Consider the following 72,089-nt stretch of genomic DNA (forward strand, 5'->3'; position numbering starts at 1 on the left):
AGTTGGTTGTTTTTCCAGACTCTTTTGTGTAGTCTTCCAAAGGCGCTATTTGCCTTGGCGAGTCTGTTGTCTATCTCATTGTCGATCCTTGCATCTGATGAAATGGTGCAGCCGAGATAGGTAAACTGGTTGACCGTTTTGAGTTTTGTGTGCCCGATGGACTTAAATAGTAGCTAAAAACGTAAAGAAGTCTAAGCCATTGTTTCAGCAGAAACCAAAGGGAAATACCTTTGTTACATAGGAACATAGGAACATAGGAAGTAGGAACAGGAGTAGGCCAAAAATGGCCCATCGAGCCTGCTCCGCCATTCAATACAATCATGGCTGATCTAATTTATGACCTAACTCCACCTACCTGCCTTCTCCCCATATCTCCTAATTCCTCTATCATGTAAAAATTTATCTAACCGAATTTTAAATATGTTTAATGAGGCAGTCTTAACCACTTCCCTGGTTAGAGAATTCCAAAAATTCACTACTCTCTGGGAAAAACTATTTTTCCTCATCTCTGTCCTAAATCTACTCCCCCGAATCTTGAGACTGTGTCCTCTCGTTTTAGTTTCCCCGGCCAGCTCAAAAAACCTTCCTACATGTATCCTATCCATACCCTTTATAATCCTATATGTTTCTATGAGATCTCCTCTCATTCTTCTGAACTCGAGCGAATACAATCCTAGACGATTTAATCTTTCATCATAAGTCAACGCCTTCATCCCAGGGATCAACCTAGTAAACCTCCTCTGGACCGTCTCCAAAGCCAGTATATCCTTCCTCAAATATGGAGACCAGAACTGGACACAGTACTCCAGGTGCAGTCTCACCGGTACCTTATACAGTTGCAACATTACCTCCCTACTGCTGAATTCAATTCCTCTAGCGATGAAAGCCAACATACCATTTGCCTTCTTAATAACCTGCTGCACCTGCAACCTAACATTTTGCGATTCATGCACAAGCACTCCCAAGTCCCTCTGCACAACAGCATGCTGTAGTTTTTCACCCTTTAAATAATATTCAGCTCTTTTATTTTTCTTGCCAAAGTGGATAACCTCACACTTACTAACATTGTACTCCATCTGCCAGACCTTTGCCCACTCATCCAGCTTAACTCTATCCCTCTGCAGACTCTCCACATCCTCATTACAATTTGCTCTTCCACTCAATTTGGTGTCATCCGCAAACTTGGCTACACCACATTTTGTCCCCTCCTCCAAGTCATCAATGTAAATGATGAACAGTTGTGGGCCTAACACTGACCCCTGGGGCACCCCACTTACCACTCTCTGCCAACCTGAAAAACTCCCATTTATCCCGACTCTCTGCCTCCTGTCAGACAACCAATTTTCAATCCAGGCCAATATACTTCCCCAGACTCCACTTTCCTGTAACTTACTGAGAAGTCTCTTGTGTGGCACCTTATCAAACGCTTTCTGGAAATCCAAATATACAACATCAACCTGTTCCCCTCTATCCACTGCACCCATTATATCCTCAAAGAATCCTAACAAGTTTGTCAAACAAGATCTTCCATTTCTAAAACCATGCTGCGTCTGCCTGATTGAACCCTTCCATTCTAAAAGTTTCACTATTTCATCTTTAATGATGGCTTCAAGCATTTTTCCAACCACAGACGTCAAGCTAATTGGCCGATAATTTCCAGTCTTCTGCCTACATCCCTTCTTAAAAAGTGGCGTGACATTTGCTGTCTTCCAGTCTGCCGAGACCTGCTCAGAATCCAAGGAATTTTGGTATATGACCACCAATGCATCAACTATAACTTCTGTCATTTCCTTCAGAACCCTTGGATGCATATCATCAGGACCAGGTGATTTGACTGGCTTTACTCCCATTAGATTCTCCAACACTACTTCCTTTGTAACAACTATTTTATCAAGGCCCTCCCCAACATTCACATCCTTAACTCCGCACTTGGGCATGCTGGACATGTCTTCCACCGTGAAGACTGACACAAAATATTTGTTTAATGCCTTGGCCATTTCCTCATTTTTTGCTACCAGTTTTCCTTTCTCATCCTCCAAGGGTCCTATTGTTAACTCTGGCCACCCTCTTCCGTTTTATATATTTATAACATTTTTTGCTTTCTGTTTTTATATTTTGTGCCAATTTACTTTCATAATCCTTTTTCCCATTTCTTATTACCTGCTTTGTAACCCCTTGTTGTCTCTTTAAATTTTCCCAATCTTCCATTTTCCAACTGCTCTTTGCAGCTTTGTACACCTGCGCTTTCAATTTTATACTCTCCTTTATTTCCTTTGTTAACCTCGGTTGATTTTTCCCTCCCTTGCTGCCCTTTTTCCTGACCGGAATATATTTTTGTTGAGCATTACAAAATATTTCTTTGAAAATCTTCCACTGTTCCTCAACTGTTTCATCAATTAGCCTGTGCTCCCAGTCCACTCTGCCCAATTCCTCCTTCATCCTATGGTTGTCACCCCTGTTTAAGCATATTAGTTTTAGATCTAACTATATCCCCTTCCATCTGAATGAGAAATTCAATCATACTATGATCGCTATTTCCCAGATGGTCTCTGACTATTACATCATTTACTCTACCTATCTCATTGCACAATACTAGATGCAGGAGAGCATTTTCTCTTGTGGGTTCCTTAACATGCTGCTCAAGAAAGCTATCGCAGATACTGCTGTGTCAGATGCAAGCACAGGAAAGAACAAGGAAACAAAGAAGATTGAACACAAGATTACACTCCTAAAATTCTTTTGACAAGTAGAATGTCACAATCAAACTGTCCAGGAAAGCTGTTTGTATTGCAAAGATAAGGATAGTTTAGAAAGATATTCACAAGTATAGAAAAGGTTGCATGATGAGAAATTAACCTTTTTAAAGAAAAATGGACTCCATGGAAAAAGATCACAGATCATATTGAAGACCATGATAATGAATAAAACGTTGAAACTAATATAGTTTCAGGTTTACAAATTGCTGAATTGAATTGCAATAAATTTTGGAAGACTATGCCTGTGAATAAGGAGAATATTCCACATCAGGATGACAACCTACAGTGGGATCACCTAAAAGATGTTTGTTTACCCAAGATTGATGCAAAGATCGAAATGTTAATTAGATTAGATGTATCAAAAGCTCTAGAAGTAATAAGGAGTCAGAATCACAGACCTTATGCTGTGAGAACATTACTTGGATGAACAATTAATGGACCTTTAGGAGGAAAAATGGATAATGATATGGAGATGTTGAATGTGAATGTCAACAGAATTTCAGTTGTGAAACTTAATGATCTGTAGGGACAACAGTTTAAAATTGATTTTCCTGAATGTCTCAAAATATTCATGAGCCATCAAAAGAGGATTAATTGTTTCTGGATTTAGTTTCAAATTTGTGAAACATGTTGATGGTCATTCCTGTATCGCGTTATCTTTGAAGAAAAGGGAAATTTGTAAGCCAGATAATAAAATAATTGCAGAATAGCGTTTGCTGAATTTGAAGACAAAATTGAAGAGAAATTCTTCCTTTCTTTCATAGAATACCAATGTCTCATTTTTTTTTATCCTACCAAGTCTGAATTTTGGTTGGGTTAAAAGATGCTCCATGTGGGCACTGTCCCTGAGGCCATCCATACATAACACTACTAAAGGTGACTTCTACAGATCATTAGCAGATTTTCCAATCACCAGCTCTGCCGTGGATCCTGGAGGTACAATAGGATCTCCTACCTATTGTAGATGTTTTAGAGGAACAACACCTCTGTTCCTCTGGGCACACTCCAACCCATTGGCATTAACATCAACTGCTCCAGTTTCTGTGAAGTACTTCTTCCAAATGTCACATGTCCCCCCTGCTCTCTCTCTCTCTCTCTCTCTCTTTCTTTCTTTCCCTATCTACCTCTCTTCCCTTTTCCCTCTGCCTCCTTTCACACAACCAAAATTAAACGTCATCTTTCTTCTTATCAAATCCAATTAATATTTTCTTCACTGCTGACTCTACCTGGAGGTTAACCTGTTGGATCTCATGCACGAGGACTCGCAAGCCTATTTGCACCTCAAATCTTTGTCTTTTATCTCCATCTAAATAATAATCTGCCTGTTTATTTTCTGTACCAAAGTGTATGACTGTACACTTCGCAGCATTCTATTTCATCTGCCATCTCTTTGACCATTTTCCAAATCTATCCAAGTCTCTCTGCAGCTTTCTGAATCCGAAACACCAGCAGCTCTACAACTTATTCTGCAAATTTAGCTGCAAAGTAACCTATTCCGTAATAAGTGGCCACAACACTGACCCCTGTGGAACATTACTTGTAACAGGCAAACAACCCAAATACTTCCACTCCCTGTTTCCTTCCTATTAACCAATGCTCTACCCATGCTAGTATCCTTCCTGTAATTTCATGAGCTCATTTGTTAAGCAGCCTCATATGTGGCACCTTGTCGAAGGTCTTTTGAAAGTCCAAGTACATCTACTGCTTCTCCCCTGTTTTATGTCTCCTCAAAAATTGTAGTAGGGTTGTCAAACAGGATTTTCCTCTAAGACTGTAATGTTGAGACTCCATAGGACACTGGTGAGATCTCACTTGGATACTGTGTACAGTTTTGGATGCCTTATTTGAAAAGGATATGCTAGCATTGGAGAGGATTCAGAGAAGATTTACTAGAATGATACCAGGAATGAAAGGGTCAGCATATGAGTAACATTTGTCAGCTCTTGGACTGCACTCCTTGGAGTACAGAAGGATGAGGGAGAACCTCATAGAGACATTTTGAATGGTGAAAGGCCTGGACAGGGTACTTATTTCCCATGGTGGGGAGTCTAGGATAAGGCCACAATTTCAGAATAAAAGGGCATTTGGAATTTGTTTCCAGTTCCTTGATTCTGGTTCTGGCTCCATAACTCACATTGGAATTGATCTTTGGTATCTTTACAAGGTTGATTTCCTTTGACCGTAATCGAAGTTTAATTTTGTATGCAATATACAGTATATAACAATATTACAAGAGGGCTCGCAGTTGGTCCCTGAAACAAATCTAGAATGGCTCCGATTTCAACTTTTATTCTCACTTTAATTTCTTCCAGGCATTGCCCTTCTCACTTCTTCGATGCTTCTTGCCTCAGCCCATTGTCATCTCGGCTCAGTATGGGCCACCAGATGGATGAGGGGACCTCTAATTTCTTTTGCCCTCTCCCTCTCTCCCAGGACCTGTCTTTCAAAAAACCTGTCTTTCAATCAACTGATTGGAGACCTCATGTATCAGTCCACAGACTTTATTTCACATGATAGATCATGGCAAGTAGGTGGCAGTCTTCTCTGCTTCCCAACTCTGAAATGTCCTTCAACAATCATGTAAATTTATACAGGAAGACAAACAAGCTGTTACAGAAAATAGGATTACATCATGGAATAAACCCACTGAAAACTACATCAAGACCTTTATTGCAACTTTTGTCTTTTACAAACTTAGTTTTATCTAATTTGAAGAAAAATGCATCAATAACCACAGTTAGTGTCCCTGACTATGGCTAAGGCGACAAATTATCTTCGAAATAACATCTCGCTGAAGATGCGCTGTATTAAAATGGGCTATTTGACAATTATGTTTGTGGCATACAGTTCCCTCGACCGCAATTCACCAGTATTGTGTATGGATCTCACAGCCGCACAGTTGATAGGCGAATGACTCCTCCCTGTCCCATTTGTCTCGAGGACAGGATGAGTTGTGGTTAATAGGACATCTGTTCTGGAAGGATCTGATTGGGAGGGTTCCTCTCATTGCCAGCCAGGCCAAGTCTTGGCAAATGCTAGTGATGAGGCATTCTGCTAGTAGACCTGTCAGAGAACACATCCTTGTCCCTCAGTCTCTGCAGAAAGCTCTGTGTTGGATTTCTGGTCAAAGGTGTTTATCTGGAAACAAATTAATACAAATGATAAAGCTATGTGGCAACGTTGAGCTGACTGGCACTTGTGTGGCACCAGGACCGGACTCATCGTTTGCAACATCAGTTCAGTGGGAATTTAAATATTAATGTTTTGAAAAAAAAAATTATATATTTTTAATTTAGACATACAGCACAGTCACAGGCCCCTTCAGTTTGGTTGAGCTGTTGGGGAGGGTGTAAATTAGATTGGCAGGGGGTGGGATCAGATTATGAGGGCAGAGATTAGGGTATAAAGACAAAAGCATGATGCTATATGTTCTCAGTTGGTGACAAAGGGCAGACAGGGGACAAATATAGTCAGTTAGAGGGGTTGAAATGTGTCTATTTCAACACTAGTTGTATTAGGAATAAAGAGGATGAACTTAAAAGTATGGATCAGTACATGGAACAACCATAAAGTGGCCGTTACTGAACTTGGCTGGAGAAAGGGCAGAATTGGCTGATGCAGGCACCAAGGTTTAGGGGTTTTAAAAGGAATAGGATGGGAGGTAGAAAAGGTGGGGGGAGCAGCATTACTGCTCAGGGATACTATCACGGCTATAGAAAGGGAGGATGCTGAAGATATGGGTGTGGGTGACAGTCAGAAATAAGAAGGGAGCTTTCACTGTGCTTGGAGTCCAAATAGTCCTCAGAAAACCAAGAAGAAGCTAGGCAGCCAGATTGTAAAATGGTGTGTGTAATACAGGTTTGTAGTTGAGGGTGATTTCAAGTTCCCTAATACTGCACCTCCTGACTGCAAGAGGGATAGATGGGACTGAATTTGTCAGATGTGTTCAAGCATGATTTCTGACGGAGTATGTGGACTGGCTGCTGAGAGGAGAGGCCTCACTGGATCTGGTTCTGGGGAATGGACCTGGTCAGGTGGCGGACCTCTCAGTAGGGGAGCATTTTGGTGAGAGTGACCACAACTCCCTCAGCTTTAGCAAAGCTATGAAAAAGGATAAAAACAATCAAACTTGGAAGGTGCTTAACTGGGGAAGGGATAAATATGAAGGGATGAGGCAGGAACTAATGAGAGTAAATTCATAACAGATGTTTAAGAGTGAAAGAACAGAACTAATGTGGAGTAAGTTTAAGGACCACTTGCACAGGGCTCAGGATAGGTTTGTCCCACTGGGACAAGGGAAAGATGGTAGGAAAAGGGAACCATGGCTGATGAAACAGGTGAGGCAATTAATCAAGAGGAAAAGGAAGCATACATTAGATTTGCTGTTACGAGCCCAGAGGACCTCAAAACTCAGGAGCAATAGAAATTCACCAAGACTAATGGTTACTTAAACAAAAGTTTCTTTTCATTATCTTAAAACATGAAAACAGGATTGTAGAGCTCGTCGAAAGAACCAAAGACTTGTTGATCCAAACCAAGGCTTTTATTAGCAAAAGACCGGAGCTCTTCACAGGTGGCCGACCAGTCCGGAATGATCCGACCTGGCTAGGGACACAACCCTTTAAGGCCCAAACAATAGGTGTGGCTTAGCTCTCAGCCAATCGCTGTAAGCACAGTCTAGATACAGTAACTATATACACTATGTACATTGGTGATAGATCTGTACTATCACAAGGATCAAACTCTAACTTAATACATTTAACTTACTAAATGTAACCACCTTCTTATTCTAAGCACCTATGTGTGTAAGTTTCAGGTCATCACAGAGTTCCTTTTTGTTTCCCTTATTTCAAGTAAAACATTAGGCAGCCAGTCCTCTCCTCTTGTATGAACCACGAGGGCTTTGACCAGCCTGAACTAAGCACTCACAACTCGGCTTCACAATGGGGTTTTTCCACATGCTGGCCAACTTGTCCTGTTCTAGTCCCAGCTGTTCCCTCTCTCTCAGAGAAAAAAAACCTGTTTGACTCTCTTTGCTTGCAAAAGCACATGACCCTCTTAGAACAGCAATCTGCATTCAGACAGACATGGCTCCAAACCTAATCCTCTGAGTTCTTTCATCTGTTACTTTTCAAAACAACAATCCATTAGTGAAGTCTCTTGGGCACTGCCCAAAGCTTTTTCAAAGGCACTTGGAGCCGGCCTGCCTGGCTTGAGCAGGGCTCCAGTATTTTAAATGAGATCTGTTTTGAAGTGTTTGTAAGTGATTTACATTAAAACCTGGCACAATTTATCTCCCAAAAACATATCTATATACAATATAAAACACAACATATTCTGTCACAATAAGATGCAAGAAACAGGAAGGGCTCATGAGAAGGTGGCCAGGAAGGAGCTTAAGAAAGGGGCATGAGAAGGCATTGGTATGTAGGATTAAGGAGAATCCCAGGGTGTTCTATGTGTATGTGAAGAACAGATTGATGATGAGAATGAAGTTGGGGCCACCAAAGGATAAAGGAGGAAAATGTGCCTGGAGGCAGACAAGGTTGGGGAGGTCCTAAGTGAATATTTTGCTTCTTTATTCACAAGAGAAAAGGACCTTAATCAGGGTGAGATTGAAATATAACAGGCCTCTGTGTTGAACAATACAGTGATTAAGAAAATGGAAGTGTTGGATCTTCTTAAAAAAAATCAAGATTGATATGTTTTCCGTGGCTGGGCTTGATATAACCCAGGTTGGTGTGGGAAGTGAGAGAAGAGATAGCTGGGGCTGGAGGTATTATCTTTCAATCCTCTTTGGCTGCAGGGGAGGTGGTGGGGATTGGAGAATGGCAAATGTTGGGTATAGGTAAAATCCTAAGAATTATAGACTGGTGAGTTGTGTGAAGAGGATGTTTAAGGATAGGATCTATGAGGATTTGGAGAAGTCCAGTCTACTCAAGGATAGTCAGCATGGCTTTGTGAAGGGAAGGTTGTGCCTCATGAATCTAATTGAGTTTTTAGACGACCTACCAAGGAAATTAATGATGTAGATGTGGTTTACATAGCAAGGTATTTGACAAGGTCCTCCATGAGAAACTCATTCAGAAAGTCATGAGGCATGGGATCAGTGGAACCTTGGCTGTGTGGATAAAAATGGCTTTCAGAAAGAAAGCAGAGAGTAGTAGTGGAAGGAAAGTATTCTACCCAGAGATCAGTGACTAGTGGAGTGCCGCAAAGATCTGTTCTGGGACCCCTGATCTTTGTGATTTTTATAGATGACTTGGATGATGGGTGAGTAAATTTGCAGGTGACATGAAGGTTGGAGGAGTTGTTGATGGAGATGTAGGTTGACAAAAGCAACAAGAAAATATAGTGAGAATGTAGAGTTGGGAAGAAATGTGGCAGATGGAGTTTAATCCGGAAAAGTGTGAGGTGATGGATTTTGGAAGCTCTTCTTTTTTTTCGTGATTTTTTTGTTTTTTCACTTTCTCTTCTGTTTTCTACCTTCCTTCTATTTTGGGGACTTAATTGGGGGAAAAGAGGGATGGGTTAGTTGAAAACAATTATTCTTTTTTCACTTTATTCTATGTATCTGTCATGATTAATTCTTGATACTTGTTTAAGCACAAAATCAACATAAAATATTAAAAAGAAAACACTAATGGGGGGTATATTATAGACCCCCTAATGGACAGAGGGAATTAGAGGAGCAAATTTGTAAGGACATATAGTAAACTTAATGTGGTGATTGTAGGAGATTTTTTACTTTCCACACATTGACTGAGACCCCCATTCTGTAAAAGGGCTGGATGTGTTGGAGTTTCTCAAATGGGTTCATAAAAGTTTTCTAAATCAATACAGAGAAGAACCAACTAGAGAGGGGGCTATATTGGATCTCCGATTAGGGAACGAGATAGATCAGGTGACAGAGGTTTGTATTGGGGACCACTTTGGGTCGAGTGATCATAACACTATTAGTTTTAGGTTAATTAAGGAGAAGGATAGGGCCAGGTCTAAGATTGAGATTCTTGATTGGAACAAAGCTAATTTCGATGATGTGTGAAAGGATTTAGAAGGTGTGGATTGAGATAATTTTTTTTTGGACAGATACATGGACGATATTCAAAGGGGAAATTATGAGAGTACATAGAGTCAGTTTGTCCCTGTGAGAATTACAGTAAAGGATAGAAAGTATAGGCAGCCTTGGTTTTCAAGGGATATTGGGTATTTGGTTTGGAGGAAGAGGGATGTGTTTAATAGGTACAGACAGCAGGGAATAAATGAGGTGCTTGAGGAATATATAAAGTATAAAAAAATCTTAAGTAAATAATTAGAAAGACTAAAAGGATATATGAAGCTGCTTTGGCAGACAAAGTAAAAATAAATCCAAAGGATTTCTACAGGTACATTAAAAGTGAGGGATAAAATTAGGCTCCTTGAGGATCAGAGGGGTCGGCTATGTGAGGAGTCGGAGAGATGGTGGAAATTTTAAATGTTTTATTTTCTTTAGTATTCACTAAGGAGAGGAATATTGAGTTGAGGAAAGTAAGGAAAATGAGTAGTGAGGTCATAGAAAATATACAGATTAATGAGGAGGTAATTCTGGCTATTTTAAAATGAATCAAGGTGGATATTCCCTAGGACTTTGAGTGAGGTTAGTGTAGAAATAGCAGGGGTTCTGTCGGAAATATTTAAAATGTCATTAGTCACGGTGGAGGTTCCGGAGGACTGGAGGGTGGCTCATGTTGTTCCACTGTTTTAAAAAGTCTCTAAAAGTAAATTGGTTTATTATAGACCTGGGAGTCTAATATCGGTGGTGGCTAAATTAATGGAGAGTGTTCTTAGAGATGAAATATACAGTTATTTGGATTATGAGGGGATGATTAGAAGTAGTCAACATAATTTTGGGTGTGGTAGATCATGTTTAACAAATCTTAGGGAATTTTTCAACTAGATTACTTACGAAGAAGGTTGACAAGGGGAAGGCTGAGGATGTTGTCTATATGGACTTTAGTAAGGCCTTTGACAAGGATCCACATAAGAGGTTATTTAGGAAAGTTCAATGTTGAAATAGTGAAATGGATTCAACAATGGTTGGATGGGAGATGCCAGAGAGTAGTGGCAGAAAATGGTTGACAAATTGGAGGCCGGTGACTAGTGGAGTGCCTCAGGGATCAGTACTGGGTCCATTGTTGTTTGTCATATATATTAATGATCTGGATGATAGTGTGTGGATTAGTAAGTATGCAGATGACACTAAGATTGGTGATGTTGTGAATAGCAAGTAAGGTCTTCAAAGTTTGCAGTGGGATATAGGCCAGTTAGAAGAATAGACTGAAATATTGCAGATGGTGTTGAATACTGTGAGGTGCTACATTTTGGTAGAAATAATCAACAAAGGTCATACACATTAAATGGCTGACATTTGAGGAGTGCAGTAGAACAAAGGGATTTAGGAATACTGATACATAATTCCCTGAAAGTGCAAACACATGTAGATGGGGTGGTGAAGAAAGCTTTTGATATGTTGGCCTTCATAAATCAGATTATTGAGTACAGGAGTCAGAATATCCTGTTGAAGTTGTATAGAGCATTGGTGAAGTTTTTGTTGCCGAATTATTGGAAGGATGTAAACAAAATGGAGTGAGTGTAGAGGAGGTTTGCAAGAATGTTGCCAGGGTTTCAGAGTTTGAGTTACAGTGCAAAGTTAAACAGGTTAGGACTTCACTCATGGAACTTAGAAGGTTGAGGGGTGATTTGATAGAGGTATTTAAAATTATGAGGGGGACATAGAGTAAATGTATGCAGGCTTTTTCCATTGAGATTGGGGGAGATTCAAACAAGAGGGCATGGATTGAGATTGAAGGGGGAGAAGTTTAGGGGAAACATGAGGGGGAATGGTGGGAGTGAGGAATGAGCTTCCAGCCAAAGTGGTAAATGTGGAATTGATTTTAATATTTAAGGATGAGAGAGGTATAGAAAGTTATGTGATGAGTGCGGGTCATTGGGACTAGGTGGGAGAAGGTGTTCGACATGGACTCCAAGGGCCGAGTGGGCCTGTTTCTGTGCTATAATTGTTATCTGATTGTATGGCCTTCTGCACTAAGCTCAGAAACTCCAGAAAATGTTGTTCCACCATCATCACTGCAAGTGTTTGGTTCCAATCAACATTGGGCAACAGCTCTCTCAAACATTTGTATTCAACTTTATTCCACTGCTTTACTGATCTATCTGATTGAAGTTCTCCCTTTCAAACTACAGGATGAATTCTATCATGTTCTGGTCACTGCCTTAAACACCTTTGTCAAATTTGCTCATTACTCAACACCCAATGCAGAATTACCTTTTTCAAAATCAGCTCAGCCACAAGCAGCTGCATAAAGATGTCTACAGAGCTTTTTAAAAAAACGTTCCCTTGGGATGCAGCATCAACCTAATGTTCCCAATCATCCTGTACATTGACATCACTCGTGAATATTGTACTCTTGCTCTTTTTGCACGTGTTTTCAATTCCCACTGTAATTTACTCTTGGCTACTGTTTCAAAGTATGTTATAACCCCAATCAGGGCCTTTTTAAATGCAGTTTCTTAACTCTGTCCACAGGAATTTGACATCTTTCCAAAGATTTGATTCATTTTTATTGTATCAATAGAGCCCCCCACCCACTGGCTGTCTGTCCTTTCCACACACCAGGCATCCTTGGATGTTTAGCTCCAAACTTTGATTTTTTTTTCAGCCGCAACTCAATTATGCCCAGGGACATACCTGTCAATTTCCACTTGAGACAAGATCATGTTACATTTTCCTTATACCACATGTATTTAAATACAAGACCTTCAGAGAGGTTATGATAGCTCAATGGTAAGAGAACTGCTCTTGTAAACCAAGGGTTGCAAGTTTGTTTCTTGCTGGGGTCACCTTTCTGAGAACAATTTTAAACATATAATGCATGTTTCATTCTAAATGTAGTATTACGTGACAATAATCTTTTTTCATTTTGTCTCCATGGGACAAGGACAAATTCTTTACCTCATGTCTGCAATTTTCTCTCTCTTCTTGTTCACTACACTTCCCTCTACATGCATTCGTTATCAATTTGATTCCCAAATCCTGCCAAATTGGTGTAAACCCCGTTGCACTATTTGGGCGGCGTTTACAATTCCCAGCAGTGATTAAATGTTTTTTTTCCATCAGCACATTTATTTTAATTCATTAATTAAAAAAATTGTCTAAAATTACAAATTGCAAGCAAATGTGATAATTGCAATCACGTTTCATGAAAGCAACAATGACAATGAAGAGTAAATCAAAATGCATTCTAGTATCTGAAACTTTGAACGAACGCAGTAGCAGCGATTAAGAGCCTAGACACAAAAAAAATACAGCACAATCGCAGGCCCTTTGGGCCGTGAGACCTTTGCAGGCCATGTAACTAATCCCGTGTGTCTGCATTTCCCGCCCATTTAAATGCCTCGCCAGCGGGAACCTGATCGGAAGCCACCACATCTATACCACCCCCATTGTAATTGGGCTTGACAAAAAATATTATACAGGCCACCGCTGGCTGGGGTAATCCCCTGGGGCGACCCTACTGGCCAGCAGTGGGGTATAAAGCGCAACATGTGGATCTGCTGCGTCTCTCTTCACCGAGAAACGAACCCGAGTTCCTCTCCAGGAGCCAGAGAGGACGGTGGTGGGTGTATATCAAGGTGCATGCAGTAGCGGGTGAACACTGACTAATCAATATCGTGCCCTGCTTCTCTTTCTAATTTAATGTTAGTGCCGTACCCGCACTATGTCGGGGTGGTGTGGGCGTTGCGTCTTCTCTATATCCAGCGCGGTTAATGGTTATCACATGTTTAATTGTGTCGGATGCGATTGCTCTATGTACTCTGTGAGAATGTGAATGATTATAATACCCAGTGGCGAAGTTCCCTTGCAATCGACTTGTGACAAGATTCGTTGTTTCTGGGACGCGTTGAGCTTGTTCCTTACAAATCAGTGGTGAATTCGACTCAGTTTTCAAACTGAACAAAAATTTGGGCAAATTATGGATGGGAGGGGGGATGAAGGTCGATGGACTGGGTTGTTCAGCACAGTCTAGAGGGGCTGCAATGTTCTATGGTTCTTTTTTTTGAATATTTAATGTTCTATGGTTCGAAGCGAAAAGCAAATTGGTTTAATCAGTGTTAATTATGTCAACACCTTGTCAGGGATACCTCTCACAGGAAACATGCGTTCTGGTAGTTCACATTTTGTACCCCAGGAAAAATGGTTGAGAAAATTTATCCCATCTGTGACTCTCCTAATTTTATACAATCCTATCAAATCTTATCTTAGTTTTTAAGTGGTCCAAAGATAATACAATTTGGTAAATGATTCACACATGGAAGAAAATGTATCCTGTCCGCGGGTAGCGAAAGGATTCCTCTCAAACAGAAACACGATGACGAATTGGGAATTGCTTTGCCGATGAGTAGGACCTGCAGAATTTTATATTGTAGTGAGAAAGTGTGGAGTTCATCAAAATGCATTCTAAAAATCGCACGGCTCGTCACGGGTGGTGGACAGAAAAGGTTGGACAATAGGGGGAGAAGGATGGAAGGGATTTGGGCTAAATGTGCCACATGGAAATATGAGCTTTTACTCTGCCACCACCGAACAGGATACTGAGACCATTTGGACTCCTATTCCGAATGCTTTGTAGCCGCAACTAGATTTCATCTACGATCAGTTTGATAATTGCACTGTTTATCTTAAAGCTTTAAAAATGCGGTTGGCGGGGTATTTCAGATAGGTCACTAACTCCTCCCTGAATTTCTTCTGCGTCACCACGTAAATAAAGGTATTGGTGCAGCAGCTGAGAAGCATCAGCATATAGCCGGTTTCCTGCAGGATGTAAATCGGGTCATTGTAACCCGAGTACGTGTAAGTCGTGGAAATACGATAATGCAGGTAATGAATAATGTACGTGAGCCACAACAGGATAAAGTTGCCAGATATACTGAAGAGCAGAATGATGGATTTTCTCCTGTTTGCCATCTCCGGGTCAGGATTGTTTTCAGGACCACTGATGCCTCTCAGTGCTCGACGAACTCGACTGACTACAACAATGTACCTCACAGTGAGGGCGTTGAGCAGCACAATGACAACAAACGGCAGCAACGGTGTTGCTGCGCTACTGAAGTAGGAAAAGGCTCGCCAATAGGGCGAGGAGTAAAAGACACTGCTGATGCGACAATACCACGCTATTTGACCTGTGGTATACAGAGGTTCATACACAAAATACCAGGGGATATTCTTCAAATAGCTCACGGTTAACACCGTGCCGACAATGGCAGCGGCTGATTTCTTGGAACAATATCTTTCCTTCATCTTTTGGCAACAAATGGCTACAAAGCGATCAAAGGTGAACGCGACCGTCAGCCAGACAGAAGAGTCCGTGATGGCATTGGCGACCGCTGTTTTAACTCGACATACTTGAGTGAGCGACAGAGTTTCCTGGGAGGAAGATGCCAATAATCCGATTAAGTATAACGCCAACGATGACCACCAACAGGTCCGCCGCTGCCATGGCCACCAGGTAACAGGTGATGCATTTGGAGAGTCCGCATTTACCCCGGGACAAGATCGCAATGGCCACGATATTAACTGAAGGGGGTTGAAAATTGGAACATCATTATTGTGAGATGTTGATAGAGGAAGAAAACGTACACTCGCAGCACGATATAATCAGTTGGATCGCGGATCAAACCCTCTGGGCCATTCCACAAGGTAAAACTCAGCTCCACCTTCCAGCCTGTAGCCGATGACCCTTTATTTACATTAGTAAAACAATCATCTATGTTTTACAGGAGCTTCTACCAGTTATAATACAATTTACCACATTCGATTAAAGTTAGGATAGACTTCGGGCACCAGAAAACACCAGTAACCTCAAAAACAGAATAATGGTGAAACCTGCCTCTAATAGTGTCCATACTAGATTTCGGGCCTTCTATAGTTCTGGAAAATGGTCGCTCACCCTTGACTCGTTTCTCTCCCTTTCGGATACCATTTCTCTGGCTGAATGCTCTGAATTTGCAGTTGAATTTCTTCTGAATTACAGTGAGTGTCCCCCTGTCACTGGGGAAAATTGCATAATATTTTCACAACCACGTTGTTACAGCGCCATCGACTCAGGTTCGGATCCCGCGCTGTCTGTAAGGTGCGTTCTCCCCGTGTCTGCCTGGGTTTACGGTTCCTCCCACACTTCTGTACGGAGGTGTAGGTTAATTGTATGTAATTGAGCAGCGTGGGCCAGAAGGATCTATTACCGTGCTGAATGTCTAAATGTAAACATTTTGAAAAATGAATTGAAAATAGAAGCTGAGAACTCGGAACTGGAATCATTGTTCACCACTCTCGAACCTACTCCGCCATTCCACCATAGGATAACTGGTTTTATCTCGACTCACTCGCCATAAAATTTCTCTTTGGCTTGGCTTAGCGGAGAAGATTTATGGAGGGGTAATGTCCAAGTCAGCTGCAGGCTAGTTTGTGGCTGACAAGTCCTATGCGGGACAGGCAGACAAGGTTGCAGCTGTTTTTTCTCCTTAGTCTAGGAGGTTGCTGCCCGCCAAACTGTGAGGCACCAAGATGCAGGTTTGAGGCGATATCAGCCCACTGGCGGTGGTCAATGTGGCAGGCACCAAGAGATTTCTTTAGGCAGTCCTTGTACCTCTTCTTTGGTGCACCTCTGTCACGGTGGCCAGTGGAGAGCTCGCCATATAACACGATCTTGGGAAGGCTATGGTCCTCCATTCTGGAGATGTGACCTACCCAGCGCAGTTGTATCTTCAGCAGCTGGATTCTATGCTGTTGGCCTCTGCCATCTGGAGTACTTCGATGTTGGAGATGAAGTCACTCCAATGAATGTTGAGGATGGAGCGGAGACAACGCTGGTGGAAGCGTTCTAGGAGCCGTAGGTGATGCCGGTAGAGGACCCATGATTCGGAGCCATCTGCCTGAACAAAGTGCCAATCCGATCAATTTGGGAAACGCCTGGATTGACAGACCACCCCTGGTACCTGTAAACTGCAAACAGCAGCATCTTTGGCAGATTTCGCTTTAAATTCCAACCGTTTCCATCGACATTCAATGGAATTTTCTCTTTGATCTCAGATTTCAGCATTCTATTTACGACAATCTGCTTTTTTTTCGACCAAGTTCAGGAAGATGCAATTATCACTGAACAGTCACGCACACTGGTTGTCGATACCAGAATGAATACGGAAGAGAATGCCGCCCCTTTCCTTTCAGAGAAGTGGTTATGACCCAAGAACAGAACAATTTTGTCGTCTTATTGCAGATGAAATGAAAGGAACACAAAGCTTATTTGGAAACTGGAGATGCTGAACGTTCTCTACGGGTCAGGCCGCATCTGTGCAGAGAAATGAATAGCCGACTTTTCGACTTCAAGCTCCACTTCGAGGAAGGGCAGGCAGGATGACGGGGGGAGGGTGGTCGCTTGGTGATAGATGAAACGGGTAAGTGGAGCCGGTTGGGAAAAAGAGCGGTGAGGCGGGAGAGAGTGGTAGGCGGTAGAAACATGAATAATAAATAATAAAAGGGCAAAGAAAGCCAGGAGGCAGGGTAGAGTGCGAAGGAAAATGGGATCAAGCATGATTTCCAGCGTCTGCATTTGTTTGTTTTTCAAAGAAAAAGTTTCACTTGGATTTACACAACCGAAGATTTCAACACTCACCGGGGACACCAGTGGCAGCAAATATCGGATAGCCTATTGCATAGATCAGTCCAGACGGGGGTTCATGCATCCTTCACGGCTGTTCTGAACTGTCGCAGCCAACGGTTTGCTCTGAGTCAATATATACGCCAAACACCTCTCCGGGGGCGGGGGGAATGATAACACGTGTTAATTGGAAGTGTTTGCTCGATCAAATGTCGAATTTTTTTTAATGTTTACGAGGCAAGTTTCGGAGGTTAATGTCAATGAAACAACGAATGTATGTTCTGGAGAACAATTGATCTGACGCCTTAACGTCCATCTGATTCCAGAATCATCTCTGCGCAAGATGCAGTCCCGGTTCCCCCCGAAAATTTGATGTGCGCATTCCTTGTGAGATTTAAAAAAAAACAAACAGAAAAGAATACGAGCGGATCATTTGGATAACATCGCTGAAGGCTAGAAGCAGCAAATGCTGGGGGAAACAGACCAGAAGGATCGAACCAGAAACTAACCCCTCTGCCCAGCTGAGCTGAACAATTATTCTCACTTGTCCCACTTCCGTGCCCCCATTCATGTGCTCGTCCACATTTTTGTTACGTGTTGAGTCCGCACCCAACTTGCGACCAACTTGCTCCATTCACTCGCCACTCTCTGTGTGAAGAAGTTCCCTTAAACTTTTCCCCTCTCATCTCCTCTGGTTGGTCTCTCACCCAACCTCAGTGCAATATGGAAGGATTGAGGACATTGGGTGAGAAGAAGCATTGAGTCCGTGCACAGAACTGCCGCCAGTGAACTGCAGGGCAGCTTTGAGCGGCAAAGAAATTCCTGCGGCTCTTTTATCATCGCATTTGTGTATTTGTTCTCGTTTGCTCCCGTTCTCGTTTTAGATTCTTTTGTTTATGACATTCTGGGAAATAGATTTAATTCTGGATTACAAATCGATTTCGTAAAATGGAATCGTTGTCGTTCACGAAAGATGGCAGAAAGAGCCACGATGTCGAGCTGAAGAACTAGCCAAGCGCAAGGCGGCCCCTCAGGCCACTGATGGCAGAGAGTGCAACTATTCAACTAATACGAATAACAGATGTTGTTAATAACGTTCTCTAACAAACAGATTTTGGTTGCGCAAATGTAGATCCCATGGAAGCTTATTTCTCATAATTCGAGAAAAGCAGTGCTCTCCATAATAAAGCTGAATTGGTGAACGGCCCACACAGGAGTGGATGCAGATGTCACAATGATTGTGTCTGGCCACACAGTATTGGGTGTGTAGTGTGTCGAGCAGTGCGCCAAACACATCTTTGAAGTGCGCGGGTGCTGATAGTCCGGGAGAAGACATGAATTCCGATTCATACAGACTGTGGTCTTCAGATGAAGGAAGTCAAGGATCCAGTTGCAGAAGGGGTTGCAGGGGCTAAGGGTCTGGAGCTTCTTGACCAGCACTGAGGGAATAATGGAATGGAAGACCGAGCTGTAGTCGATGACCAGCAACAACAGAGTTGCTGTTTTCAAGGTGATCCAGAGCTGAGTGGAGAGCCAGCGATATTGTGATGCAGGAAGTTCAATACAGAACCGACGTTCTGACTTTGAGCCCTTCAAAAATATTGGTAGGCACCCATGCAAAAGATATTTTTAAAATTATTTTATTTTTAAAATAAATATTATTTAGAAATTTAAAATCACAAAAAATTCACATAATTAATACAAATCAAATAAAAATACATGTGGCTTATATGTAAAAATGAAAGAAAAATACCCCCCCCCCCCACCTCCATACACCTACCAAAAGAAAAAAGGGGACAAGACCTCTCTATCCACCTACCAAAAGAAAAAAGGGGACAAGACCCTCAACAGGAGAGCATTTACTTTAAAGTTTCTTTTTATATACTGAGTCTTTAAGGAGAAATGGAATGTTAGAGATAGAGAATTTAGGTTAAAATGGCTTAAGTTAAAATGTGATGATTAATCATAAAAAGGGAAGCCAGAACGGACAGGGAGCTTACTAGCAGCCAAGGACAAAAAGTTCAGCTGGATATGTTTTTTTAAACATATCTTTTCATGGTCATAGTGAGAGACATGCAGGAGACAAAAGATTGATAAGAAGGGTGAGAAACAGAATTTAGTGTATGTAGAGTTCACAGCGTACGTAACGAACGTGATAATTAAAAATGCAGTTGTACTTAGAATGCTTTTGCAATACTAACCAATTAAAACAGTATTAATAAGAAGGGGAAGGGCAAACAACAAGGGTATAAAAATCAATGCACTGTATGTATCGGGGCTTAACTGGTGAGAAGCCAGTTGAGTCCAACTCTGCAGACTTGTAAATAAAGCTTGTCGTGTCATCAGTTTTAAAGAGACTCATGTGTGAGAAGTTTTATTTCTGACAAATGGGGGCTCGTCCGGGATCTACACTCCGGCCGTGAGGGGAGGCGAGAAGAGGGACATCGGAGGTGGTGCACCCCGCTGAGTTCAGCGGCTCCTAGTCCCTTGCTCGTCGCTTCGGGCGGCTTGAGCGAGTGGTATCCGGACAAGGTGACACGACAAGACGGAGAGGAGAAGGGTGACGGTTCAATCCCCGAGAAGACACCGGTAAGTGACGACTTACGATTGTGGTGTGGGGATTGGGTAACAGGTGTAACGGGATACACCTGTTTGGATAAAAAAAACCTAACGTAATAGATCAGGTATAGAGCTTTTGTCGTAGCGTGAGGACCCTGTCGTGGGACTCTAGGACAGACCCCAGGGAAACCTCGGCGGTAACCGAAGGAGGGACAGCACCTCTGACGAAGTGCCGAGAAGAGAGGGGTCGACCCCAGGGAAACCTCAGCGGTAACCGAAGGAGGGACAGTACCTCCGACGAGGCGTCTGAGAAGAAGGGAGTAGGGTCCAGAACGAGAGGGTCCTCAGCAACGATAAATGGATCTAGGTGGGAAAATGGGAGGATCAAAATCTAAGGGCTCATCTGAAAATTCAGGACAATTCCTGGGAGTTCCCCTTGACAGCCCTTTGGGGAGAATGTTTGAAAACTGGGATAGTAAAAGATATCGAGACAAAAACAAGAAAAAGATGGTTCAATATTGTCTCCTTTGGTCGAAACAACCTATTAAAGGTTCCTCGGTCTGGTGGCCGAAATTTGGATCTGATGAGGATTGGGTTAGACAAGCATTAAACATATATGTAAATTCGAGACCAAAGGTGAATCAAGAAGAGTCAGCATATGCATTTTGTTGGGTTCCCTGGCCAGGATCCTTAACAAAATGTTTTAAATTGAGGGTAGCGGGAGAAAAGAAGTGGGAACCTCTGGACAACCTTCCCCCTCCTTATATTCCCCCGGTGCCTACTGCGCCCGAGGAAAGCTCATTACCGGAGGGGAAAGGTGATGAATCTGATTGCCCCGAAAGGGGCCGGGAAAAAAAGGATGAATTAAGGGAGTCGGACCCTAAGCTTCCACCGGTAAACCGACCCTGGACAAGATCCCAGACTGGTCCAGAACCATCAAAGTTTTCAATAAGCCTAAATCCCCTGAGGGAAGTTCCTATGGGAGGACCGGGAGGGGGAACGGGATATGTGAATGTTCCCCTAACTAGCACAGAGGTGCGGGGATTTAAGAAAGAAATGAAAAAGTTATTGGAAGATCCTATAGGACTGGCCGAACAGCTCGACCAATTCCTGGGACCAAACACATATATGTGGGAAGAGATGCAGGCAATAATGGGAACATTATTCTCACCCCAGGAGAGGCAGATGATTCGACGGGCTGCCCTCCTCATCTGGGAATATGAACAACCTGGGGACCCCAGACCCCATGAACAAAAATATCACTTAAATGAACCCAGGTGGGACAAACGAACACCCGAGGGATTGGCAAGTATGAGACAATATAGAGAGTGGACAATTAAAGGGATACGGGAGGCTGTGCCAAAGGGTCACAATTTCACCAAGGCATTTGGGAACCACCAGGGGAAAGATGAGTCCCCTACTGATTTCTTGGAGAGGGTGAGAAAGAATGTCCAACAGTATGCGGGCGTGGACCCTAGTACACCAATGGGTGAACAGCTTATTCGAATTGAATTTGTTTCCAAATCATGGCAGGACATTAGAAAGAAACTAGAAAAGGAGGAGGACTGGAGCGAAAAACCCCTAAGCGACCTGTTAAAAAAGGCGCAAAAAGTATATGTGCAGAGAGAAGAAGAAGATCAAAAGAGGGCGACAAAGGTTATGGTACAGACTATCTGACAGATGAATGCCGAATCCAGAGGGGAAAGAAAACAAAACCTTCCTCTAAACAATCCAAGATATCCAAGAGAGGGAAGACCCCGGAGGTTCGTTAAGTGCTATTACTGCAATGAGGAAGGACACTTTAAGAGGGAATGCCCCCGATACAAGAGGGAATTGCGTGCCCTCGAACTTATGGAAGAAGATTAGGGGGGTCAGGGGTTCCAAATGTTGGGGACCAAGTATAAGAGGGAACCCCTGGTAAAACTAAAAATTGGTCCCAAGGGAGAAGAGGTGGTGTTTATGGTGGACACAGGAGCGGAACGAAGTAGTGTAATAACTGTGCCAATCGGGACTGAACCTGTAAAAAGTAATTTGAAAATTTCTGGGATAGAAGGGGCTCCCAGAATGGTATCAATAATTCCCCAAGTAACAGTGAAACTGGAAGAAAGAGAAGGGGTACAAGACCTCTTGTTGTTACCTTCGGCTGAATTTAACCTCCTAGGAAGGGACTTACAGGCTCTCCCTGTGGACGGAGAAGTGCGAGTCCACCTCTGTGCTCTAAAGGAAGAGGATGAACGGCAGATTGACGAGAGAGTCTGGTATAAGGAGGGAAATCGAGGAGGTTTGGACATCCCACCTTTACATGTCACATTAATACCAGGTCATCAGCCGGTAAGGAAACGTCAGTATCCTATTTCTTTGGAAGGGAGAAAAGGGCTACAGCCGGTAATTGAGACTCTAATACGAGACGGACTATTAGAAGAATGCATGTCACCTTATAACACCCCTATACTCCCAGTGAAAAATTCAGATGGATCCTATCGCCTAGTTCAGGATCTAAGAAGTTTGAATGCTATTGTTCAGACCCGCCACCCAATGGTGCCTAATCCCTATACTATTATGAGTCGGATTCCCCCAGACCATGAGTGGTTTAGTGTTATCGACTTGAAGGATGCCTTCTGGACGTGTCCATTAGAAGAGGAAAGTAGAGATATGTTTGCGTTTGAATGGGAAAATCCATGGACAGGTAGACGGAGACAGCTTTGGTGGACTGTATTGCCCCAAGGGTTCACTGAATCTCCGAACCTGTTTGGACAAATGCTAGAACAAATCCTGGCGGACTATCCACAATCTGATGATTCCCAACTAATGCAGTATGTGGACGATTTACTATTATCAGGACCCAAGGAACAAGAAATGAGGGGAGATACAATTAGACTCTTGAATTATCTGGGGAAAAAGGGTCTACGGGTGTCCAGGAACAAGTTACAGTTCGTTGAGAGAACTGTGGTATATCTGGGACACCAGATAAGTAAAGGACAGAAACGGATTACCCCTGAACGGATTGCGGGAATCACTAGAATGCCGTTACCCCGTAATAAGAAGGAAATGAGACAATTCCTGGGACTCTTAGGTTACTGTAGGTTATGGATAGAGGACTACTCAGCGTTGGTGAAGTTTATGTATGAAAAGCTGACAAATGAAAATGAATATCCATTGAAATGGACCCAGGAGGAGGAGGGATGGTTTGAGGACTTGAAGCATCGCCTGACACGAGCCCCGGTACTCACTCTGCCCTCTTTAAAACAGCCCTTCCAGCTATTTGTCACTCATAACCAAGGAACAGCTGTGGGAGTTTTAACACAGGAAAAAGGCGGTCAGCGACACCCAGTGGCTTTCCTTTCCAAAATGATGGACCCAGTGTCTCGCAGATGGCCGACGTGTATCCAGGGAGTAGCGGCTGCTGCTCTGTTGGTAGAGGAAGCACGTAAACTTACTTTTGGAGGAAAGATGACTGTGTACACCTCCCATTCTGTGAGTGTTTTATTAACACAAACTGCCCATCGATGGCTGACTGATTCTCGCATATTAAAGTATGAAACCATTTTAATGGTCGGAGAAGATCTACAGTTTGCAAAGATTAATAGCTGCAACCCAGCTCAGTTTTTATACGGCAGTAAAACAGAGAGAGAGGTGGAGCATGACTGTGTCGAGTTGACGGATCTTCAGACCAAGACCCGAGAAGACCTTTGCGATACTCCTCTGGGAGAAGGATATGAATTCTACATTGACGGCTCCGCCAGATGTGTTGACGGAATGAGAAGAAGTGGGTATGCTATAATAGAAGGAAATACTTGGAAAGTAGTAGAATCCACGAGACTACCCGGAAGCTGGTCAGCACAGTCCTGTGAACTATATGCCTTGCAGAGAGCCCTCAGAATACTGGCAGAGAAAACTGGAACAATTTACACTGATTCCAAATATGCATACGGGGTAGTGCATACCTTTGGTAAGATCTGGAAGGAGCGTGGTCTAATTACATCAAGAGGAAAGGAATTGGCACACGAACAGATGATTATTCTGACTTTAGAAGCTTTGACATTACCCCAGGAAATAGCAGTGGTCTACATACCAGGCCATCAGAGGGGAGATACCCCGACAGCAATTGGAAACAGATTGGCTGATGAAGAAGCCAAAAGGGCAGCCATGCAACAAGATGTCCGTTTGCTGACCTTAATCCCAATAAGACAAGGCATAAAGAAGGCTCCCATTTTCACTGCTAAGGAAGAAAAGGACATGGCTCAGCTGGGCGCAAGCCAGCTGCCTGATGGAACATGGAAGACACCAGATGGAAGAATGGTTCTAAATAAAGAAACAACTCGCAATATTTTAAAACACCTGCATCATCAGAGCCACTGGGGTACCCAAGCCTTATGTGACACAGTGCTTCGAGAATATGTGTCTAAGGGAATCTACACCTTGGCCCAACAGGAGGTGCAGAACTGTCACCTATGCACAAAAATTAATAAGAAGATAATGAGGACAGGGACCATGGGAGGTCAACCATTAGCCATACGCCCTTTTCAAAGTATCCAGATTGACTTCACAGAGTTACCTCAAGTCCAAAGATGGAAGTATCTGTTGGTGGTAATAGATCACTTTACCCGATGGGTGGAAGCCTTCCCAACAGTGAATGCTACAGCCTCTACAGTAGCTCGCCTCCTCCTAGAGCAGATAATCCCCAGATATGGTATAATGGATTCTATAGACTCAGACAGGGGTCCACATTTTTGTTCAAAAATCCAGCAATTGATTTGTAATGCATTACAGGTCTCTTGGAAATTGCATACCCCTTGGCATCCACAAAGCTCAGGGAGGGTTGAACGTATGAATGGAACCCTAAAAATGCAATTGACAAAATTAATGGTGGAAACTAAAATGCCTTGGATAAAGTGTCTGCCCCTGGCTTTATTGAGAATTCGTACTGCCCCACGAAAAGATGTAGGGTTGTCCCCTTATGAAATGATGTTTGGACTTCCCTTCTGGAGTACAATTGAGGGGTGTCCCACCTTGGGTGAAGGGGATATATTTGTTAGGAACTATTTACAGGCACTGTCACGCTCTCTTACAGATTTACAAAAGAGAGGACTATTGGCACAAACACCGCCTCTAGACTTTTCTTTACACAAAGTGGAACCAGGAGACTGGATTCTCATCAAGACCTGGAAAACTGAAAAACTCCAGCCCCAGTGGGAAGGTCCATACCAAGTTCTCTTAACTACAGAGGCTGCAGCACGAACAAGAGAGAAGGGGTGGACACACGCATCCAGATTTAAGGGACCTGTAGAGGCGCCTCAGGACCCTGATACGAACTCAGATTGGACTTGTGTTCCTGGAGAAAAACCTCTTACCTTGCTTTTTCGCAGAAATACTTGATTCACAATGTTATTGTTATGTTCTTTGATTTTTCTTAGTTTGCCTATATCTTTATCAGGTGTGAAATGTAAGAAATGCAGAGACACAGTGGTCCTGTTTCAGGACCGCATTTGGGGAAGAAAGGAGGGTAATTTTATTTCCCATACCTCAGTCCCTGAGAAATGTTGGGCAGAAAATACCACCCAACATCCATATACCCCTTGTGTGGAAAAAGAAGGAAATAATATGGGTCATTATATACAGATTCCTAATACCACTCCTTTCCCTCTTAACGGTTGGAAGGGTGACTCAGGCCCACCATGCCCTGATGGACTCTGGTTTTGCATACACCAGCGTACTGTTCCAATAAGAAATTCCACTCCACACTCAAAAGTGCCTGCCCCTTTAAGACAGCCGGACTTAGTTCGAGTCCATCCAAATAACCATGAAAGTTTCGGTCACGCAGTTGGGGGAGATAACCTTTTTGTTGATCTTGCAACTAGAATTGCAGGAACTTTTAATGTAACCAATTGTTGGGTCTGTGGGGGTCCACGGATGTCAGAGCAATGGCCTTGGTGGGGGGAGTCCCTCAATTCATTGACCATGATTTCCCGAATTTGGACAACTAACCGAACGAGATCAAGAGAAACTTGGTCTCTCTCTAACGTCCCCTCTGGCATCCTTTTGCAAAATTAAATTGGATGGACAAATGGTTTGGAGGAACCTGGTGGCGTACCTTATTGTGGGTCATCGGAGGTATTTTATTCCTCCTACTTGTTTTGCCCTGTATTATTCCCTGTCTACGCAGCCTGATCAAGAGCTTCATTTAAGTACTCACCCCCATGCTCTGTAAATATGGGCACCATCTCTTAAATTCATACAATTATGGAGCTGCAAACCTCCTAAATCATAATTCTGCATTAATTTATCCAAAGAACCCTTTGCCATTTTTCCTTTCTGTTAAAATTTCCTAACACAAGCATTTAATTCTTTAATTTTTTTGAGGAATTGTAAATAGGAATCGATTATAAAAAGATATATATATTTATTCTTGGAGAAACATTAATTCTATCACAATTTACCCTACCTATTAAAGTAATCGGTAATGAATTCCATCTTTCCAAATCTTCTCTCATTCTTTTTAATAATGAAAATAAATTAAATAAGTATTTTTAAAATCCAGTTCCACTCAAATACCTAAATATTTTATACCCGGTATCTGGCCATCTAAAATCATACAATTATGGAGCTGCTCTCTTAATTTTGCTTAATCCTCATTTACAAAGGGCATAATTGCACTTTTTCCCCAAATGATTTTATAGCCAAATATTTCTTGATATTCTTTTAATCTAAATTTAAGTTGTTACAAAGAATTCAAAATGTTATAATAGATTGTGTGGGAAGATGTATCCTCGTTCATTGTGAAATTTATTCTGAAATGTGGACACTCGTGTATTTATGCACCAATGAAGATGATGAAGATTTTTTACATTTTAATTGTTGTTTGGGTCATATATTGGATAAATCAACTAAATTGGTAACAAAAACTAAAATGGCTAAATTGAATATGACAATGACACTGTCTACAAATCTGCTGACAATATAACAGTAGTAGGTTGTGTAAGAAGGGGCAATGAGTCTGCATAGAGGAGGGAGATGGAAACCTTGGCTGAATGGTGCACTAACAACAACATCTCATTAAATGTCACCAAAACCAGATTGTTGACTTCAGGAAGGGAAAACCAGAGGTGGATGATCCATTGGTCATTGGGGGATCTGAGGTTGCAAGGTTGAGCAAATTTATGTTATCAGGAGTCACTATCTCAGAGAATGTTTCCTGGATCCATCATGCCAATAGCACCTTGAAGAAACCACATCAGTGTCCCTATTTCCTCGGGAGTTTGCAGAGATTTGGTATGACATTGGAAACCCTGCCAAATTTCTACAGATGTGTGGTGTAAAGTATGCAGACCAGCAGCATCATGGTCTGACATGGGGACATTAATACTCTGAGCAGAAAGCCCACAAAAAGTAGTGGACACAGCTCAACACATCACAAGTAAAACCCTCCCCACCTTCCACAACATTTATATAGAACATTGCCGTCGGAGAGCAACAGCAGTCATCAAGGATCCACAACCATCCAGCACACATTCTATTCTCACTGCTACCATCAGGAAAGAGGTAGAGGTGTCAAAGACTTGCACCACCAGGTTCAAAAACACCTCTACCATCAGGATGGCATGCTAAGAGCAGTGTTTAGCATACACTATTACAGCACCAGCGATGAGGGTTCGAATCCCACACTGCAAGGAGTTTATACGTTTTCCCTGTGTCTTCATGGGGTTTCTCTGGATGCTCTGGTTTCCCATCATTCAAAAAGATAGCAGGGCTACCTGACTGTAAATATATAGCAGGTGAGGGCAAGTTCCGTCCTGCGGGCCAGATACAGCCCTTGATCAAAATGCATCTGGCCTGAAACCAATTGCAAAAGTACCATGTGCACCCCGCCTGCTGATGCAAGTTGTTCAAAAAAGTCAAATTCCATTAAATACATGTTGTGTTGATTCAAATTCACATCACGTGATGTCAACTACATGTCTCATCACGTCATACCAAATTTGAATAGTGTCAAATCAGTCATGTTGCATCAGACTTGTGTTGAGTCAGTCATGTCATGTTCGACTCGTGTCAAGTCAGAGTTCCACCACATCGATGTTGCTTCGCATCAGAGTCACGTCACGTTGCGTCATATTCACGTCACTTGAAATTCACATTGTGTCAAGTCAAATTCAGGTTCTGTCAAATTCACGTCACGTCAAATTCGAGTCTGTTTGGCAGTACAAACGTGTGACCAACTGTTCTCAAAAATGAAGTACACCAAGAACCTCTTGAGAACAAACATGACGAATGCCTGTTTAGATGATGTCTTGCTATTGAGATCAACAACTACAATATGTCACCCAATATCAAAATACTTTCAAACAACAAACAAAATCAAGTTTCCCACTGATTGAACAGCTGTCTATTTTGGGGTTAATTATTTTGTTTTCATTGTGATTGATTTTTCTCCTTTTTGAATTCTATGTTTTTTTTACTGATCAAAAATTTCTCTATTGAGTGAAGTATTACAAGCTCCTGTTTAATTTATTGTGAGCATTGCTATGGACCTTAGTCAAATTTATTTTTGACTGAGGACAGGACAGAACCTACTGTAGGAACGTATCAGCTGCTAGGAGCTGTAGTAGCGTTGGGGACTTTGACAGTGGTAAAAGCACAGGAACCATGCACAGGAAGTCCGTGGGCTCGCAGGAAAGTGAGCCTGCAGCTGTTAACCTCTCCTCCAAGGGCGGGAGGCATGTGCTGGGCAGTTCAAAAAACCCAGCGCGTTGGTTTTGAGGAGGTTAGTTGGTGGATTGGACTGCAGACAGTATGTCAGACTGTCGATCAGATTGTGCCTGCTCACCCAGCAGCTTCAGCGAGCCACACGCTGAGTTGTTTTGTTCACAGGTGCGAGCACTGCTGTCTGGAGCTGTATGTCAGTGGGCTCAACCAGTAGTTTCAGTGGAAGATGGAAGACTTAGCTACTTTGTCCATGGGTGCCAGCACTTTTGTGTTGAAAGCATTTTGGGGAACTCTGATACTCACAGTGTGTGTGGGACTGTCCAGTGACTCTCCTGTACTCTTTCAAGGGAAGGAAGTTATGTGACAGGAGTCACATGATGTGTGACAGAAGGTCACTCGTTGACCCTAAAGAGGGCTTTGAATATCTTGCATGAAGGAAGGTCGCTTGTAAAACCTCGAGGGCTTTGAACAATTCGTGTGGCAGAAGGTCACTTAGTAATGCTGGACAACATTTACTGAAAATTCCTGGGTGAAGGAATTAAAGGCGACTGTTGCCACATTCGAAGCTTGAGCAAATCTTATGTTCCCCTGACAGGTTTGAAATTCTATAGGGACCACGGTCATCTGGATACAGCCTCCAACTAAAAGTCAAGGAATCAAATATTGTGTTAAACTTAACCCATTTGTTTATGTGTCTCTCCATTGCTGCTGGGGAGTGTAACAGTATCACTAAGGGCTAGTACAGTCTGTGACCATTCACAGGTTTGGAGAAACTGGGTGGCATCAGCTAGTATGGGCTATACCAAAATCTGCTATTTTGGAGAGGAGAAAAGAGATTGGGTGCTTTTTTTATCATGGACCCAGGTTGTGATAAATTCCTGTATGTGGAACACTGAAAGAAACAGCATATTTTGACACACTAACTCGTGTGTTATGTTGCAGATCAGCAGCAATGGAAATTCACCAAGGCAGTGTTATATTTTTCTTTTAAAACACTATATTTATTAATAAATACTAATAATATAATACATTGGTCAAATCAAAACAACTGTATATGTGTGTGTGTCCCAAACCATTACAACTAAGGCACAATTCTGTAAAGTCATTCTATATTTAAGTCTTAGAAATTCATTGTGAAAACACAGACTTTTAAACTGATGCACAGAAGTAATCATGAAAGAGATGGGAGAGACTGAGTGAGCAGACTGGTGAAAACTCACGAATCCTTGTTGAGTTTCTTACAGAGAAATATCCTTTTGTACATAAGGTGGTCACAACTCCCCTTTTCATTGGGCAGGGGAAACAAAATGCCTGACTTCTATGATGCTTCCGAAACCTGGGTACAGGTCAGCCAAAGTTACCATTACTTTGGTCATGATCTGATGTAGCAATTATCCTCCTTCCAAAACCCAGATATGGGTCAATCAAAGTGACCTTTCCTTTGGTCACAGTGGAGATTCAATAATTTCCCTAAGAGTGAGAGTCAGTCGAATTGTTCCATATCACACAGAGTCATTCCAGCTCTGTGCTTGATGAGATGGCCACTGGTCAAAAAGTGCCATTCCTTCAGTGTTCCACACACAGGACTCTTTCACCACCTGTGTCCCTGGGGGAAAAAAACACCCAACGTCCTTTCTCCTCTCCAAAATAGTTAATTGGGGTACAGACTGTACTAGCTGCTGCCATCCAGTCTCTCCAAAGCCATGAATGTTTGCAGACTGAACTCGTCCTTCATGATACTCACACTAAATTAAATAGGAGCTCGTAATAACTTCCCCACAAAATATTTTTGATCTGTAAGAGCAAAATTTTAACTGCAATTTACAATGTTTTGAAATAATACATTCACTATTCTTATATGACATAATACCAACAAATACAAAAATTATAAATAATAATTTTCATTTTACTGCAAAACATTCCAAACTTAACATCTTGAAAGACAATTAGCAATTACATGATCTTTTCCTCTATCACTAAATCATATTCCTGCAGAATTCGACTCCAGTTTAACAGTCCTTCATTTATGTTTTTGATTGTACTCAATAACACTAAGGGATTATGGTCAGTACATGCAACAAATTCGACCTGAGGTGTGCAGATGAAAACATTGACAATAATTCTTTCTCTATGGTTGAATAATTCTTTTGGTATCCATTGAATTTCTTGGATAAATAAGGCACTGGATGGTCAATATCATCACCACCATTCTTTTTTAATAATACTGCTCCCATGGCTTCATCAATAGCATCTACTGCTCAAAAAAAATGGCTTCTCAAAGTTAGGTGACTTAAGCACAGACTGGTGACATAAAATTTAAAAAATGGCTTTCAGTTTGTCAAATGCTTACTGAAAAAGTTCTGTCCAATAAAATGTTCACTCTCCTTCAGAAGGTTAGTCAAAGGGAGGGCGATATCAGCAATTGTTTTACAGAATTTTCGATAATACCCTACCAATCCCAAAAATCTTCTAACAGTTTTCTTACCCATCCAAATGGGAAACTCAGAAATTGACTGAACATTGGCCTGAATGGGCGCCAATTTGCCTTGACCAACAACAAAGATGAGTCACAGTTGCATAGCCAAATTCACTTTTTGCTAAATTAACAATAAGGTATGCTTTTGAAAGTTTGTTAAATAATTTCTATAACTTGGAAACTGTTTTCCCAGGTTAAATTCCCCATAACCAAATGATCAATTAAAGCATCCAGATGCTCTAAATGTAGAATCAAAGAATTAAGAATTCTTTGGAAAGCCCCTGGAGTATTTTTCATTCCAAATGATAAAACATTGTATTCATACAACCATGATGAGGTTGTAAATGCAGAAATTTCCCTACATCTGTCTGTTAAGGAAACATAACAGTAACCTTTTAATAAGGCCATTTTCATAAGAAACTTAGCCTTTCCAACCTTGCCCACACAATCATCCACCCTAGGGACTGGATAAGCATCTGTCTTTGTTACTGCATTAACTTCCTTCTACTCAGTGCAAAATATAACTGTCCCATTTGATTTAGGCACCAGGACTCAGGTGAACAATCTGAGGTAAAACGTCTAATAAATATCATTCTTTAACATACCTTCAATCTCTTGATCTACCAGTCCTTTATTTTGCACTGAACCATTTTCAAATTCTCTTGAACTAATTTACAGACTTTCTGCAAATGATCTTTAAACTTTAAAACACAATCTAACAAATTCAATTGCACATCCTCATTAACCCATTGTTCTTTCAACAACACTAAAGGTTCTATAACTTTGTGTCCAAAAATCAGCTCACAAGGGCAAAAGCCTAATGATTCTTGAACAGAGTCTCTCACTCCAACAAAAACAAATGGACACCCTCATCCCAGTCTTTCTCATTCTCAAAGTAATAGGTCCTCATCATGTTTTGAGGGTCAAATGGAGCCTCTCCAAGGTCCCTTGATATTCTGGATGAGATGCAGCTGATGTGATTTGGCTAGCTCCCAATTTATAAACTATTTGCTGAAACAGCTCTGACATGAAATGACTTCCCTAGTCTGAATGAATTTATTTAGGCAAATCATCTAAAGTGACAAATTTTGTCAGAGCTTTTGGCACTGCTTCAGCTTTAATATTTCTAGGTAGTAATGTTTCTGGAAATCTGGAGGTTGTTCACAGACAGTTAACCTGTACTGATGATCAGCTTTTGTCTTGGGAAATGGGCCAAAACAATGCACAGTAACTTTGGAAAAGGGTTCATCAAGAGCAGGAACTGGGGGAATGTTATTGGGTTTATTAACAACCTGACAAATGTGAAATGTCCAGCAAAATGCCACACATCTTTTCTTAAACTATGCAAATAGAATTGTTTTATAATCTTGTACATAGTTTTTCTTACACTAAGCTGACCACCCGAGGGCGTGCAATGTGTCAAGGTTAAAATTTCATCCCTATAGGCTTTAGGAACTACAACGTGTTTAACAACTGGCCTTTCTTCACTGGCACGGATATCAGGTGATCTCATCAACATGCCTTCCTTGAATAATAGTCAACTGGCACTTTCTTAACTTCATAATCAGAGAGAGCCTCACCTCTCACTTTAGTAAGATCAGGATCTTTGTTCTGTCCAGCAATAAACTCTTTTTTGGGATAACAACAAATCTTTACACTTGGATTTAACACTAGAACTCTGATCCAATAAAGAAGGAGCTAAAGGCTTTGGCAGGTCAGTACAACCTGAGTCCTGTTTTGTACTATCTCAGATTCTGGTCCCTGTGAAATCAGTCTGCACAGGACCTTCTGTAGTGCATGTTTTTTAGCCATAACTGGTGTCACTGCGCAGGCTGAACATATATATATATATATATTCTTTTTTTTCTTCTTTGGCTTGGCTTCACGGATGAAGATTTATGGAGGGGGTAAAAAGTCCACGTCAGCTGCAGGATCGTTTGTGGCTGACAAGTCCGATGCGGGACAGGCAGACACGGTTGCAGCGGTTGCAGGGGAAAATTGGTTGGTTGGGGTTGGGTGTTGGGTTTTTCCTCCTTTGCCTTTTGTCAGTGAGGTGGGCTCTGCGGTCTTCTTCAAAGGAGGTTGCTGCCCGCCAAACTGTGAGGTGCCAAGATGCACGGTTTGAGGCGTTATCAGCCCACTGGCGGTGGTCAATGTGGCAGGCACCAAGAGATTTCTTTAGGCAGTCCTTGTACCTTTTCTTTGGTGCACCTCTGTCACGGTGGCCAGTGGAGAGCTCGCCATATAACAGGATCTTGGGAAGGCGATGGTCCTCCATTCTGGAGACGTGACCCATCCAGCGCAGCTGGATCTTCAGCAGCGTGGACTCGATGCTGTCGACCTCTGCCATCTCGAGTACTTCGACGTTAGGGATGAAAGCGCTCCAATGGATGTTGAGGATGGAGCATACACACACACATATATCTATATACATACACATATATTATATATATACACACTCACAAATATATATCAGAATCTGTCTTTGTCCCATCAATGTCTTGCTTAGCTGTCCACTACACCACATGGACAACCTTATTCTCAGCAAGGTCATTTCCTAAAAACCTCAAATCTTCTCCCATTGGTAAACTTGATTGGATCCCTATTGTAACAGGTCCATCAATTAATGCTGAATTCAACACTATTCTGTGCAGGAGTATGAACTCCATCTCACCCCCAAACCTGAATAAAATTGATTAGATGCTGAGAAAGCATTTGATAGTGTGGAATGGGTATTTTGTTTGCCACCTTAGGAAAGTTTAATTTTGGATAGATTTTATTATTATATTCATTTCCTATGGGTTTAACTTGCTCTAATTTACAACAAACAAAACTTTTTAGGCTTTATAGGGGAATTCGGCAAGGTTGACTTTTTGACAGTACTGGAATCCTTAGCTGCTGTTGTTCATGAGAGCAAAGATTTTACATGTATAACTAGGAATGGAGTTGAACCTAAATTATCCTTATCTGCAGATGATATTTTACTCTTTACCTCAAACCCTGAGGTTTATATGCCAGATATATCTTTGCTTACTCGCATTACCAGGGTGTTGGTTATGAATTAAATTTGCATAAATTACCACTAAAAGGAACTTTTTCAAGATATTTAAATATCCTTTTAAAATAGTGAAAGACAAATATAGATATTTGTGAAATACAATTACAAGAAATCATGATATCAAGTTTTTGGTATTATTTAGTCAGATTAAAGAATTATTATTGCTAAGGTCACCTTTATCCATTAAAATGATTGGACATCAATTCGATGAAAATGAATTTTTTACCCAAATTTATATATCTTTTTCAAGCTTTACCAATCTTCATTAAGAAATCTTTTTGTCATTTAGTGGATTGATTTATTTGTTTACATATGTCAAGGAAAACAACCTCATATAAATAAACCTCATCTTCAAAAGACTATCATTTCCAAACCTTAGATTTTACTATTAGGCAAGGAACCTACATAATCTAATTTTATTACATTTTGATAAACTAATGATCCTCTTGGGTAGAAATGGAATTGAATTTCTCTAAAAGTTAATTTATGTTGGCTATTTTAGTTTCCTCTTTACCCCTTTTCTCTTCTACAATAGGCACATAATCCGATAATGAGAAATAGGTTGAGAATATGGACATAATTTAGGAAATATTTTGGCCATAATATATTCTCTCTTGTCAATCCTATTATAGATAACCATCTTTTTCAAACTTTGTTAGATGCAGTTTTTAAGGAATGGTTTAAATTAGGTATCAAAAGTTATAGAGATCTTTTTATTCAAAATAATTTTGCTTCTTTTAAACAACTGAAAGGCACATTTAAACTTCCTAATATACATTTTTAAGATATTTACAAGTTAGACATTTCATCAGTCTAAGGTCTCTGATTTTCTATGAATAGCAGAAAAATATTGTTGATATGCTTTTCATTTGCTATTCTCCCAGCATGGATTAATATCAATAATGCATTATATTTAAGAGCAGCCAGCCTCAATGACTGGGATTACGATTGATTGGGAATGCTATTTAAACATATAATTTTCAGACCAAGATTGGTTTTTCATTCTTAACTTGATTAATGAACCTTCATTATGTGCACGGCATCATTTGTTACAATTTAAGATGGTGCATAGGATACATATATCTAAATTCATATTATCTTGTTTTTACCTGGATGTTGATCCTCCATGAGATGAGTGTAAAATATTTGAAGCCTCATTGATTCATATTTTTTGGGAATGTCCTAATTTAGAAAAAGTTTGGAGAGATTTTTCATACTTTGTCAAAGATTCTAAAGCTCAAATTATAACCACGCCCTCTCATTATTTTTTGGGGTTTTTTTTCGAGAAGTAAATATACATTTCACTTCAACCCAAGAGAAATTTTTAGATGAGCAATTTTAATGAAATGGAAAAATAACTCTCCACCTATTCATGCCCAGTTATAACTTTATGTCTTGTTTAAGCTTAGAGTAAATTAAATCCAACATTAAAGATAGAAAGTTCAATTTAAAAAGATGTGGGGCTCATTCATAGATACTATCAGAATTAGAAGATTTAAAAAGTGTAGTTGCTCCATTATTGGTGTCCCAATAATGACAGAGACAAAGACTGAGGGGAACGATAGGCTTTATTGTACTAGAGACTGCTGGCCGGGTTCAAGGCTAGGAATGAGCAGGAAGTAGAGGGGACTTGACCTTCATAGCCCTGGGTCACATGGGCAGGACTAAGGGAAGGGGCAAGGTAGGAGAACACCTGGATGGCGGGCCAGCCAGTACATATAATCATATCACTACAGTCATACACACACACACACACACACACACACACACACACACTCATACATCCACTCACCCACACACATATACACATGCACACACTCACACACACCCACTCACTCACATAAACACACACCCACATACATACTCACACACCCATACTCCCACACACTCACCCACACACATACACACTCACACACATACACACACTCACTTGCACACACACAAACATAAATACACACACACCTACATACTCACGCACCCACTTACCCGCGCACCCGCGCACACGCACACACGCACACACACAATTTCTGTGTGAAGAAAGTGTTCGTCCGGAAAGTTTGAAATATTTTTTTCTCTCCTTAACTCTATCAATTTCAGATATTCATCCCCAGTCATTATCCAGATGTCTTGCAAACACATTTCAAAATTTGATAGATGGGAAATATTAGCATCATCTTCAACTCTTCTCTGAATTTACTCTGGGTCACCGCATAAATAAATGTATTCGTACAGCAGCTTAGAAGCAGAAGCATGTAACCACTCTCTTGAAGGATAAACAACGGATCATTGTATCCTGAGTAATAATAAGTCCTAGAAATTCGATAATATGTGTAATTAATGGTGTACGTTAACCATAATAGTATGAAATTCCCAGATATACTAAAGAGCAAGATGATGGATTTCCTTCGGTTCTCCATCTCGAGGTCTGGAGCATTTTCAGTGCATGCCTTGGCACGCAACACCTTGCGGACTCGGCTGGTCACCATGATGTGTCTCACGGTCAGGACATTTAGTAGCAACATTATAAAAAATGGCAAAAGTGGTGAAATGGTGCAGTCGAGATCGGTAAACGCTTGCCAGAGCGGCGAATTGTGAAAACTTGCCTTTCCTCGGCAATACCAAGGCAAATTTTGACTCGTGTAAAGTGGTTCATAAAAAAAATACCAAGGGGTATTTTTAACAAAGCTCAGGGCTATCACCACGCCCACAATGGATGCAGCTTTTCGTTTTGTGCAGTATTTGTTTTTCAGATTTTGACAACAAATGGCTACAAAACGATCAAAAGTGAATGCGACAGTTAGCCAGACAGAAGCGTCTCTCGATGCATATACTATCGGGGTCTTGATCCGGCAAACCAAGGTCAGAGACAGGTAACTACCGGGGAAGTAAATACCAATGATCCGATGGAGAATAACACCAGTGATGACCACCGTCAGATCTGCCGCCGCCATGGCCACCAGGTAATGGGTGATGCAAGTGGAGAGACCGCACTTTCCCTGAGACAAGATCACAATTGCTGTGATGTTAACTGTTGGGAAAAAATAGGATTATAAAGATGTTATTGAAAATTTCCAGTGTCATTGTGCATCAGCATTTGGGGAAGATATTTACAATTGCATTGATGGTTTGACTCACCATCATGACATCATCCCCAATGTAACCCGAAAAAATGACAACGAAAACAAGGAGGTCAGGTTTTTAAATGTGTCCCGAGGCCCCCACACAATGCAAACACTTTCATACAATATGTCACTGTTTGCATTGCGCAGGGCAATGACATTTCAAAATACAGCACATCGAAACAATTGGAACACTTATGGTGTCCCTAATATACATGGTCATTTAAGATTGGCAGCTAAGCAATCACATATCCTCAAAGGCTTAATGGTGTGACAGAGTATATAGAGGTGTTTGGGAGATAAATTGGAAAAGGTTTGTTAGAGCAGGTCACATACAAACACTTTAAAACAGAATTTTTGCAAGAGCAAAAATGTAACGACAGGCAGTAGCAGCTTTGTCTGAAAAGAGCATTTACTGTCTGGAAGGTCATGTGATCTTTGCAGGTAGAGAGCAGAAAAAAACAGGTTTACTCTCAGAGTTGGAGCGAGTGAGAGATAGAGAGGAGAGACAGACATCAGTTCAGGGACAAGCTGGCAAACTTGGGATGACGGCCTGGTCAAAGGAGAGGACTGGCAGTCCGGTGTTTCCCTTGGAATAGAAGAAACAGAAAGGAACTCTGTGGTGACCTGAAAGAAAGAGGTTATCATCTGGAGAACTCTGAAGGGGGCAACTTTCATCAGCAAGACACTGAGTGGCTGATTAAAAAGGAATCAGTTGTGGGTGTCCAGCAAACAACAAATCTCTCTCTGAAAATCGACAAGAACCTTTCTGAGTGGTAACCATTTACCTATTAAGCACCAAAGCCTGGTGAACTTTATTAATGTTAACCTGTGCACAGTACAAGAATTGCCTGCAACCAGTGAGATTGGACTGTGAACCCAAGAACGTTGCTGAACTTACACACATGTGCACTTAGCATTAGAAGGGGGTTAAGTAGGTTAAGTGAGCCAGTGGAGATGTTAAAGTTTGGTTCTATTTTCATTTTGAAAGATCATTAAAAGCAACTTTTGTTTAAGTAACCCTTTGTCAGGGTGCATCTCTATTGCTGCTGGGTTTTGGGGTCCTCTGGACTGTAACAATGGTAAGTTCTGTCTTTCTCTGACTACTTTCTGAAGTAACAGTGCTAATCCTTTTAGATAAAAATTTCACCTGGTCGATAAATTTTATCTGCATTCTTTTAACTGACCAAAAACTATTCAGTATTTCCAATGAGCCAATAGTAAATTACAACATAAGAACATATAAAGAAAGGATGCGGAGATGGCGCAAATAAACTCCAGTCTTCAAGAGGCCCCGACCTGATCCTTGGCCCCAGTTTAACTGACCCTCTGAACCTCATCGTTCGACTTTTCTTCAGACCCAGGTCCTTTGAAGGCTTCAAACTCAGACGGATTCCAAAGATCCTTCACATCCGGAGAGAAAATCTTCAGCCTCATCATCAAAATGTTTGCATTTTAAACCATTACGCTTACTTCTGGATTCGTTACCACAGGGAAACTTCCTCTGCACTATTTACCTTCCGTCAACTTCGGAACTAGCGTTAACACCTGATTTTAATTTTCCACAGCAGGATACGTTAAATTGAAGTGTAGATATACAGCACGGTAACAGGCCATTCGGCTCACCAGTCCACGCCGCCCGATGTACACTCAATTAACCCACACTCCCATACTGAAGGGTGGGGCGAGACCGGAGCCTCCGCGGAAAACACTCTCAGACACGGGGAGAACGTACAAACTTCTTATAGACAGCGCGGGATTAGAGCCCCGGAATAAGTAGCAATACAGAAGAAGCAACTGCCCACATATTCAAAGATGTAGTGCATTACGGTCAAAGTAAGTTGTTGCGATTTCGCGAATCTACATATTCCAAATTTCCTTGGAAATCACTTTCCTCATCATTTATACGAGTATTTGGAATAAATCACTCATTCAGATTGGAAAGGTTCGCACCGCGATCACATATGAAATCACATTTCCACGAACGGTCAGGCTACCTGGGATGCCCAGCGCAGCGAGGATCGGGTAATAGATTGCGTACACTGGACCACTTGGAGGCTCGTGCATCTTTGGAGCGGTTACGGTTCAATTGCCTGGATGCATGGATGGAAGGGTAATTATATGCATCATGCAATCTTGATTCCTGATCTTAATCCCATGTGAGAAAATTCGACAGAATCATTAATCACCTTCATTCTACCTCTGTGCAAACGCTCGAGGAGAGATGACATCAGTTCAAATGAATGTGACTTGATTTATTCAGTGATTTAATGACATTGGACATTTGTTACTTAATTAAAGATACACCGAGAAAGATGACGCACTGCAATGTTCCGAAGAGAACCTAAGGCAAAATTAAATCGCAGGGTGGATGTTGGAAAAAAAAACCGCGATGGATTCATTCATCTACTCGTGGAAGGACAATGTGGAAACTCGATGTGCATCAACCAGAAAGCTAGCAATCGATCATAAATAAAATATATGCAAGGGGCCATTCGGCCCGGCACCAGCACCAGAGCCAGCCGACCTCTCCACACAGACATTTCAATGTTTTCCTGTCATATCGCTACCGGCCTTGTGTTTGAACAGTTCTATTTGTCTGTGGTTGGCAGACCCCTCCTGCGGTCGCCATAGAAAAGATAAAACATTCGTATAGGTCTTTTTGTTCTTCAAATAATAACTTTTGCTTTGCCCTCTTGGTTCTTCCAAATTCCGACACTGACGCTCCCTGTTCGATCTCATAGCACACGTGGATCTACAAAGCAAACTTGCTCAACAAGTCCACGGCGAGATAATTCAATATTGCAAGATAATTTGTCTCGACCGACCCTTCATTGTTCATTCCTGTTTGAAGCACCTGAGTGAAAAAATATGTTGATTTGCAATCTCTTCTAAACCTTTGAGACCTAATCATGGACAGTTTTATAGATAGAGAATTTGGGTTAAAAAGGGTTTAAGTTAAAATGTGATGATTAGTCATAAAAGGGGGATAACCACTAGAGTTTAGATGGAAAATGTTACAACAGACTTGCAACAGATTTAACTACAGAGAGACATGCAGGAGCCAAAGATTGATAAAGAGTGAAAAACAGGATTTGGTGTGAGCAGAGGTCATGAATGATCGTGGTGTGCGTGACTAACAGTAATCAGGATGATTCTGCAAAAACTAACCAATTAAAGCAGTGTAGTGGAGATGCCGAAGGACAAGCAAATTGTATAAAAAACAATGTACTGTATGTATCGGGGCTTGACTTGGCGAGAAGCCGGTTGAGTCCAACTCTGCAGACTTGTGAATAAAGCTTGTCGTGTCACCGATCTTAAAGAGACTCATTTGTGAGAATTTGTGTTTCTGACAATTTGCTTGTCCTTCGCCATCTCCACTACACTGCTTTAATTGGTTAGTTTTTGCAGAATCATCCTGATTACTGTTAGTCACGCACACACCACGATCATTCATATATATGTAAACTCGAGACCAAAGGTGAATCAAGAAGAGTCAGCGTATGCATTTTGTTGGGTTCCCTGGCCAGGATCCTTAACAAATTGTTTTAAATTGGGGGTAGCGGGAGAAAAGAAGTGGGAACCTTTGGACAACCTCCCCCCTCCTTATGTTCCCCAGGCGCCCACGGCGCCCGAGGGAAACTTGCTGCTGGAGGGGGAAGGTGATGAATCTGATTGTCCCGGAAGGGGCCGGAAACGGAGGGATGAATTAAGTGAAGTCATTGAACTAAGGGAGTCGGACCCTAGACTTCCACCGGTGGACCGACCCTGGACCAGATCCCAGACTGGTCCAGGACCATCGAAGGCTCCAATAAGCCTAAATCCCCTGAGGGAAGTTCCTATGGGAGGACCGGGAGGGGGAACGGGATACGTAAACGTTCCCCTAACCAGTATTGAGGTGCGGGGATTTAAGAAAGAAATGAAAAATCTGTTGGAAGATCCCATGGGACTGGCCGAACAGTTCGACCAGTTCCTGGGACCAAACACATATACCTGGGAAGAGACGCACGCAATAATGGGAACATTATTCTCACCCCAGGAGAGGCAGATGATTCGACAGGCTGCCCTCCTTATGTGGGAACGTAAACAACCTGGGGACCCCAGACCCCATGAACAAAAATATCCCCTGAATGAACCCAGGTGGGACAAACAAACACCCGAGGGATTGACAAATATGAGACACTACAGAGAGTGGACGATTAAAGGGATACGGGAGGCTGTGCCAAAGGGTCACAATTTTGCCAAGGCATTTGGGAACCACCAGGGGAAAGATGAGTCCCCTACTGATTTCTTGGAGAGGGTGAGAAAGAATGTCCAACAGTATGCAGGTGTGGACCCTAGTACACCAATGGGTGAACAGCTTATTCGAATCGAATTTGTGTCCAAATCGTGGCAGGACATTGGGAAGAAACTAGAAAAGGAGGAGGACTGGAATGAAAAACCCTTGAGCGACCTGTTAAAAAAGGCACAAAGGGTATATGTGCGGAGGGAAGAGGAAGGTCAAAAGAGGGCAGTGAAGATTATGGTACAGACTATCCGAAATGCCGGGTCCAGAGAGGAAAGGAGACAAAACCCCCCTCTAAGCAACCCAAGAAATCCAAGAGAGTGGAAACCCAAGAGACCCGCTAAGTACTATTACTGTAACGAGGAAGGACACTTCAAGAGGGAATGCCCCCGATATAGGAGGGAAGTGCGGACCCTCGAACTCATGGAAGAAGATTAGGGGGGTCAGGGGTTCTGGGTGTTGGGGACCAAGTATAAGAGGGAACCCCTGGTAAAACTGAAAATTGGTCCCCAGGGAGAAGAGGTGGTGGACACGGGAGCGGAACGAAGTAGTGTAATAACTGTGCCAACTGGGACTGAGCCTGTAAAAAGCAATTTGAAAATTTCTGGGATAGAAGGGGCTCCCAGGACGGTATCGATAATTCCCCAAGTGACAGTAAGGCTGGAAGGGAGAGAAGGGGTACAGAACCTTTTGTTGTTACCGTCGGCTGGATTTAACCTCTTAAGAAGAGATATACAGGCTCTCCTAGGTCTGGGTGCTCTCCCCGTGGACGGAGAAGTGCGGGTCCACCTCTGTGTTCTGAAGGAGGAAGACGAACGGCAGATTGACAAGAGAGTCTGGTATAAGAAGGGAAATCGAGGAGGTCTGGACATCCCACCTTTACATGTCACATTAATATCAGGTCATCAGCCGGTAAGGAAACGTCAGTATCCTATTTCTTTGGAAGGGAGGAAGGGGCTACAGCCGGTAATCGAGACCCTGATACGGGATGGACTATTGGAGGAATGTATGTCACCCTATAACACCCCCATACTCCCAGTGAAGAAACCGGATGGATCCTATCGTCTAGTTCAGGATCTGAGAAGTTTGAATGCTATTGTTCAGACCCGCCACCCGGTGGTGCCCAAGCCCTATACCATCATGAGTCGGATTCTCCCGGACCATGAGTGGTTTAGTGCTATTGACCTGAAGGATGCCTTCTGGACATGCCCACTAGAAGAGGGAAGTAGAGATATGTTCGCGTTTGAATGGGAGAATCCATGGACAGGTAGACGGAGGCAGCCTCGGTGGACCGTATTGCCCCAAGGGTTCACTGAATCTCCGAACCTGTTTGGACAAATGCTAGAACAGATTTTGGCGGACTATCCACGGTCCGATGACTCCCAATTGATGCAGTATGTGGATGATCTGCTGTTATCAGGGCCCAAGGAACAAGAAATGAGGGGAGATACAATTAGACTCTTGAACTATCTAGGGAAAAAGGGTCTGCGAGTGTCCAGGAACAAGTTACAGTTCGTTGAGAGGACTGTGGTGTACCTGGGGCACCAGATAAGTAAAGGACAGAAACGGATTACCCCTGAAAGGATTGTGGGAATCACCAGAATGCCGTTACCCCGTAATAAGAAGGAAATAAGACAATTCCTGGGGCTCTTAGGTTACTGCAGGTTATGGATAGAGGACTACTCAGCGTTGGTGAAGTTTATGTATGAAAAGCTGACAAATAAGGATGAACATCCATTGAAATGGACCCAGGAGGAGAAGGGATGGTTTGAGGACCTGAAGCGTCGCCTGACGCGGACCCCGGTACTCACTCTGCCCTCTTTGAAGCAACCCTTCCAGCTATTCGTCACCCATAATCAAGGAACAGCTGTGGGGGTTCTGACGCAGGAAAAAGGCGGCCAGTGACACCCAGTGGCCTTCCTGTCCAAAATGATGGACCCATTGTCTCGTGGATGGCCGACGTGCATCCAGGGAGTAGCGGCTGCTGCTCTGTTCGTGGAGGAGGCACACAAACTCACTTTTGGAGGAAGGATGACTGTGTACACCCCCCACTCTGTGAGTGTTCTATTAGCACAAACCGCCCATCGATGGCTGACTGATTCCCGCATATTAAAGTACGAGACCATTTTAATAGTCGGAGAAGACCTACAGTTTGCTAAGAATAATAGTTGCAACCCAGCTCAGTTTTTATACGGCGGTGAAACAGGGGAAGAAGTGGAGCACGACTGTGTCGAGTTGACAGATCTCCAGACCAAGACCTGAGAGGATCTTCGCGATACCCCCCTGGGAGAGGGATATGAATTCTACATTGACGGCTCCGCCAGATATGTTGACGGAATGAGGATAAGCGGGTATGCCATAATAGAAGGAGATGCTTGGGAAGTGGTAGAATCTGCGAGGCTACCCGGAAGCTGGTCGGCACAGTCCTGCGAACTATATGCCTTGCAGAGGGCCCTCAGAGTATTGGCAGAGAAAACTAGGACACTGATTCCAAATACACATACGGGGTAGTGCATACCTTTGGTAAGATCTGGAAGGAGCGCGGTCTGATTACATCAAGAGGGAAGGAGTTGGCACACGAACAGATGATTACTCTGACCCTGGAAACCCTGACATTACCCTGGGAAATAGCAGTGGTCTACATACCAGGCCATCAGAGAGGAGATACCCCGACCGCGATCGGGAACAGACGGGCTGATGAAGAGGCCAAAAGGGCAGCCATGCAATGGGAAGTCTGCTTGCTGACCTTAATCCCAGTAAGACCAGGTATAGAAAAGGCTCCCATTTTCACTGCTAAGGAAGAAACGGACATGGCTCAGCTGGGCGCATGCCGACTGCCGGATGGAACATGGAAGACCCCAGATGAAAGAATGGTTCTAAATAAGGAAATAACTCGCAATATTTTAAAACACCTGCATCATCAGAGCCACTGGGGCACCCAGGCCTTGTGCGACACAGTGCTTCGAGACTATGTGTGTAAAGGGATCTACACTTTGGCCCAACAGGAGGTGCAAAACTGCCACATCTGCACAAGAATTAATAAGAAGGTAATGAGGACGGGCACCATGGGAGGTCAACCGTTGGCAATACGCCCCTTCCAAAGAATCCAGATCGACTTCACGGAGTTACCTCAGGTCCAAAGGTGGAAGTATCTGTTGGTGATGGTAGATCACTTTACCCGATGGGTGGAAGCCTTCCCAACAGTGAATGCTACTGCCTCCACGGTAGCTCGCCTCCTCCTAGAGCATGTGATCCCCAGATATGGCATAATGGATTCTTTAGACTTGGACAGGGGTCCACACTTTTGCTCCAAAGTTCATCAAGTGATTTGTGATGCCCTGCAAGTCTCTTGGAAACTGCATACCCCTTGGCATCCGCAAAGCTCAGGGAGGGTTGAGCGTATGAATGGAACCCTAAAGACGCAATTGACAAAATTAATGGTGGAGACTAAAATGCCTTGGATAAAGTGTCTGCCCCTGGCCTTATTGAGAATATGTACTGCCCCACGCAGAGATGTGGGGGTGTCCCCTTATGAGATGATGTTTGGGCTTCCCTTCTGGAGTAAAGTTGAGGGGTGTCCCACCTTGGGGGAAGGGGGTATTTTTGTTAGGAACTATTTACAGGCACTGTCACGCTCTCTTACAGATTTACGGAAGAGGGGACTATTGACACAAACACCGCCCTTAGACTTCTCTCTACACAAGGTGGAACCGGGGGACTGGATCTTCATCAAGACCTGGAAAACCGAAAGACTCCAGCCACAGTGGGAAGGTCCATTCCAAGTTCTCTTGACTACAGAGGCTGCAGTGCGAACAAGAGAGAGGGGGTGGACGCACGCATCCAGATTTAAGGGACCTGTAGAGGCGCCTCAGGACCCTGACACGGACTCAGATTGGACTTGTGATCCTGGGGACAGTCCTCTTATTTTGCGACTTCGCAGGAGGACTTGATTGACAATGTTATTGTTATATGCTATCAGAAGATGGTTCTCTTCCCTGGGTTAAGATCCCCATTCAGCAATAGTACACACATTTTAAAGAAAGAAAGGGATGGATTGTTATAGATAGAGAATTTGGGTTAAAAAGGGTTTAAGTTAAAATGTGATGATTAGTCATAAAAGGGGGCTAACCACTAGAGTTTAGATGGAAAATGTTACAACAGACTTGCAACAGATTTAACTACAGAGAGACATGCAGGAGCCAAAGATTGATAAAGAGTGAAAAACAGGATTTGGTGTGAGCAGAGATCATGAATGATCGTGGTGTGCGTGACTAACAGTAATCAGGATGATTCTGCAAAAACTAACCAATTAAAGCAGTGTAGTGGAGATGCCGAAGGACAAGCAAATTGTATAAAAAACAACGCACTGTATGTATCGGGGCTTGACTTGGCGAGAAGCCGGTTGAGTCCAACTCTGCAGACTTGTGAATAAAGCTTGTCGTGTCACCGATCTTAAAGAGACTCATTTGTGAGAATTTGTGTTTCTGACAGACAGGTCTGTTTTTGAGGTGATGAATAGGGTAGGGGTGATATCTTACTTTGACCCTTCAGTTTTTTTGCATATTTAACAGAAACCCGCGCTGCGTTTTCCCTTCCAATAAAACCAACTCCCACTGACTCAATGTTACAGGTAATCAGAAAAAGCGCCGACCACAGTTTGGACGCCCCTTAGTTCACCAGTCATGAAACGGTGATCATGAAAACAAAGGACGTTTTTCTATGTGGGGGAGATGACGATTCCTTCTAGGAACAAGTGGAAACCTGCTTTCTCTTCCAATTGCTGATCCTGCCAAATCGATCGATTTTCTGATAATCGTGCGGGGAGGATTTTGGGGAGAATGGTGATATCAAAGGGAGGTGGATATTTCAAATCCACAGAATGGAACTTAAATCCTGGAATTGGGCACCAGAAAATGAAGCTGCTGTTAGAACGAGTAGAGCCATGCAGCCACTGTGGAGGAACAGAAATTTTAGACTTTTTGGGTGCTATCCATCCGTAGGAATTGAGAGACTAAATGGAGGAGAACCAATTTAAATGGGAGATAAGGAATAGGTTGATTCACGTGCACTGAGGGACAGTTGCGGAGATGCGATCAAAGACCTGTTGATGGGATGGATGATAAACAAGTAAAACCAATTGTAACCGAGAAATGTCTGTGGATGACACATGGGAGGAAGTATGTAGGTGAGTGTAATCAATTGGATTCGATAGTCGCAGTGGCAATGAAAAGGAGAATGGGTGGATTAAGAGAGAGAGAGAGAGAGAGAGAGAGAGAGGCCGGGCATGAGGGAGTTCCAAACATTCATGCAGAATATGAGGCGCTGTTCAAGACTTTGTAAAATTTTTGCTCTTATCTTGGTTATGGAGAATGTCAAGGATGGACAGGTCGGTGTAGGAATTGGAATGCATTTGAAAAGGTTTGTAAAGTAAAGATCTGGATTGCTGTTGAGGATAGAGTGCAGGCCTTTTGCAAACCAGACCTTCATGCAATGTGTTTAAGTGTGTAGAAGAAAGGCAAAAATGTTCCAGAAAATAAGGTCATTGTGGAGATTATGGGGATGTCAGAGGGAAGATTAATATTTCCAATGTGGGACTCCTCTCCAGTTGAAGCCCAAGTTAGGGGCGGCCTTAGGAGCTGCGGAGGCCAATTGGAAACTTTTTTTTGTGGGGCCCCAGGTTCACATGCAAGATCTGTATAATCTTAGAGATATAAATAAAGTTTATTATAGACTTTATATCTCTATTGTAGAATGGAAATGCACTTAAAAAGGGCATGTGAGTTAATGGATCCAAGCACATTTTAATACAAAATTGCATACATGTCTTTCTTTGGCTTGGCTTCGCGGACGAAGATTTATGGAGGGGGTTAAAAGTCCACGTCAGCTGCAGGCTCGTTTGTGGCTGACAAGTCCGATGCGGGACAGGCAGACACGATTGCAGCGGTTGCAGGGGAAAATTGGTTGGTTGGGGTTGGGTGTTGGGTTTTTCCTCCTTTGCCTTTTGTCAGTGAGGTGGGCTCTGCGGTCTTCTTCAAAGGAGGTTGCTGCCCGCCAAACTGTGAGGCGCCAAGATGCACGGTTTGAGGCGTTATCAGCCCACTGGCGGTGGTCAATGTGGCAGGCACCAAGAGATTTCTTTAGGCAGTCCTTGTACCTTTTCTTTGGTGCACCTCTGTCACGGTGGCCAGTGGAGAGCTCGCCATATAACAGGATCTTGGGAAGGCGATGGTCCTCCATTCTGGAGACGTGACCCATCCAGCGCAGCTGGATCTTCAGCAGCGTGGACTCGATGCTGTCGACCTCTGCCATCTCGAGTACTTCGACGTTAGGGATGTAAGCGCTCCAATGGATGTTGAGGATGGAGCGGAGACAACGCTGGTGGAAGCGTTCTAGGAGCCGTAGGTGGTGCCGGTAGAGGACCCATGATTCGGAGCCGAACAGGAGTGTGGGTATGACAACGGCTCTGTATACGCTTATCTTTGTGAGGTTTTTCAGTTGGTTGTTTTTCCAGACTCTTTTGTGTAGTCTTCCAAAGGCGCTATTTGCCTTGGCGAGTCTGTTGTCTATCTCATTGTAGCCTACAAGTAAAGGAACAAAATGAGTAGATTACCTTGGAAAAGTGAACAGTTACAAATCCATTTGTTTTAGTGACTGTAAAATTGTTTAGTAAAAATATTAATTTTTTCTAGAAAAAATGTCAGTAATTGTTTTAGGAGATAATCTTTGCTGCAGTTCACAGCAACTAAGCATAGTCTGCCAATGCTTTGTGGACTTCTCATGCTCAGCTCGACTTGTATAAATATTTGGCCAGTTATTAAAACCACAAGTTGCAAGTGCACTTGCATAATTGTCAAAAAGCTTGCAGTAGTAAGAGAAGACTTTATCACTTGATAGGGAATATATTAGTCATGGACAATCCACAGTTTCACTATTTGGAAGTTTTCTTTTTCAATGAAACTTTGAAAAACGTGATCCATTCTTATTTTGGGGAAAATATTGGGAACAGAAATAGAGAGCTTTGTACGCTTCGTAGCTATTCAGTTGACACCGAAAGCTGTGACTACGAAGGAAGTCGAGAGAGAATCGAAAGTGATCCAGAACTCATGGAAGTAAGAGAATGCATACAGAGTGGACAATGGGACAAGTGTACTCACAAGGCTTACATTCCCATTAGAGACGAACTTTGTTGCATCGGACAGTGTGTATTAAGAGGTTGCAGATTGGTGATACCGCAAAGATTGAGACCGAAGATCGTATCCTTAGCGCATGAAGGACACCTAGGTATTGTTAGTACCAAGCAAAACCTCAGGACCAAGGTATGGTGGCCAGGTTGTGATAAGGACGCAGAGAAATTTGTTAAAACTTGTCATGGATTCAAATCACAAGTAGGAATAATCCGCCAGAACTGATCCGGAATACGCAACTCCCGACAGGACCATGGATCGACGTAGCTGTTGATTTTCTTGGACCATTACTGATGGGTGAATCAATTATGGTAGTGATAGATTACTACAGCAGATACTATGAGTACGTGGTGTTGAAGTCCACAACCACTGAAAAAACAATACAAGCATTAGCAGAGATATTCGCAAGATATGGCTTACCTGTTACATTATACTCTGACAATGGTCCACAATTCATTTCAGAGACATTTGCGGAATACATGAGGACCACAGGTATCCACCATCATAAAGTGACTCCAAAATGGCCGCAAGCCAATGGAGAAGTAGAGAGACAAAATCAGTCCATTGAAAAACGATTGAGGATTGCACACGCAGAAGGACAAAATTGGCGAGAAGCATTGCTATCTTATGTGGCTGTCTATCGAGCAACGCCTCATGCAACCACTGGGAAAAGTCCTGCAGAAGCACTTTTTGGGAGAAAAATCCGCACAAAAATGCCAGAAATAAAGGAAATCCGAGACGACCAGGAGATGAGGGACCATGATGCTGAAAAGAAAGGTGCAGCAAAGCTGTACACAGATTCGAAACATGGAGCCAAGTACTCAGACATCATGCCAGGAGATAATGTTCTAGTGAGGCAAGAAACTGGTGGTAAGCTAGACACACCTTATTACCATCAACCCTATACTGTCGTATCCAGAAGTGGCAGTATGGTGACAGTCAAGTCTCTGACTGGAGTCCTGTATAAGAGAAATGTATCAGGTGTAAAAAGGTACCAGTCCAGAGATATATCGAGCGAAGAGGTTGAAAGGCCAATACGAGATGCTGAAACTGAGAGACCTGATGATGTTCCAGAGGCAGTTACCAGCACTCCTGATGAAGTGACTAGAGCGCCAGAAACACCCGAAGCCGTGGCGAGCAGTATTTGCGACGCTGAGAGTGAACAACCAAGAAGCGACGACAATACCGCAGGCAGGCCGAAACGAAACCGGAAAGCACCCAAACGATACGAAGACTTTGTGCCATAGTTTTAATAAGAACTTTGGGACAGTATTTAATCTTATATCATAAAGTGCATGTATGAGTGCTGTAGGAAGTAAATTTTATGTAGTTAAGTTATAGTATTACCATTAGTTACGATGTTTGTAGGTTTCCGAGGGATATTGGTAAGTGAAGGTAAAGTTTATTTCTGATTAAAGGAGGGATGTCATGATAATGAATATGTGTGAGATGTACTGGAAGTCACGTAGTATGAGAGGGAGATAAGAGCACAAGCAGGAGAACAAAAGAAACTGGAAAACAAAGACACTGAGAAGTTTCCCTGATAAAACTTGTGTTTGATGTTTTATTAACTTCACATTTCGGGCCACAAATGTGACAGTCATTTTTTTTAACTAAATAGTCCCTTATCATTTCTGGGCAAGTTGCAATTTATTGGACTGGCAGATTTTCAATTCCAGTTCTCCCTGGCCTCACAGGCACCAGCATTCACATCAACAGGAGAGTTGACTGGTTTGTCAAATTCAACACTTTCAAAATGGCTGATATCACTTTTAGTAAATAAATTCAGGTCACCACAGATTTCTTTTTTGTTTCTCCTTTTTTAAGTGGCAACCAGTCTGCCCCTCTTGTATAAATTACAAGGGTTTGGCCAGGCTGAACTAAGCACTCAGAAACCATCTTCCAAATGGTGTTTTTTCCACAAGCTTGCCAGCTTGTCTTGTTCCAGTCCCAGCTGTTGCTGCTGACTGTAAAACTGCAGAACTTATCTCTCTCTCTCTTTCAGAGAAAAGCCTGTTCTACTCCCTCTCTGCTTGCAAAACCACATGACCCTCTTAGAACAGCAAGCAGCACTCCCAGACAGCCTGTGGCTTCGAACTACTCCTACGATCGCTTTTATCTGTTGCATTTTAAACAAATCCATTTGTGAAGTCTCTTGGGCACTCTCCACATTTTTTTGCAACGGCCTCCAGGAGTTGCCCTGTCTGGCTTCAGCCGAGCTCCAGTATTTTAAATGAGATCTGTTTTGAAGTGTTTGTATGTGACCTACACTAAGAAATCTGTCCCAATTTATCTCTCAAAATCATATCTATATACAATACAAACACAAACTAATCTGTCATACATTCCCCAATAACTAAACTGACTTTAAAATCACTAGAGAGATAATAATAAACAATATAACATGTAATAACAATGTAACTCAACATTGAGAGTATATTTTTCTACACATGATCAATTTTAACATCTTGACAAACCATGTGCTATCCCAGTATTTGTTCCGCTGATATGATTACTTTAAAGTTTATATTCTTGCAATATTAAACTACAGTTTAACAATATTCTGTTTTTATTCTTCATTTTAATTCAGGAATACCAGAGGATTGTGCTCAGTAAATATCACAATTGGTTCATGAGAGCTACCGAGATATACATCAAAATTCTGCAGAGCAAGTACGATAGACAACTGTTCGTTCTCAATAGTGGAATTGTTCCTTTGATGAACATTGAATTTTTTTGAAAAGTAGGCAACTGGATGGTCAATTTTATTATGTTTTTGAAATAAAGTTTCTCTTACTGCCCCCTCACTGGCATCCACTGCAAAAGAAAATGGTCTGTCAAAATCTGGAGATTTTAATATAGCATCTCCTTTAAATTTTCCAAAGCTGTCTGATAAACTTTAGTCCACACAAATTGCTCCCCTTTCTTCAAAAGATTGGTTAAAAGAAGAGCAACATCAGCAAATATTCTGCAAAATTTCTTATAATATCCTGCCATTCCTAAAAACCTTCTCAGTGCTTTCTTGCCATTGGGATAGGAAACTCAGAAATTGCATTCACCCTAGCTTGAATAGGTACAACTTTGCCCTGACCAACTACATAATCCAAGTATGTTACATTTGCATACTGGCTTTTTGCTAAATTAACAGTTAAGTTTGAAAACAATTTGTCCAATTCCCTCAGATGTTCTTCCCATGGGCCACCTTTTGTGACCAAGTCATCAATATAAGCATCTGTATGTGTTAACCCTTGGATTACCAAATTAATCATCCTTTGGAATGTTGCAGGGGATTTTTTTTCATGCTAAAGGGTAACACATTATACTCATATAGACCAGATGGAGTTACAAAAGCCAAATTATTCTTTCCTATCTCAGTTAGAAGCACACAACAAATCCAACTTAGTAAGAAATTTAGCATTTCCAATTTTATCAATTCAGTCATCCATTCTCAGAATAGGATAAGCATCTGTTTTAGTTACTGAATTAACATTCCTGTAATCTGTACAGAACATAACAGTTCCATCTGGTTTTGGTAGCAGAATACAAGGACAACTCCAATCTGCATTCAAGGTCTAATAATATCATTTTTCAACATATATTCCACCTCCTAATCCCTTATTTTACTTTTCCGAATGTTTATTCTATATGGTGTTGTTTAATGGGACTTGCTTCTCTGACATTCACATCATGGTAAATCACTGATGTCCTTTTTGGCACACCGGGAAACAAATTTGTATATTTTAAAATTAATTCTTTCAGCTGCATCTGTTCTTGCAACCTAAGATGGCTTAAACTTTCTTCCAAATTTTCCAAAATTGCTTAGTTAGAGAGGTGCATAGGAATAATGGCTTCTTTAAGGTCACCCTCACAAAATTCTGTTTACATAATCTTAGGATCCATAACTTCCTCAACCTTGTCAATCCACTACCCTTATCTTCTAAATAAGGTTTCATCTAATAAAAATTAGATTCCTTACATGGGTAAAAGTTTGAAATTACTCCTACTACAACAGATCCTTTAACTAATTTTGAATTCAGCACAATGTTGTGAAGAGATATTGATGCTAACTCATCTCCAACACCTTTAATCAAAGTTGTCTCCCCGTGTCAGTCTTTTGATCAAGAGTAAAAACATTCTCCAACTACAGTGACTGAGCAGCACCAGTATCTCTAAGAATTTTAACTGAAACATGTGATTCTCCCTCCCTTACTGAAACCAAGCCCTCTGACACAAAAGGTTTGAAAACATCCAGATTTGGAACATCTGCTCTCCTTAAATTCCACATGCTTCTGGAAAACCCTTTTTCTTGACTCTTTTTTAACAATAAACAATTTGCAATAACATGACCAGGTTTCTTACAAAACATACTTTCAAATCCAGAAGTTCTGTCCTTTCCCACCTTTTCACTTAACATTCTCCCCAGTGTTAATTTAAGGCTTACTTTCCTGCTCCACATTAATCCTCGGAACAGACTTACTCATCTGATCCACATTAACCCTCTGAACAGACTTACTCATCTGCTCCACATTAACCCTCTGAACAGACTTACTCATCTGCTCCACATTAACCCTCTGAACAGACTTACTCATCTGTTCCACATTAACCCTCTGAACAGACTTACTCATCTGTTCCACATTAACTCTCTGAACAGAATTACTCATCTGCTCCACATTAACCCTCTGAACAGACTTACTCATCTGTTCCACATTAACCCTCTGAACAGACTTACTCATCTGTTCCACATTAACACTCTGAACAGAATTACTCATCTGCTCCACATTAACCCTCTGAACAGAATTACTCATCTGCTCCACATTAACCCACTGAACAGACTTACCTATCTGTTCCACATTAACCCTCTGAACAGACTTACTCATCTGTTCCACATTAACCCTCTGAACAGACTTACTCATCTGTTCCACATTAACCCTCTGAACAGACTTACTCATCTGTTCCACATTAACCCTCTGAACAGACTTACTCATCTGTTCCACATTAACCCTCTGAACAGACTTACTCATCTGTTCCACATTAACCCTCTGAACAGACTTACTCATCTGTTCCACATTAACCCTCTGAACAGACTTACTCATCTGTTCCACATTAAACCTCTGAACAGACTAACTTATCTGTTCCACATTAACCCTCTGAACAGAATTACTCATCTGCTCCACATTAACCCTCTGAACAGACTTACTCATCTGTTCCACATTAACCCTCTGAACAGATTACTCATCTGTTCCACATTAACCCTCTGAACAGAATTACTCTTCTGCTCCACATTAACCCTCTGAACAGATTTACTCATCTGTTCCACATTAACCCTCTGAACAGAATTATTCATCTGCTCCACATTAACCCACTGAATAGACTTACCTATCTGTTCCACATTAACCCACTGAACAGACTTACTTATCTGTTCCACATTAACCCTCTGAACAGAATTACTCATCTGCTCCACATTAACCCTCTGAACAGAATTACTCATCTGCTCCACATTAACCCTCTGAACAGAATTACTCATCTGCTCCACATTAACCCTCTGAACAGACTTACTAATTTGTTCCACATTAACCCTCTGAACAGACTTACTCATCTGTTCCACATTAACCCTCTGAACAGACTTACTAATTTGTTCCACATTAACCCTCTGAACAGACTTACTCATCTGCTCCACATTAACCCTCTGAACAGACTTACTAATTTGTTCCACATTAACCCTCTGAACAGACTTACTCATCTGTTCCACATTAACCCTCTGAACAGACTTACTAATTTGTTCCACATTAACCCTCTGAACAGACTTACTCATCTGTTCCACATTAACCCTCTGAACAGACTTACTAATTTGTTCCACATTAACGCTCTGAACAGACTTACTCATCTGCTCCACATTAACCCTCTGAACAGACTTACTCATCTGCTCCACATTAACCCTCTGAACAGACTTACTAATTTGTTCCACATTAACCCTCTGAACAGACTTACATATCTGTTCCACATTAACCCTCTGAACAGAATTACTCATCTGTTCCACATTAACGCTCTGAACAGACTTACTCATCTGTTCCACATTAACCCTCTGAACAGAATTACTCATCTGCTCCACATTAACCCTCTGAAAAGACTTACTAATTTGTTCCACATTAACGCTCTGAACAGACTTACATATCTGTTCCACATTAACCCTCTGAACAGAATTACTCATCTGTTCCACATTAACGCTCTGAACAGACTTACTCATCTGTTCCACATTAACGCTCTGAACAGACTTACTCATCTGTTCCACATTAACGCTCTGAACACACTTACTCATCTGTTCCACATTAACCCTCTGAACAGAATTACTCATCTGCTCCACATTAACCCTCTGAAAAGACTTACTAATTTGTTCCACATTAACGCTCTGAACAGACTTACATATCTGTTCCACATTAACCCTCTGAACAGAATTACTCATCTGTTCCACATTAACGCTCTGAACAGACTTACTCATCTGTTCCACATTAACCCTCTGAACAGACTTACATATCTGTTCCACATTAACCCTCTGAACAGAATTACTCATCTGTTCCACATTAACGCTCTGAACAGACTTACTCATCTGTTCCACATTAACGCTCTGAACAGACTTACTCATCTGTTCCACATTAACTCTCTGAACAGACTTACTCATCTGTTCCACATTAACGCTCTGAACAGACTTACTCATCTGCTCCACATTAACTCTCTGAACAGACTTACTCATCTGTTCCACATTAACTCTCTGAACAGACTTACTCATCTGTTCCACATTAACGCTCTGAACAGACTTACTCATCTGTTCCACATTAACTCTCTGAACAGACTTACTCATCTGTTCCACATTAACTCTCTGAACAGACTTACTCATCTGTTCCACATTAACTCTCTGAACAGACTTACTCATCTGTTCCACATTAACCCTCTGAACAGACTTACTCATCTGTTCCACATTAACTCTCTGAACAGACTTACTCATCTGTTCCTCATTAACCCTCTGAACAGACTTACTTATCTGTTCCACATTAACCCTCTGAACAGAATTACTCATCTGTTCCACATTAACCCTCTGAACAGACTTACTCATCTGTTCCACATTAACCCTCTGAACAGACTTACTCATCTGCTCCACATTAACCCTCTGAACAGACTTACTGTTCCACATTAACCCTCTGAACAGACTTACTCATCTGTTCCACATTAACTCTCTGAACAGACTTACTTATCTGTTGCACATTAACTCTCTGAACAGACTTACTTATCTGTTCCACATTAACTCTCTGAACAGAGTTACTCATCTGCTCCACATTAACTCCCTGAACAGACTTACTCATCTGCTCCACATTAACTCTCTGAACAGACTTACTCATCTGTTCCACATTAACCCTCTGAAAAGACTTACTAATTTGTTCCACATTAACGCTCTGAACAGACTTACTCATCTGTTCCACATTAACCCTCTGAACAGAATTACTCATCTGCTCCACATTAACTCTCTGAACAGACTTACTCATCTGTTCCACATTAACCCTCTGAACAGAATTACTCATCTGCTCCACATTAACTCTCTGAACAGACTTACTCATCTGTTCCACATTAACACACTGAACAGACTTACTTATCTGTTCCACATTAACCCTCTGAACAGAATTACTCATCTGCTCCACATTAACTCTCTGAACAGACTTACTCATCTGTTCCACATTAACTCACTGAACAGACTTACTCATCTTTTCCACATTAACCCTCTGAACAGACTTACTCATCTGTTCCACATTAACCCTCTGAACACACTTACTCATCTTTTCCACATTAACCCTCTGAACAGACTTACTCATCTGTTCCACATTAACCCTCTGAACAGACTTACTCATCTGTTCCACATTAACCCTCTGAACAGACTTACTCATCTGTTCCACATTAACCCTCTGAACACACTTACTCATCTTTTCCACATTAACCCTCTGAACAGACTTACTCATCTGTTCCACATTAACCCTCTGAACAGACTTACTCATCTGTTCCACATTAACCCTCTGAACAGACTTACTCATCTGTTCCACATTAACTCTCTGAACAGACTTACTCATCTGTTCCACATTAACCCTCTGAACAGACTTACTCATCTGTTCCACATTAACTCTCTGAACAGACTTACTCATCTGTTCCTCATTAACCCCCTGAACATACTTACTAATTTGTTCCAAATTAACCCTCTGAACAGACTTACTTATCTGTTCCACATTAACCCTCTGAACAGACTTACTTATCTGTTCCACATTAACCCTCTGAACAGAATTACTCATCTGTTCCACATTAACCCTCTGAACAGACTTACTCATCTGTTCCACATTAACCCTCTGAACAGACTTACTTATCTGTTCCACATTAACCCTCTGAACAGAATTACTCCTCTGTTCCACATTAACCCTCTGAACAGACTTACTCATCTGCTCCACATTAACCCTCTGAACAGACTTACTCATCTGTTCCACATTAACCCTCTGAACAGACTTACTCATCTGTTCCACATTAACCCTCTGAACAGACTTACTCATCTGTTCCACATTAACCTTCTGAACAGAATTACTCATCTGTTCCACATTAACTCTCTGAACAGACTTACTCATCTGTTCCACATTAACCCTCTGAACAGACTTACTCATCTGTTCCACATTAACCCTCTGAACAGACTTACTCATCTGTTCCACATTAACCCTCTGAACAGACTTACTCATCTGTTCCACATTAACCCTCGGAACAGACTTACTCATCTGTTCCACATTAACCCTCTGAACAGACTTACTCACCTGCTCCACATTAACCCTCTGAAGAGACTTACTCATCTGTTCCACATTAACCCTCTGAACAGACTTACTCATCTGTTCCACATTAACCCTCTGAACAGACTTACTCATCTGCTCCACATTAACCCTCTGAACAGACTTACTGTTCCACATTAACCCTCTGAACAGACTTACTCATCTGTTCCACATTAACTCTCTGAACAGACTTACTTATCTGTTGCACATTAACTCTCTGAACAGACTTACTTATCTGTTCCACATTAACTCTCTGAACAGAGTTACTCATCTGCTCCACATTAACTCCCTGAACAGACTTACTCATCTGTTCCACATTAACTCTCTGAACAGAGTTACTCATCTGCTCCACATTAACTCTCTGAACAGACTTACTCATCTGTTCCACATTAACTCTCTGAACAGACTTACTCATCTGTTCCACATTAACCCTCGGAACAGACTTACTCATCTGTTCCACATTAACTCTCTGAACAGACTTACTCATCTGTTCCACATTAACGCTCTGAACAGACTTACTCATCTGTTCCACATTAACGCTCTGAACAGACTTACTCATCTGTTCCACATTAACCCTCTGAACAGACTTACATATCTGTTCCACATTAACCCTCTGAACAGACTTACATATCTGTTCCACATTAACCCTCGGAACAGACTTACTCATCTGTTTCACATTAACCCTCTGAACAGACTTACATATCTGTTCCACATTAACGCTCTGAACAGACTTACTCATCTGTTCCACATTAACGCTCTGAACAGACTTACATATCTGTTCCACATTAACCCTCTGAACAGAATTACTCATCTGCTCCACATTAACTCTCTGAACAGACTTACTCATCTGTTCCACATTAACGCTCTGAACAGACTTACTCATCTGTTCCACATTAACCCTCTGAACAGAATTACTCATCTGTTCCACATTAACCCTCTGAACAGACTTACTCATCTGTTCCACATTAACGCTCTGAACAGACTTACTTATCTGTTCCACATTAACCCTCTGAACAGAATTACTCATCTGCTCCATATTAACTCTCTGAACAGACTTACTCATCTGTTCCACATTAACTCACTGAACAGACTTACTCATCTGTTCCACATTAACCCTCTGAACACACTTACTCATCTTTTCCACATTAACCCTCTGAACAGACTTACTCATCTGTTCCACATTAACCTTCTGAACAGAATTACTCATCTGTTCCACATTAACTCTCTGAACAGACTTACTCATCTGTTCCACATTAACCCTCTGAACAGACTTACTCATCTGTTCCACATTAACCCTCTGAACAGACTTACTCATCTGTTCCACATTAACCCTCTGAACAGACTTACTCATCTGTTCCACATTAACCCTCGGAACAGACTTACTCATCTGTTCCACATTAACCCTCTGAACAGACTTACTCACCTGCTCCACATTAACCCTCTGAAGAGACTTACTCATCTGTTCCACATTAACCCTCTGAACAGACTTACTCATCTGTTCCACATTAACCCTCTGAACAGACTTACTCATCTGCTCCACATTAACCCTCTGAACAGACTTACTGTTCCACATTAACCCTCTGAACGGACTTACTCATCTGTTCCACATTAACTCTCTGAACAGACTTACTTATCTGTTGCACATTAACTCTCTGAACAGACTTACTTATCTGTTCCACATTAACTCTCTGAACAGAGTTACTCATCTGCTCCACATTAACTCCCTGAACAGACTTACTCATCTGTTCCACATTAACTCTCTGAACAGAGTTACTCATCTGCTCCACATTAACTCTCTGAACAGACTTACTCATCTGTTCCACATTAACTCTCTGAACAGACTTACTCATCTGTTCCACATTAACCCTCGGAACAGACTTACTCATCTGTTCCACATTAACTCTCTGAACAGACTTACTCATCTGTTCCACATTAACGCTCTGAACAGACTTACTCATCTGTTCCACATTAACGCTCTGAACAGACTTACTCATCTGTTCCACATTAACCCTCTGAACAGACTTACATATCTGTTCCACATTAACCCTCTGAACAGACTTACATATCTGTTCCACATTAACCCTCGGAACAGACTTACTCATCTGTTTCACATTAACCCTCTGAACAGACTTACATATCTGTTCCACATTAACGCTCTGAACAGACTTACTCATCTGTTCCACATTAACGCTCTGAACAGACTTACATATCTGTTCCACATTAACCCTCTGAACAGAATTACTCATCTGCTCCACATTAACTCTCTGAACAGACTTACTCATCTGTTCCACATTAACGCTCTGAACAGACTTACTCATCTGTTCCACATTAACCCTCTGAACAGAATTACTCATCTGTTCCACATTAACCCTCTGAACAGACTTACTCATCTGTTCCACATTAACGCTCTGAACAGACTTACTTATCTGTTCCACATTAACCCTCTGAACAGAATTACTCATCTGCTCCACATTAACTCTCTGAACAGACTTACTCATCTGTTCCACATTAACTCACTGAACAGACTTACTCATCTGTTCCACATTAACCCTCTGAACACACTTACTCATCTTTTCCACATTAACCCTCTGAACAGACTTACTCATCTGTTCCACATTAACCCTCTGAACAGACTTACTCATCTGTTCCACATTAACCCTCTGAACAGACTTACTCATCTGTTCCACATTAACTCTCTGAACAGACTTACTCATCTGTTCCACATTAACCCTCTGAACAGACTTACTCATCTGTTCCACATTAACTCTCTGAACAGACTTACTCATCTGTTCCTCATTAACCCTCTGAACAGACTTATTAATTTGTTCCAAATTAACCCTCTGAACAGACTTACTTATCTGTTCCACATTAACCCTCTGAACAGAATTACTCATCTGTTCCACATTAACCCTCTGAACAGACTTACTCATCTGTTCCACATTAACCCTCTGAACAGACTTACTCATCTGCTCCACATTAACCCTCTGAACAGACTTACTGTTCCACATTAACCCTCTGAACAGACTTACTCATCTGTTCCACATTAACTCTCTGAACAGACTTACTTATCTGTTGCACATTAACTCTCTGAACAGACTTACTTATCTGTTCCACATTAACTCTCTGAACAGAGTTACTCATCTGCTCCACATTAACTCCCTGAACAGACTTACTCATCTGTTCCACATTAACTCTCTGAACAGAGTTACTCATCTGCTCCACATTAACTCTCTGAACAGACTTACTCATCTGTTCCACATTAACCCTCTGAAAAGACTTACTAATTTGTTCCACATTAACGCTCTGAACAGACTTACTCATCTGTTCCACATTAACCCTCTGAACAGAATTACTCATCTGCTCCACATTAACTCTCTGAACAGACTTACTCATCTGTTCCACATTAACCCTCTGAACAGAATTACTCATCTGCTCCACATTAACTCTCTGAACAGACTTACTCATCTGTTCCACATTAACACACTGAACAGACTTACTTATCTGTTCCACATTAACCCTATGAACAGAATTACTCATCTGCTCCACATTAACTCTCTGAACAGACTTACTCATCTGTTCCACATTAACTCACTGAACAGACTTACTCATCTTTTCCACATTAACCCTCTGAACAGACTTACTCATCTGTTCCACATTAACCCTCTGAACACACTTACTCATCTGTTCCACATTAACTCTCTGAACAGACTTACTCATCTGTTCCACATTAACTCACTGAACAGACTTACTCATCTTTTCCACATTAACCCTCTGAACAGACTTACTCATCTGTTCCACATTAACCCTCTGAACACACTTACTCATCTGTTCCACATTAACTCTCTGAACAGAATTACTCATCTTTTCCACATTAACCCTCTGAACAGACTTACTCATCTGTTCCACATTAACCCTCTGAACAGACTTACTCATCTGTTCCACATTAACCCTCTGAACAGACTTACTCATCTGTTCCACATTAACCCTCTGAACACACTTACTCATCTTTTCCACATTAACCCTCTGAACAGACTTACTCATCTGTTCCACATTAACCCTCTGAACAGACTTACTCATCTGTTCCACATTAACCCTCTGAACAGACTTTCTCATCTGTTCCACATTAACTCTCTGAACAGACTTACTCATCTGTTCCACATTAACCCTCTGAACAGACTTACTCATCTGTTTCACATTAACTCTCTGAACAGACTTATTCATCTGTTCCTCATTAACCCTCTGAACAGACTTACTAATTTGTTCCAAATTAACCCTCTGAACAGACTTACTTATCTGTTCCACATTAACCCTCTGAACAGAATTACTCATCTGTTCCACATTAACCCTCTGAACAGAATTACTCCTCTGTTCCACATTAACCCTCTGAACAGACTTACTCATCTGCTCCACATTAACCCTCTGAACAGACTTACTCATCTGTTCCACATTAACCCTCTGAACAGACTTACTCATCTGTTCCACATTAACCCTCTGAACAGACTTACTTATCTGTTCCACATTAACCCTCTGAACAGAATTACTCCTCTGTTCCACATTAACCCTCTGAACAGACTTACTCATCTGCTCCACATTAACCCTCTGAACAGACTTACTCCTCTGTTCCACATTAACCCTCTGAACAGACTTACTCCTCTGTTCCACATTAACCCTCTGAACAGACTTACTCATCTGTTCCACATTAACCCTCTGAACAGACTTACTCATCTGTTCCACATTAACCTTCTGAACAGAATTACTCATCTGTTCCACATTAACTCTCTGAACAGACTTACTCATCTGTTCCACATTAACCCTCTGAACAGACTTACTCATCTGTTCCACATTAACCCTCAGAACAGACTTACTCATCTGTTCCACATTAACCCTCTGAACAGACTTACTCATCTGTTCCACATTAACCCTCTGAACAGACTTACTCATCTGTTCCACATTAACCCTCTGAACAGACTTACTCATCTGTTCCACATTAACCCTCTGAACAGACTTACTCATCTGTTCCACATTAACCCTCGGAACAGACTTACTCATCTGTTCCACATTAACCCTCTGAACAGACTTACTCACCTGCTCCACATTAACCCTCTGAACAGACTTACTCATCTGTTCCACATTAACCCTCTGAACAGACTTACTCATCTGTTCCACATTAACCCTCTGAACAGACTTACTCATCTGCTCCACATTAACCCTCTGAACAGACTTACTGTTCCACATTAACCCTCTGAACAGACTTACTCATCTGTTCCACATTAACTCTCTGAACAGACTTACTTATCTGTTGCACATTAACTCTCTGAACAGACTTACTTATCTGTTCCACATTAACTCTCTGAACAGAGTTACTCATCTGCTCCACATTAACTCCCTGAACAGACTTACTCATCTGTTCCACATTAACTCTCTGAACAGAGTTACTCATCTGCTCCACATTAACTCTCTGAACAGACTTACTCATCTGTTCCACATTAACTCTCTGAACAGACTTACTCATCTGTTCCACATTAACCCTCGGAACAGACTTACTCATCTGTTCCACATTAACTCTCTGAACAGACTTACTCATCTGTTCCACATTAACTCTCTGAACAGAGTTACTCATCTGCTCCACATTAACTCTCTGAACAGACTTACTCATCTGTTCCACATTAACTCTCTGAACAGACTTACTCATCTGTTCCACATTAACCCTCGGAACAGACTTACTCATCTGCTCCACATTAACTCTCTGAACAGACTTACTCATCTGTTCCACATTAACTCTCTGAACAGAGTTACTCATCTGCTCCACATTAACTCTCTGAACAGACTTACTCATCTGTTCCACATTAACTCTCTGAACAGACTTACTCATCTGTTCCACATTAACCCTCGGAACAGACTTACTCATATGTTCCACATTAACTCTCTGAACAGACTTACTCATATGTTCCTCATTAACTCTCTGAACAGAGTTACTCATCTGCTCCACATTAACCCTCTGAAAATGCTGACTATTTTGAAATTTATTTTTGTGAATCAGGGCAAATTCATCCACCAATCTTGCCATTTGCTGTCACGTCTCTCTCATCTAAGTATAATTTACTCTTACTTGGAACATACCTTTTAATTTCCTCAATTAATATCAATTCTCTCAATCTGTTGAAATCATTATTTACTTATTTTGAGGTGCACCAACAGTTAAATCATACAGATTTTTCCAGAGCAAAATCCATACAAGATTGGTTCCATGTTTTCACCAAACTGCTCATTTTTGTCTATATGCTTCTAGAACCAACTCATAAGCTTTCAAGTTTCTTTGGCTTGGCTTCACGGATGAAGATTTATGGAGGGGTATGTCCACATCTGCTGCAGGCTAGTTGGTGACTGACAAGTCCGATGCGGGACAGGCAGGCACGGTTGCAGCGGTTGCAAGGGAAAATTGGTGGGTTGGGGTTGGGTTGGGTTTTTCCTCCTTTGTCTTTTGTCAGTGAGGTGGGCTCTGCGGTCTTCTTCAAAGGAAGTTGCAGCCCGCCAAACTGTGAGGCCCAAGATGCATGGTTGGAGGTGATATCAGCCCACTGGCAGTGGTCAATGTGGCAGGCACCAAGAGATTTCTTTAAGCAGTCCTTATACCTCTTCTTCGGTGCACCTCTGTCTCGGTGGCCAGTGGAGAGCTCGCCATATAACACGATCTTGGGAAGGCGATGGTCCTCCATTCTGGAGACATGACCCACCCAGCGCAGTTGGGTCTTCAGCAGCATGGATTCGATGCTTATGGACTCTGCCAGCTCGAGTACTTCTTGTGACTGCTTGTTTAACAGTATCATAATTTGCCACTTGCTCTGTAGTCAAACTGGAGTATGCAATTTGTGCTTTTCCCTTCAATACACTTTGGAGTATTAGAGGCCATTTTTTTCTTTTGGCCATCTTGAGCTCTCAGCAACCTTTTCAAAAAGCTGAAAATATGTTTCTATATCTCCGTCATCAAAAGGACGAACTAGATTTACCTCTCTACTAGCCGAAAAACCTCTTCCCAGGAGTTACAGCCTCAATTCTCTTCCCTCCCTCCATCTCAAGTTTTAACTTCTCTCATTGAAACCGTCTGCCCCTTTCAATATTTTCCAAGTCATATTTTCTTTGTCGTTCATTATTCTCCTTCCATTTTTCAGATTGCTATAATTCATATTTCCTCCACTTTTCAGCCTCCTTACTTTGTTTTACAGCCTCCAACACCCTCCGTTTCTCTCTTTCTTCTTCCACCCTCAATTTCTCCAATTCTAATTGCAACAAATTTCCCTCAACAAATTTAACTATAATCCTCTGTATTTGTATTTTCCTCATCCAATGCTCGAGTTCAATTAGCTTTAATGCTTTAGAAATAACCATCAGGTTTTCTTTTCTCTTGCTCTGCAGGTGATGGTTGTGACAAAAATGTATCAACATCCATTGCTGCTGTTTTTCCACATACAAGCTTTAAATTAGCTTGGAAAAAAACCAATTAATTAATATATTAGAAAATGTTTAAGATCCCAAAACTCCAATTTTCAAAACAGAAGGATGATTCCCCAAAACCCAGCAGCAATAGATATTCACCAAGACAAATGGTTATTTAAACAAAAGTTGCCTTAATTATCTTTAAACATGAAAACAGGATCACACTTTAACCTATTCTTTCTTTGGCTTGGCTTCACGGACGAAGATTTATGGAGGGGGTAAATGTCCACATCAGCTGCAGGCTCGTTTGTGGCTGACAAGTCCGATGCGGGACAGGCAGACACGGTTGCAGCGGTTGCAGGGGAAAATTGGTTGGTTGGGGTTGGGTGTTGGGTTTTTCCTCCTTTGTCTTTTGTCAGTGAGATGGGCTGTGCGGTCTTCTTCAAAGGAGGTTGCTGCCCGCCAAACTGTGAGGCGGCAAGATGCACGGTTTGAGGCGATATCAGCCCACTGGCGGTGGTCAATGTGGCAGGCACCAAGAGATTTCTTTAGGCAGTCCTTGTACCTCTTCTTTGGTGCACCTCTGTCACGGTAGCCAGTGGATAGCTTGCCATATAACACGATCTTGGGAAGGCGATGGTCCTCCATTCTGGAGATGTGACCTATCCAGCGCAGTTGGATCTTCAGCAGCGTGGATTTGATGCTGTCGGCCTCTGCCATCTCAAGTACTTCGATGTTAGGGATGAAGTTGCTCCAATGAATGTTGAGGATGGAGCGGAGACAACGCTGGTGGAAGCGTTCTAGGAGCCGTAGGTGATGAAGGTAGAGGACCCATGATTCAGAGCCGAACAGGAGTGTGGGTATGACAACGGCTCTGTATACACTTATCTTTGTGAGGTTTTTCAGTTGGTTGTTTTTCCAGACTCTTTTGTGTAGTCTTCCAAAGGCACTATTTGCCTTGGCGAGTCTGTTTATCTCGTTGTTGATCCTTGCATCTGATGAAATGGTGCAGCCGAGATACCGTTTTGAGTTTTGTGTGCCTGATGGAGATGTGGGGGGGCTGGTAGTCATGGTGGGGAGCTGGCTGATGGAGGACCTCAGTTTTCTTCAGGCTGACTTCCAGGCCAAACATTTTGGCAGTTTCCGCAAAACAGGACGTCAAGCACTGAAGAGCTGGCTCTGAATGGGCAACTAAAGCGGCATCGTCTGCAAAGAGTATTTCACGGACAAGTTGCCCTTGTGTCTTGGTGTGAGCTTGCAGGTGCCTCAGATTGAAGAGTCTGTCATCCGTGCGGTACTGTATGTAAACAGCGTCTTCATTGTTGAGGTCTTTCATGTCTTGGTTCAGCATCGTGCTGAAGAAGATTGAAAAGAGGGTTGGTGCGAGAATGCAGCCTTGCTTCATGCCATTGCTAATGGAGAAGGGTTCAGAGAGCTCATTGCTGTATCTGATCCGACCTTGTTGGTTTTCATGCAGTTGGATAACCATGTTGAGGAACTTTGGGGGGCATCCGATACGCTCTAGTATTTGCTAAAGCCCTTTTCTGCTCACGGTGTCGAAGGCTTTGGTGAGGTCAACAAAGGTGATGTAGAGTCCTTTGTTTTGTTCTCTGCACTTTTCTTGGAGCTGTCTGAGGGCAAAGACCATGTCAGTAGTTCCTCTGTTCGCGCGAAAGCCACACTGTGATTCTGGGAGAACATTCTCGGCGACACTAGGTATTATTCTATTTAGGAGAATCCTAGCGAAGATTTGGCCTGCAATGGAGAGCAGCGTGATTCCCCTGTAGTTTGAGCAGTCTGATTTCTCGCCTTTGTTTTTGTACAGGGCGATGATGATGCCATCATGAAGATCCTGAGGCAGTTTTCCTTGGTCCTAACAAAGCTTGAAAAACTCATGCAGTTTGACATGCAGAGTTTTGCCGCCAGCCTTCCAGACCTCTGGGGGGATTCCATCCATACCTGCTGCTTTGCCACTTTTCAGTTGTTCAATTGCCTTATATGTCTCTTCCTGTGTGAGGACCACATCCAGCTCTTGCCTTAGGGGCTGTTGAGGGAGCTGGAGCAGGGCGGAATCTTGGACTGAGCGGTTGGCACTGAAAAGAGATTGGAAGTGTTCTGACCATTGGTTGAGGATGGAGATCTTGTCGCTGGGGAGGACTTTGCTGCGCCGCGGGCTTTGGACTTGGGGTGAGGGGCCATACACAGCCTTTAGAGCCTCGTAAAAACGCCTGAAGTCGCCAATGTCCGCGCTGAGCTGGGTTCACTTGGCGAGGCTAGTCCACCACTCATTTTGGATCTCCCGGAGTTTGCGCTGAAGATGGCTGCATGCGTGACGGAGGGCTTGTTTCTTCTCTGGCCAGGACAGCATTGTAAGGTGAGCCTGGTGGGCAGCTCGCTTCTTTGCCAGCAGCTCCTGGATTTCCTGGCTGTTTTCGTCGAACCAATCCTTGTTTTTCCTGGAGGAGAAGCCCAGTACCTCTTCAATGGATTGCAGTATGGTAGTCTTCAGCTGATCCCAGAGGGTTTCAGGGGACGAGTCCTTGAGGCGGATTGCATCCTCGAGCTTTGCTTTGAGGTTTGCCTGGAAGTTTCCTCTCACTTCATCTGACTGCAAGTTTCCAATATTGAACCTCTTTCTGGGGGCTTTACTGTTCCTGGGCTTTGGCTTGAAGTGAAGATTGAGCTTGCAGCGAACCAGCCGGTGGTCAGTGTGGCATTCCGCGCTGGGCATTACCCTGGTGTGGAGCACATCTTGTTTGTCTCTTTCTCGCACCAGGACGTAGTCCAGGAGGTGCCAGTGTTTGGATCGGGGATGCATCCAGGTAATCTTCAGGCTGTCCCTCTGCTGAAAAAGGGTGTTTGTAATGACAAGCCGCTGTTCTGCGCAGAGCTCCAACAAGAGGCGCCAATTTTCGTTGCACTTGCCGACACCATGCTTGCCCAGGATTCCTGGCCAGGTTTCTGAGTCTTTGCCGACGTGAGCGTTGAAGTCGCCAAGGATGACAACCTTGTCGGCTGTAGGGGTGCGTTGAATGAGGTTGCGCAGGTCAGTGTTGAACTTGTCCTTTTCTGCTGGTTCCGCCTGGAGGGTTGGAGCATAGACACTGATTAGGGTGAGGCGACGCTTGTTTTGAAGGGGGAGTTGCATGGACATGATCCGGTCCGAGTGGCCTGTTGGGAGGTTTTCTAGTTTGGAGGCAATGGAGTTCTTGACCATGAAGCCTTCACCAGATAGGTGTCGTTCATCTATAGGCTTGCCAGACCAGTAGAGTGTGTAGCCCGCGCCGCGTTCTTGGAGGCTGTCTACATCTGCAAGGCGGACTTCACTGAGAGCGGCTATGTCGATGTCAAGTCTGAGGAGTTCATGTGCAATGAGGGCAGACCGACGTTCAGGTCGGTGGCTGTCAGCCTTGTCTAGCATGGTTCTGATGTTCCAGCATGGTTCTGATGTTCCAGCATGCTAGCTTGAGTTTGTGAGCATCTTTTGAGGGGGAGGACGTGGAGGGGGAGGACGTGGAGGGGGAGGACGTGGAGGGGGAGGACGTGGAGGGGGAGGACGTGGAGGGGGAGGACGTGGAGGGGGAGGACGTGGAGGGGGAGGACGTGGAGGGGGAGGACGTGGAGGGGGAGGACGTGGAGGGGGAGGACGTGGAGGGGGAGGACGTGGAGGGGGAGGACGTGGAGGGGGAGGACGTGGAGGGGGAGGACGTGGAGGGGGAGGACGTGGAGGGGGAGGACGTGGAGGGGGAGGACGTGGAGGGGGAGGACGTGGAGGGGGAGGACGTGGAGGGGGAGGACGTGGAGGGGGAGGACGTGGAGGGGGAGGACGTGGAGGGGGAGGACGTGGAGGGGGAGGACGTGGAGGGGGAGGACGTGGAGGGGGAGGACGTGGAGGGGGAGGACGTGGAGGGGGAGGACGTGGAGGGGGAGGACGTGGAGGGGGAGGATGTGGAGGGGGAGGACGTGGAGGGGGAGGACGTGGAGGGGGAGGACGTGGAGGGGGAGGACGTGGAGGGGGAGGACGTGGAGGGGGAGGACGTGGACCTGTCCTCGGGCCTGCGCAAAGGAGCTTTTAGGTGGAGTGCAGTGCGCGCAGTACTGGCCCCACCCTTTACACCCATGGTTCGTGTGCCATGGCCAAGCAAGCTGGGACGTGGCAGCGAGGTCCTTGGGTCGTAGGTTTTATATCGGAGTGGCCTTCTCCTATGCAGGTTTCTTACCCGGGCTGGAGGGGTCTGCCTCCCCTTCTAGGTCGGTAACATAACTAACCTAACTCAGTCCCCTTCTAATTCTAAGCACACGTGTATTTAATGTGTATATAAGTTCAAAAAAGTTATTTGATTCACAGTCCAATCTCACTTCTCATTCCTCCAAGTTTACTGGTTGCAGGAAATTCTTATTTTGTGCACAGAATTTAATATTTATGAAGTTCACCAGGCTTTGGTGCTTTAAAAGTGAATGATTACTGCGCAGGAAGGTGCTTGTCAGTTTTCATAGAGAGATGTGTCACAAACTGATTCCTTTTAATCAGCCACGTCAGTGTCTTGCCAAAGAAACTTTCCCCATCAGGGTTCTCCAGATGATGACCTCTTTTTTTTAGGTCACCACAGAGTTCCTTTTTATTTCAAGTGAAACATTAGCCAGCCAGTCCTTTCCTCTTGCATGAACCACAGGGCTTTGACCAGGCTGAACTAAGCACTCACAACCCATCATCCAAATGGGGTTTCCATAATGTTTCCAGCTTGTCCTATTCCAGTCCCAACTGCTGCTTCTGACTGTAGCACTGCAGAACTGATCTCTCTCTCTCTCTCTCTCAGAGGAAAATACTGTTCAACTTTCTCTTAGAACAACAAGCTCAACTCCAGACAGCCTGTGGTTCCAAACTATTCCTCCGATCTCTTTCATCCGTTTCTTTTCAAAACAACAATCCATTCGTGAAGTCTCTTGGGCACTTCCCAAAGTTTTTGCAAAGGCCCTCAGGTGCCACCCTCTCTGGCTTGAGCAGAGCTCTAGCATTTTAAATGAGATCTGTTTTGAAGTGTTTGTATGTGACCTACACTAAAAAACACCTGCACCAATTTATCTCCCAAAATCATATCTATATAAAATACAAACACAATATAATCTGTCTCACTTGCAATTATTTTATTATTTGGCATACAAATTTCTCTTTTCTTCAACAGTAATGCTATACAATAATGTCAATCAATGTGAAACTAAATCCAGAAACTGCTTGTCCTCTTTTGAAGATTCTTGAATATCTTTGAGACAGTCAGGAAAATCAAATTTAAACTGTTTTCCAACAGATCATTATGTTTCACAGCTGAAATTCTGTTGACATTCACATTCAATGTCCCCATATCATTATTCATTTTTCCTACAGAGGTCCATTAATCATCTCTCTGAGCAATGTTCTCACAGCATAAGGTCCATCATTTTGACTCCTTATTACTTCTAGAGGTTCAAGAGGTTCATCTAATCCAATTAACGTCTCGATCTTTGCATCAGTCTTAGGTAAGCAAACATCTTTTAGATTAGCCCATTGTTTGATATCACCCTGATATGGAATATTCTCCTTATTCATAAGCATTGTTTTCTGAGTATATACACTTGGAATATTGCAAAATTCCTTGCAATTTAATCCAGCAATCTGTAAATCTGAAACTATATTAGTTTCAATGTTCTTTTCATCATTCATGGTCTTCAAAAAGATCTGTGATCTTTTTCCATGAAGATTAAGTTTATTCATTAATTCAACAGTACAAAATGATGCAGTACTTCCTGGATCAAGAAATGTGCAGGTCTTCAGTATGAAGGTTCCTTAGCTTTAACCTGCACAGGGACTATTGAGAGAGCTCTGTCACTGGCTCTTATAAGATATGATGTCTTATAAGAAATCAAATACAACAATATTTACAAACAAATACAGATTCAATTAATAGTAACTTTGTTTTGTGGGGTTTTAAAAGCATATTTAAGAGGACAAATTATTAACCTTTCAACAAGATGGATAAAATGGAAAAGGAGATAAAAACATTTAGAAAGAGATTTACAGCAGAATTCAATGGAGGCTAAAAAGATACAATTGTTAAATTAAAAATTGTAATATAATTCAGTATAGACATAAAACAGAGAAATTATTACAAAGAACTAGACAAAAATATTATGAATTAGGGGAGAGAACCCATAAATGATTGGCCTGGCAATTAAAGACCAAACAAACTTCTAGAACAATTAACACCATTAGGAAAGATTCAAAAATTACATATAAACCTCAAGATATAAATGATGCTTTTAAGGAATTTTATACAAAATTATATACATCTGAATCTGAAAAAGATGGTGACAATTGATGAATTTTTAGCTGACCTGATGTTACCTTTTCTGAGTATTCAAGAATGTAATGACTTAGATGCTCCTTTTACTAATAGAGAAGTTATAGAAGCACTTAAATCAATGCCCAACAGGGAATCCCCTGGTGAAGATGGATTTACACCCGAATTTTATAAAAAAAATTGAGAAATAAATGCCTCTATTAATGGATGTATTTAAACAAGCAATGGAGGTTCATTCTTTTTCTCAGGCAATTATAACGGTTATTCTCAAGAAAGATAGACCTATTTCTTTATTAAATTTTGATTATAAAATTGTAACTAAGGTTCTAGCAAATAGATTATCAAATTACTTACCAGGTTTAATTAATTTAGATCAAGATGGATTCATTAAAAATCATTATTCTGCAGATAATATTATAAAATTAATTAGTTTGATTCATATTTCTCAGGAGGAATCCAACTTACTCCTATAGTTAGATGCTGAAAAGGCATTCGATAGGGTAGAGTGTAATTTTTTATTTAAAGTACTGAAAACATTTAGGTTTGGATGTTTATTAGTTGGATGGAATCATATAGAAACCCTTCTGCCAGAGTGGTTATGAATGTCCAAATGCCATCATCTTTTT

At 42.2% G+C, this 72,089-nt stretch overlaps 1 protein-coding gene and 1 long non-coding RNA gene across 2 annotated transcripts; both read right to left on the reverse strand.

The window, feature by feature from the left end:
• Positions 1-5,403: 5,403 nt before the first annotated feature.
• LOC138744566 (uncharacterized) lies at positions 5,404-17,742 on the reverse strand. The gene is made up of 2 exons (XR_011345628.1): positions 17,486-17,742; positions 5,404-5,894 (listed from the first exon to the last, which is right to left on the reverse strand). It is a non-coding gene; the product is annotated as an uncharacterized lncRNA (long non-coding RNA).
• An 18,635-nt stretch (positions 17,743-36,377) lies between these two features.
• Positions 36,378-37,214, reverse strand: LOC138743818 (probable G-protein coupled receptor 139). Its single transcript, XM_069899420.1, has one exon. It carries the CDS (start codon positions 37,212-37,214, stop codon positions 36,378-36,380), a length of 837 nt encoding a protein of 278 aa, XP_069755521.1.
• Between the last annotated feature and the right edge of the window lie 34,875 nt (positions 37,215-72,089).

The sequence above is a fragment of the Narcine bancroftii genome, chromosome 10 (genome assembly GCF_036971445.1).
Source record: "Narcine bancroftii isolate sNarBan1 chromosome 10, sNarBan1.hap1, whole genome shotgun sequence".
NCBI classification, from domain to species: domain Eukaryota; kingdom Metazoa; phylum Chordata; class Chondrichthyes; order Torpediniformes; family Narcinidae; genus Narcine; species Narcine bancroftii.

Bases quoted from the DNA above. Each gene is read 5' to 3' on its own strand.
- LOC138743818 (XM_069899420.1), bottom strand. From the start codon at position 37,214: ATGGCGGCGGCAGATCTGACGGTGGTCATCACTGGTGTTATTCTCCAT.